At 46.2% G+C, this 71940-nt stretch overlaps 1 protein-coding gene across 1 annotated transcript; it reads left to right on the forward strand.

Moving 5' to 3' along the window:
- Positions 1-11845: 11845 nt before the first annotated feature.
- On the forward strand, positions 11846-41096 carry LOC110258135 (CUGBP Elav-like family member 2). The gene is made up of 5 exons (XM_021081295.1): positions 11846-11962; positions 21267-21534; positions 28089-28268; positions 32494-32637; positions 35625-41096. Exons 1-5 carry the CDS (start codon positions 11846-11848, stop codon positions 35750-35752), a joined length of 837 nt encoding a protein of 278 aa, XP_020936954.1. The 3' UTR covers positions 35753-41096.
- Positions 41097-71940: the final 30844 nt, after the last annotated feature.

Below are 71940 nucleotides of genomic sequence, written 5' to 3' on the forward strand. Positions count from 1 at the left end.
GCTTGAGACACGTCCCCGTGCGTGGCGGACCGTGGTCTGGGCTAGCGCAGCACCAGCTCCTGAACGTGGCCGTCACGATGCTTGCTGACCTGGCCCCATCCTTCCTCCCAGAACTGTCGCTGCCCCCGCCCCCCCGCAAAGTCGGTCACTCCCCCAACACCCCGCCGCGGGGGGGGGGCACTCCGTCACTATTCCTGCCAGCTTCTCCGCCTGGAGTGCCACCTCTCCCATTTCCTCCCGTGACATCTCCATTGTCACTCCTTTCGTGCAGTGTCAGCGCTTGGAAGATTCACGAATAGGTGTAAAATGGATTTTAATGCCCATTATACCAAGCTTTGTTTATACACTGCTTCTGTAAGTGAAGCAGCAAGAAAAAAAAATTCTGGTGGTGAATATAAATTGCTTTTGGTACTCTGATACTTAGCTTTTAAGAATCGGTGCAAACGCCACCTCCACCCTGAAGCCTTCCAGGAAAATTCATGGCCTCCACAATGTATTTCTCACAAAATGCATTCTAAAGCTGGATCCGGTGCAGAGGCCTTGCTAAGGCGCTGTATCCGTGCCAGGGAGGTGGCCCAGTGCAGTTCCATGCCCCACCCAGCCTCGGAGCTGCCAGAGCGCATTCTTGGTACTTCCTCTAAAACGCTTTGCAGCCTGGCTATTGGGCACCTGCCTGTGTCTCACCTTCTGGAGAGTAAGTCTTGCAAAGCAGGCACGGTTTCTTTGCTTGTAACCCCTTTGGCGTTTGGAGCAGTGTCTCGCACAGGCCTTGAGATGTTTTGGGGTTGAGTGGCAATGGAAATGCCCGCAGAAGTGTTTAAAAGCCACGTGTTCCATCCAGCCCCCGGCACAGGCCTCTAAGGGGGACTCCGAGTGTGGGGGGGTGACGTGGGGCAGGGTCTGGGCCCCCTCCTCACTGCTGTGACCTGGCTCTTGAGTAAATCCCAAGCTAGCCACACCTTCCAGGTGGGTCGTCAGGTCTGAGAGGTTTCCGAAGGGCGAATCCATGCCAGTGTGCCTTAGAGCAAAGTCACGGAAAGCAGGGTTTTATTCCAATCATTTTACGAAGATTGGCTTTCAAAATGTTCCTGATCGCCGTGACCGAGAATCAGGAAGAGTCTCGGTCACATAAAGGGATTTCATTTTCAAGAGAACCCTCTGCTCTGATGGGGGCTTTATTAGAAGATCCTCCTCAAATGCGCTATAACCCCACCCCGTGCTCCACTAACCGCGCGGACGCCCCCCGGGCGCCTCCCAGGGTCCAAGAGGCAGGACCCACTTCCCTGGGGGGGGGTTCCCTACTTGAGCATTTTATTAATTCAAGATCCGTTTTTCATTTGAAATTACCTGGTTCTCTTACCCACTCGTGTTTTTCCTTAGGCCCATCTCTCATTGCTTATTATCAAGGAAAAGAAAAAACCTCAAACAGTCAAGTTTTCCCCTTCCTGACCTATATTTAAATTGGGTCAGGCGGCGAGTTCGTTTTTCCCATTAGCTCTTTATTGGTGGGGTCACATCCATCAACAGCGTCACACCCTGATTGCTACAGAAAGAGAACTGACATCCCATTTTTTGCTCATTTCCGCAGGTTTCAACCTTTGAAACCTGAAGAAGGCTTTTTTTTTTTTTCTGGAAGGTTCCCATGTGTTAACTTGCTCGTGACATTATGGGGCTCCCTTTCTTGTCATCACTGTTATAAGAATTGAACATGATGGAAGAATGTTACTGCAGGGACTGTAATTTCCTGATGCATTGTTTTCATTCTTTCAACAAATATTCCTTGAGCGACTAGTCTGTACCTGGGACTGTTCGAGGCATTAGAAACACATCAGTGGACCAAGCTGAGCAACTCCTGCCCTCGTGTAGTTTATATTTTAGCGTTAGCTTTTCAAAAAGCGTAGGTGACTAAATTCCCACTGTGGTAAAATGATGTGGTATTAGCCTTTTTAAGCAGAAACTATACCTTCTACACCCTAAAAAAAGAAAAAGAAAAAGAAAACTTTTTGGAGTTCCCATTGTGGCAGCAGTAATGAACCGAACTGGTATCCATGAGGATGCCGGTTCAATCCCTGGCCTCCGTCAGTGGGTTAAGGATCCAGCATTGCCATGACCTGTGGTGTAGGTCAGATCTGGTGTTGCTGTGGCTGCGGTGCAGGCCGGTGGCTGCTGCTCGGACTTGACCCCTAGCCTGGGAACCTCCATATGCCAGGGTGTGGTCCTAAAAAGACCCCCCCAAAAAAACCCTTCATGACCAATTTTTTTGTATACCTCATTAAAATCTTGTGACTCTCCAGGGTAGGGAAATGAGACCTCGTTCTGCTTTCTATGGCTTAAAAAAAAAAAAAAAAAAACAACAAAAGCAGGCCACATATCCCCCAACTGGGAGCTTGGATGGCCTCTGCACGTACTGGGTGGTTTATTTGACGTGGAATTACCTTTATATTTCACTTACCATCAGAAGATGAGAAAGTCTGTTGGTCCAGAGAGAACCGCAGCTGATTATCATTCATTCCAGGTCCTGAGCGGCCTGAGGTGTCTCAGCACCTGCCACCAGAGCAGCTTGGCACCGGGGATGGGCTGGCCCATGCCATTCCCTGAGATGCCCTGATTTAGAGCAGTCTCTTGATCGTCCAGCTCAATAAAGCTGCCCAGCCGAGGAGTGACAATGGGTGTGGGTCTCCACTTGGGCTCAGAGCCCGCACCAGCTCCTGCAGGCCCCGCCCCGGTGGGGGATGGGGGCACAGGGCAGGACCATCCTGTTCTGTGGGCTGCCCCTCACTCAGGGCTTTGTTCTTGCTTGGTCTGGAGTGCACGTTTTTAATATTTTAGACCGGAGCTCTCATGCTCCGTGTTTTTGCTTTAGTGGCTCTGGGGTCTGTGCTGTGTCCATGTTTAGCATAAACGTTGCTGTGCGAGGGCTCCTACAGTGTGTGCGGGTCCCCCGGAGGCACAGGTGAGCTCAGAGCCCCCTCTTCTGTACAACACAACCGCTCGATGAGACGTGTCCCCCATCAGATTATCTCTGTCTCTGTCTGCTGAACCATGTCACCACTGCTGGCACTGGTTATAAAGCAGGTATGAGAGTTCCCGTCATGGCTCAGTGGAAATGAACCTGACTAGCATCCATGAGGATGCGGGTTTGATCCCTGGCCTCGCTCAGTGGATTAAGTATTCTGGCGTTACCGTGAGCTGTGGTGTAGGTCACAGATGAAGCTCAGATCTGTTGGCTGTGACCATAGGCCAGCAGCTACAGCTCTGATTTGATCCCTAGCCTGGGAATCTCCTTATGCTGCAGGTGTGGCCCTAAAAAGACCACAAAAAAAAAAAAAAAAAAAAAAACAGGTGTGAACTGGTTAGTTATGCTTTAATATTAGATGGGAAAAGCCACAAAACTTGACTCTAGTTCACTTGCTAGAGGTTGATGACCTAAGGTCCACCCTGGAAGACTTGAAAGTAACCAGGTGACATGTTTCGTGTTCGTATGTGGTTTAAGTTCATAAACCAGATGCAGTGGCCACATGCAAAAAATCAGGTGGAATGTGCCAACCCGACCGTCTGGTAACATTTCCACCGCGAGAAGATGGATGCGGAACGAAGCAGTGGCGGGGGGATGTGGGCGAGTGGAGACAGGGAGCTGAATTTCTTTCATGGACAGGGTTTTAATACTCGTTATAGTATGCGAGCACAAGGAAGTCAGTGGGGACTGGGTACCGACTGGATGTGAGGCGCAAAGGGCAGGACTGAGCGTGTTGATTTTGGGACCAGAGGGACAGCATTTGTTTAGAGAGGGAGTCAGGAAAGTGATGGTTTGATTTGCTGAACTGTTGAGCGGAAGCACGTGTGCAAAAGGCTTTCATTGAAATACACCTACACGCAGTGGTTACCTGACCCTGGAGCCTGTCACGGAGCAGCTGCAGGGTGGTGAGCTGGGCTTGCGGTGGGGCCTGGGTGAGGGCACGGAGCGGGAATCACCAGACACCGTGGACCCTGGCTGGAGCCCGCATTTGCGAGACAGGAGGAAGCATGGTGTCAGGACCCGGGCACGGGAGGGTGGTAGAGGTGGAGCAGGGGAATCGGCCGTCAGGCAGTGGGTGCACCTGAGTGGCCCCTCACAGCGCTGGTGAGGGGGGACGGCACCGTTCTGGAGGCCATCAGACATGGGGATGAGAGACTGGAGGCGGACCTTGTGTTTATAAATGACATTTTCACAAAATTTAGTGATTTTTTTTTTTTTAAGTCTAGAAGGGTCAATAGGAAGAGAAATTTTAAGATGGAGAAAATGTAAACATATTTCTTAACTCAAGAGAAAGAGGCAGGAGTTGCCTTCGTGGCTCAGTGGTTAATGAACCTGGCTAGGAACCATGAGGTTGCGTGTTCGATTCTCAGCCTGGCTCAGTGGGTTAAGGATCCGGCATTACGATGAGCTGCGGTGTTAGATCGCAGATGCAGCTCGGATTCCACGTTGCTGTGGCTGTGGTGTAGGCTGGCAGCTACAGCTTCAGTTAGACCCCTAGCCTGGGAACCCTCCATATGCTTCGGGTGCAGCCTTAAAAAGACAAAAGACAAAAAAAAAAAAAAAAAAAAGAGGCCAATGTGAGTACAACAGTGATGGACTGAAGTGGGCAGGAGGTTGGAGGGGTGGAAGCAAACCCTGTTGAAGCCCCTTCTCCGACGCCTGGAGCAGCACGTGTAAGGATGCGTCTCGCGTTCCCCCAACCCCAACCCGAGACAGCAGCCCCCGCCTGCCTTTCCCGCTGTGCCCCAGCACTCACTGGTGGACACTCACAGATGTGACAGGACTCCAGGTACTCCGAAAACAGGTGATAGAGCCTCAGGGACACCCTCGCTGCTGAGACACAAACAGAAAGAGGTCCAGGTTGTCCAGGACGCAAAGCATCGGGGACAGAAAGGTGTTCACATCCCACGTAAGTCCAGGGTTTAAATATCTACCTGGGCTCGAAACCAGAAAAAACTTCACGCCCGGAGCAGAGGTTTAAAAAATAGTTCCTCTAGAAGGTATGACAGGAGAATTGCAGGTTCATCTTCTTTCTAGAGTACGTGGCCGTCTCGACCCGCGCGCTGAAAGACGGTGCTTCAGAGCACGCCACTCCCCTGCCGTTGGTTCTCCTTGTGAACGGGGGTGTCTGTGTTTGCCCTCATGGAACTCTCGAGGGAGTGTGTACATAGAACTTACGCTATTGCTTTTTTGTTTTTGTTTTGTCTTTTTAGGGCCACAGCCATGGTATATGGAGGTTCCCAGGCTAGCGGTTGAATCGGAGCTGTAGCCGCCAGCCTACACCACAGCCACAGCCAAGCCACATCCGAGCCGCATCTGCAACCTACACCACAGCTCACAGCAACACGGGATCCTGAACCCACTGAGCGAGGCCAGGGATCGAACCTGCATCTTTATGGATACTAGTCAGATTTGTTTCCACCGAGCCACGATGGGAACTCCCTACTGCTTTCTTTTTTTCTTTTAAGACAACATTGAAGTCGAATGTGGGAAAGCGGATTATTTTGGAATGACACTAAGTCCTGCTCTCTGGACAGTAGGAACCAGGTTAAACCTGGAATAAGATCCAGTGTTGTCATCAGCTTTTTTTCTCTGCACCTTTGCCTTTGCAAAAGCCTTAACCCCCCACCCTTCCTAAAAAGATCAGCCGAGAAATGCCAGGCGTAGACGCTTTGCTTCTTCCCGCTCTGGGGTGGAGCTGAACACCTTGGCAGTGAACTTCCCACAGACCCTCAGACTTGACTGAGGTTATGGAACCAACACCGCCCTCCTTACGGAAGACAGGATGGCTCCTGGCGCCCGCCGTGGCCGCGGAGAGGGAAGCCCTGCAGGCCCTGGACAGCTGTGCGCTATTTCCGGCGATGTTCTGTGTGGAGCTCTGGGGGGACCTCTTGACCCTTGCCAACCTCGGGATCCTGGTAGCCAAAGGACAATCGGCCCCCGTTCCAGGACCTAAGACTCGGGTCCGGGCAGGTCTTTGGGACCCCCAGTGACGTGCACTTGGGTGACACAGAAACCTGGGTTCCTCTCTTTCTCTGTTCGGAGTCCCAAGCCTGGCCGCGTCCTCCCATCCATAATGACGAGGCGTCTGCGAGACCCCGCGTCCAGGTGCCTCCTTCGTGGTCCCCGTGAGGGAACTCGCCTGAAGGAACACAGGCTGTTAGCAGCGGAGGTGATGGCGTTTCTGCCTCACACCCCAGGACATCGTCAGAATCCCGGGAACGGAGATGGAACTTCTTGGTTTTGTTGCTTACAAGGTCTCACCCTTAGAAGGAAATCACCATGATTTTTTTTCCATCTGTGTCCACGAGCCTCTATGAAAAGCAAATATCTGGGACCAGCGACGGGAGGCGTGCACTTTTATTTCGGTGATGTGTGAGCAGAATCCCGTCAGTGGGGAAACCGGATCCCCCTTCTCTTTTTTTTCTCCATTCCCGTTTGCTCCTTACAGACTTGAGCTCATATAAACGGACTCTTTCAAGCTCCTGGCCCCAGATGACACCTTCATTCTGAGGTGTCGTCTTCGTGGGCCCGGGGAGGGGACGGAACGAAGACAAGGTGAGGAGGTACCAGGTGTGACAACTAAGGACATAGCGTCTCTCTTAGGAACCCCACCTATCGAGATGCCAGCGAGCAGTGGCAGTGACAGGTCCACGCTGGGGCTGCAGGTGCCTGAACGGGGGCCTCGGCGGCGATTCAGTCCCAACAGGGGCTTCCTTCATTTGGTCCTGCAGACCCGCGAGTTCCTCTGGCCCATCCAGAGAAGCAGCCAGCGGGGGACACGCCACCAGTTGGCTGGTCTCCTGGATCGTTCAGGGTGGGCATCGGGGTGGGAGAGAGTGGGCCAGAGGTTTACGGGGTGAAGGGCGTGTCTGTTACGGATTGTCGGGTTGTGAGCCGAGAACCCCTCAGAAGCCTTCGGTGTCCTTTTCTAAGGCAGACAGCCTCTTTCTGCTCGCCTGCTCTCCCCACCACCCACTCCCCGGAAAGACTTTTAGGGAATAAATGAAAGGAAGAGGTGTGGTTATTGCGGGCTGATTAGACCCCAGGGGAGAAGGGACACTGTGTGGCTGGTTCGTGCCCTCAGGTTGTGACAGGCTACTAGTGGGGGCACCTGTGTCACTGTTTCACGTCTCTGCCCCCCATCCCTCCCCCAACCCCCCAGCCTTCCCGGCACCACTGGGACACAGCAGACCAGCGGCCCTGGGCCCACTGTCCTCAGTGTGTTTGGCCAATGCAGGCAGTTTCCTCAATTTATTGCAAAACGATTGTGTTTGGAATCGTTTCATTTCCTAAACCACAAAGCCACTGTGCTTTCAGCATCTCATCATTCCGTGGAAAGGGCTTCCTGAAAGCTCCGACAGCAGATGCTTGCCGTCTTCTGTTGATGATGTTTTGTAGGATGTTTTGCAAAACCCTCCTACCCTCCAGGAAACACGGGGAGGGGTCGCAGGAGGAGAATGATGCCCTGGGTTCCTAGAAAATGTGTGTAAGACAGGACACGATGTGCAGCTAAAGGAAAGGCAGGAAGGATGGCCCGCACGGAGGAAGGACATCTTAAAGGAAGGTCAGACGTTCTTGACTCCCAGTGGCCACTGCCCTACTTTTTGGGTGGATCTGGGGTCTGTGCAGGGCAGGAGGAGAGCCCTGTTCCCTACTGGCAGCAGTCAGCCTCTCCCCAAAGTGTCCGTCACCCCATCTCATGCAGAGAATGGGAAGGAAGCTGGCCTTTAGTCTGTGTCCCTGGTGGCAATTCAAGGAAAGGGCGGGTGAGGCCGGTAGGCTAGTCTCTGCCCTTGACGCTGGGCTTGCTCCTGTCTCTTGGGGGACGTGCCAGAGTGGCGCCTTGGGGACCTGAGAGCAGGCATCTGGTCCCCTCTGCAGAAGCTACATCAGAGGAACAAAGGGCATCCCTGCCCCTGTCCTGGTGACAGGCGGCACCTGGCTTTGCCAGTTTGACTTCACACAATGTCCACACCCTTCCTCTGGCGTCCAAGCAATTGACAAGAGCCCTTCACTCAGCCCCAGGCCATGTGTCACTGGGAGCTGTCTGGGAGGCCACAGCGTCAGCATCCTGAGGCCTGGGGGTGGCATCGTCCCCAGAGGAGCTGGCGGTGGGGTCCGCCTGCCCTGCCTGCAGCGGGGTCTCCGTCTCTTCATTTGTTCAGTGCATCCTATTGGATGCCCGCCGTGTGTCAGCCCCTCTCCTAGGTTCCAGGACATAAGTCAGGCGACTCCTGCCCTTTAATACGCTTGCCTCCAGCTGGGGTTTTCTGGAGAGGATAGAACCATAGCTTCTTGCTCTTCCGTAGCCTTTTATCCCTGGTTTCCTGCCTCCCAGCGTCTGTCCCCAGCGTCATCACAAGCCAAACCGCGCCTCCCTTGTAGCCTGTCACCTTCTTGTGCCCCAAACTAAATTCTACACCTGCCCAGAGGGAATGTAGTGATCCTGCGAGTGGACCCCCTCCAGGTCCGTGGTCCCCAAACCTGAGTGATAGAGGACTCACAGGGGCGCATGTTGGTTCAGAGTCCTGGCCCCACAGGGGGTTGGGCTCACGGGTCCAAGGAAACCCCCTGGGGGCTGGGACGCAGGGGACGCTGGGTGCTAACTTGTCCCCTCCCCCGCGTGCGGGGGTCCAGCCTCCGGCAGACAGCACCGCTCTGACCCAGCGGCCAGAGCGTCCCAGCCAAGGGCTGCAGGTCGGAGGGAGTTTCTGCCGCCCCAGTGCGGCCTTCCTCTTGGCCCTGAACTTCCCCGCCATCCGGTCCTCGGGGCCGCGAGTTGCCTGTGCCCCGGGGCGGCTGCCTGTCCTGCTCGTGAGAGAAGCCGGAGCTCGGCCGTGTCCTCGGCCTGATGGCGCTCGCGCTGTGGTTGGTCCCTTCTGTCTGAGGTCTGGAGCCAGACCTGGGGTTTCCGGGTCCTCGGCAATGCTGTGGGCCAGGGATCTGGCACCTTCCCCAGGGTGGAGTTCTGCCTCCTCGGAGTCCTCCTCTGCGCTGCTGGGAGATGCGGCCCACATGCGTTGGGCGCCAGTGGAGACAGGGGAGCTTTTCAAAAGTTGGCTTATTGGGCCTCGAAGGCCGCGGCGTCTCGCCTCGGGTCTGCGGAAACCGCGAACACGCGACCATCGGTGGCCTCTGCTTTCCTGTTGCCGCAAACAGGGAGGCAGCCGCTTCTCCCCGATGCCAGCTCTGCCTCCTCTCTGTCTCATCCATGGTCCCCCCGGGCCTGGAGCGACAAACAGCCTCTTTCTGTGCCAAGACCCAAGACGGTCTCTTCCCCTCGCCGTCTCCTCGCGAGGCTGAATTTCACCTTTGCGTCGACTGTTTCTCCCTCACCTGGCCTTTCAGGCTCGCTCACCTCCTGTGGCCCTCGCAGAGCTGCACCCGCAGGCCGTTCCCTGATGAGAAAGGTGGGAGCTTAGTCACCAGCCTGCAGTTGCCGCCCCAGAGGAGGAAATGTTCACTCTTCTGTCACGTGTTGCAAAATGATGTGAAAAGATTCGAATTCCCCCCTTTGAGGACAGAATAACCAGGTATAGATGTTCAGCCGTGTGCATTGATTACTGACTCTGTACCCAAGGTCAGTGCCACCGCCTTTGATTATTTGGTTGTCGTCACTCCAGGGCGGGGGGTTGTCACATCATTCCCATTCTGCAGATCAGTACAAAGCCTCAGCGAAGTGGAACTGTTGCCTAAGGTCTTAGAGATGGAAGGGGCAGAGCTGGAAAATGAAAGGGTGACTCTGAATGACCACAAGGTCCCTGCTCCCGTAAATAAACCCCTACAGGAGCCGCAGGACAGATGCCAGGTGCAAGATCGACTTTGAGGTTAGTGTCGGCGTAGTGTTCACTTTCCGGAGCCAGAGAGCTAGGTTAAATCCCGGCTGAACAACCTGCAGCGACGTGACCTTGCACCAGTTAGTTTCCCTCATAGGATAATTATAAATGATTAAATACGCACATAGGCATCAAGTCCTTAGAACTGTGGCTGGCACAAGGCAAGCCCATGGAAAGAGTAGCCATCGTCACTTTATTCCTGGTAAAGCTGAATTGGAGACTAGGTTAGCTTTCTGCTGCTGCTGTGATAGATGACCGCAAACCTAGTGGCTTAAGACAGCACAAATGTATTCTTATCTGATGGTTCTGTAGATGAGAAGTGCACTGGGCTCAGATCCAGATGTCGGTGGGGGGCTTACCTTTCTGGAAGTCCTGGGGGGGTGGACCTACATTCCTCTGGCTTTGGGGTCTGACCTCTCTTTTGCACGGAGCAGCCTTCGACCAAAAGAGGTGCCGTGAACACTGAGGATCCACTCCTCCCCTGAAACGTTCCCAGGCATCTTGTAAACAGTTAAATTGAGAGCAAAGGATACTGTCATCAGTGGAGACTGAAGGGAGTTTTCAGAGGACAGCGTGCAGTTACCCGAGGCAGCCCTGGCCAGTCTGCCAGCCCAGAAATGGGAAAACACAGGTGTGGGTGACATGTCACGCTTTCTGTCGGTCGTGTGCAGGCTCCTCCTCCATGGCGTGTCTGTTGAATATTTGGCCTTTAAGAACTTGATTGGGAGTGACCATTTGACACGTTTGAGTTCTTTTGTTTTAGGCAGATTGTTTGCTTGAACTCAGAAGGATCTTAAAGGCAGCAGGATACACAATTGAGATACAGCTTTTCCAATTTAGACCCAAACCAGGGTGAATTTTCAGAGTATTGTCCAAAGCACTGGAGCAAGTGGAGTCTTCTCATTGGAGGGCAGGCAGTTAGTTCACCTGACCTCGTGTCTGATCCCCCTCCATCCTGTCTGTGACCCGCTCCTACCTGCCTACTAGGGACCGCCCAAGAGGTCAGAAAACTATATAGTGCCCTGTGGCCAGTCTGCCTGGATTTTTTTTTTTTTTTTTTTTTTTTGGACTCAGTGACTTATATTTACAGTTGTGCAGCCATCATCACAACCCAGTTTTAAAACATTTCCATCCCAAACCCCCAGCCCATCCCTCCCAATCTGTCTCCTTTGGTAACCAGAGGTTTTTCGAAGTCTGTGAGTCGGTTTCTGTTCTGCAAAGAAGTTCATTGTATCTTTTTTTAGATTCCCATATAGAAGTGATAGCATATGACACTTGTGTCTCACTGTCCAACTTCACTTGGCATGATAATTTCTAGGTCCTTCCATGTTGCTGCAGATGCCATTATTTCTTTCCCTTTAATGGCTTGAGTAATATTCCATTGTGTATATGTACCACATCTTCTTTATCTACTCCTCTGTCAATGGACATTCAGATTGCTCTCATGTCTTGACTATTGTATACAGTGCTGCAGTGAACATTGGGGTACATGTATCTTTTCTAGTCACGGTTTTCTCTGGAACAGATGCCCAGGAGTGGAACTGCTGAATCAAATGGTAATTCTCATTTTAGTTTTTTGAGATATCTCCACACTGTTTTCCATAGTGGTTGTACCAATTTGCATCCCCACCAACAGTGTAAGAGAGTTCCCTTTTCTCCACACCCTCTCCAGCACTTATTGTTTGTAGACTTTTTGTGCCTGGGTCTTCAAAGAAATGGAAATTCAAGACATAAAGAGACATCTAACTTACACATTGTTTCTTTATTCTCGGTGACAAAATGGGCCCACTGGGTCCCCAGCCTCCTCAGCCCTCCCTAAGCCCAGGCGTCCCCTGAGCTTGTGTGTGACATGTGTCTGTCTGGAATGAGTTCTCGACCCCACTCCCCGTTTCCTCGTGAGGGAACATTACTCACAAGAGCAAGGATGACTTGACCCACCTCTTGCTCAGACCTGCCTCCCAGTCTCAATGTGAAGAGTCACCCATGAAGCATGAGCTCTGCCAGTTCTGGTGTCAGCCAGCTCCGTTTCCCTCTTGCCACCAAGCAAAGTTCTAGCTGGGAGCAGGCAGCGGCCAAGTCCACAGCTGGCTGCTCTAGATTTTTCCAGGTGAGTGGAGGTAGGTGGCACCCATGGGCCAGCAGTGTGCAGCCTGGCTGCTCTCTCTCCTTCGAGTCTGAAGAGAGTCATGCAGCAGAAACAGGGCCAGTGGCTGTGAGGTCATCAGTAACTGAAGATGTTCAGACTAAGGGTGGAGAAGAGCTGAGCTCCTTTTTTTGTTGTCTTATGAACTGTATCCTACATGGATGTATAGGTCTTTGTTTTCTTTGTGCGTATGGATTCAAATCACTGTTGGGGTTGCTTGCTTTCAGCCTAAAGAATTTGTTTGAGCAGTTCCTGTAAGATATTTCTGCTAGCCATAGATTTTCTAATGTTTTGTTCATCTAGGAATGTTATATTATTTTTTCTTCATTTTTGGAAGATGGTTTTGCTGGATATAAGACTCTTAGTTCATAGCTTTTTGTTTTTTCTCTTCAACATTTCGAATACATCATTCCACTGCCTACTGGTCCACCGTTTCTGCTGAGAAGTCACCTGGTTGTCTTACCTGGATCCTTTTGTATATGAATCTGTTTTTTTCCTCTTGCTGTTTTCAAGATTTTTTCTTTATCCCTGTCTTTTTCATACTGACTTTCATGAATCTGGGTATATAGATCTTTTTGTGTTATCCTTCTTGTAGTTTGTTGACTTTCTTGGATATGTACATTAATGTTTTTCATCAAATTTGGAAACTTTTCAGTCATTATCTCATCTTTTTCTACTCCTGACTTTTGGTACTCCCATTCCATGTATGTTAGTGTGCTTAGTGGCATGCCGCATGTCTCTGAGGCTCTGTTCAGTTTTCTTCATTTTTTTTTTTCTGTTCTTCAGATAACGTCATCTCAATCAATCTTTAAATTCACTTGATCTTCTACCTGCTCAAATCTCCAGTTGAACCCTTAGAGTAAATTTTTTAACTCCTAAAGTTTAATTTTTAATTTCAGACTTTTTCTGTTTTGTTCATTTTTATAATTTCTGTCTCTTGATTGATACTGTGTACTTGATGAAACACGTGACCATGTCTTTTTTAATTCTTTAAGCATAGTTTCTTTTAGTTCTTTGAACATATTTATAATAGCTGCTTTGATGTCCTTGCTAAGCCCAGTATCTGGGCCCTCTAAAATTTAGTTTCTGATGCCTGATTTTTTTTTTTTTCCTGTTTGTGGATCACATTCTCTTGTTTCTTTCTACGTCTCATAATTTGTTGATAACTGGATGTTTCAGATACTCTGTAGTAGCAATTGGGAGCCTCCCCACTCTCCCCCAGCTCCCACCAAACCCAGCTGCTGCTTGTTTGTTGGCTCAGTTGCTTGATGACTTTGCTAGTGAAGTTTATTCTCCTATGGTATGTTTCTGATGTCATTCCTGAGAGGGCACAACCTTAGGCTGTGAATGACATTCTTCTATTTCCTTTTTTAAATGGCATTAATTTTTCTAAATGGCTCTTTGACTGCCTCTCTGCCCTGTTAAATTTATGGATGATCTGTTTCAATTGCTGCCACACTCAGCTGTTAATCTCAGTTAATTTCTAGTTATTTCATCTATTGGTTTTTGGCCCTGGAGCATATATTGTCCCCCACAGTCTGATTCTATTTAAGTCAGGTGCTTTCATGGGGAAAGTCTTCAAGACCATTCCTTGATACTTGCTCTGACCCCAGCAGGACCCTTCATAGCTCTCTCTTTCTCTGGCTCTTGTGTTAAACTTCTAGCCACTCTACCATGTTGCTATTATGGTGCTACCCCTTAATGGCTCACTACCAAAATTTCTGTTCTTTCCCATGGTGCCTGCCCTAGGCTTGAACGTCTCCGCCCTGTGTTACAAATGACTTCATTCCTTTTCGGGAGAGTTATGGAGCTGTTTTGTGACCTTTCTTTCTCTGTGGGCAGATCCTCTGTCCACTGCTGAGGGACAGCAGCCTGCTTTGCTTCATGCAACCCCTGGCCTACAAGAGGAACACTGTATGAGGGCAGTAGCATCTGGTCATCTCAGCTTGCTTCTCTAGGCATTGAACTTCCCCCCAGAAGCAAAATGGGATGAGGGGAATTTGGCCCAGTATTGTCTGTATGCTGTGACTGGGATAGAATTTCCACCCCATGAGTACAGGCTGGTTTGAGGAAAAGACTCACACTCCTTGGACTGCAGTAGAGTTTCTACAAGACAGGGCTGGGGCGGGAGAACGATTAGAAAGACTAGTGATCTAGCCCTCCCTAGGAGAAGCCGTAACTCCAGTTTGGGAGCTGTGGTGGAAGGGGCCCCATCTTCTTGGGCATGACCTCCTGAAATAAAGCTTGAGGGGGTGGAGGAGGAGGTGGCACAGCCTGCTGGTTGTGACTCAAATGCCACAGACTCCTGCTGTTCTTACTGAGATTTAGCCAGTTCTCTTGAGGAAGAAATTTCTTTTTCATCCAGGGATCTAGCAGTGTTACAAGTCAGAAGAGGCTCCCATGGGTGCTGTATTCATGTTGTCGTGTATGTTAGCTCTAACTTGTTTTTTATTTTTTATTCCAATGCATCATTTGATATAGCATTTGATTAGGTGCCCACATAGTTACCACTTCCTTTGCTTATTATTCCTTCTTCTTTCATCTGGGATCATTTCTGTTTTCATTTGAAGTACATCCAATAGAACGTCACTTAGTGAGGATGTGTTGGTGAAAAAGTCTCTTAGCTTTTGTGTAAAAATTACTTCTTTATTTTGTCCCAGTTTGTGGAATTTTTTTTTTTTGCTGGATGTTCTAGGTTGACGGTTAATTTATCTCAGCACCTTTTACTAACCTGTCTTAGGTCATTAATACTGAAATGTCAGGTAGTGAGATATCTAATCGTGGTCCTTTGAGAGTACTTTTCTCTCTGGTTGTTTTTAAATTATTCTCTATTTCCTTGGTGTTCTGCATTTTTTGCTGTGGTGCCTCTAATTGTGTATTTATTTTTCCTGATTCGAATTCATTGGGATCCTTGAATGTGTGGATGGGGGGGTGTCTTTTATCAGTTCTGAGAAATTCTGGGTTTTAATTTTTTATTATTCAATGAATTTATTACATTTGAAGTTGTACAGTGATCATCACAATCCAGTTTTATAGGATTTCCATCCCACAACCCCAGCACATCCCCCCACCCACCAAACTGTCTCCTTTGGAGACGATAAGTTTTTCAAAGTCTGTGAGTCAGTATCTGTTTTGCAAAGAAGTTCAGTCTGTCCTTTTTTCAGACGCCACATGTCAGTGAAAGCATTTGATGTTGGTGTCTCATTGTATGGCTGACTTCACTTAGCGTGATCATTTCTAGGTCCATTCATGTTACTAAAAATGCCAGTATTTTGTTCTTTTTAATGGCTGAGTAATATTCCATTGTGTATATGTACCACATCTTCTTGATCCACTCCTCTGTTGATGGACATTTAGGTTGTTTCCATGTCTTGCCTATTGCAAAGAGTGCTGCAGTGAACATCAGAGTACATGTGTCTTTGTGAGTTGTGGTTTTCTCTGGATAGATGCCCAAGAGTGGAATTGCTGGATCAAATGGGAGTTCTGTTTGTAGTTTCCTGAGGAATCTCCATACTGCTTTCCACAGTGTTTGCACCAATTTACAATCCCACCAACAGTGTACTAGGGTTCCTTTTTCTCCACCTCCTCTCCAGCACTTATTGTTTGTAGATTTCTTGATGATGGCCATTCTGGCTGGTGTAAGGTGGTACCTCATAGTGGTTTTGACTTGCATTTCTCTAATAATGAGTGATGTTGAATATCTTTTCATGTGTTTTTTGGCCATCTGTATGTCTTTTTGGGAGAACTGTCTGTTTAGATCTTCTGCCCATTTTTGGATGGGGTTGTTTGGTTTTTTTTGGCATGGAGCTGCAGAAGGTGTTTATAAATTTTGGAGATTAATCCCTTGTCAGTTGATTCACTTGCAAAGATTTTCTCCCATTCTGTGGGTTGTCTTTTCGTTTCGTTTAGGGTTAAATTTAAGTTTTATTAGGTCCCATTTGTTTAATTTTGTTTTTATTGTCATTACTCTAAGAGGTAGATCTGAGAAGATGTTGCTGTCATTTATGTCAGAGAGTGTTTGGCCTATGCTTTCCTCTAAGAGTTTTATAGTATCTTGTCTTATTCTAGGTCTTTAATCCATTTTGAGTTTATTTTTGTGTATGGTACAAGGGTATGTTCTAATTTCATTCTTTTCCGTGTGGCTGTCCAGTTTTCCTAGCACCACTTATTGAACAAGCTGTCCTCTCTCCCTTGTATATTCTTGCCTCCTTTGTCATAGATTAGTTGGCTGTAGGTGCGTGGGTTTAATTTTGGGCTTTCTGTCCTGTTCTACGGATCAATATTTCTGTCTTTGTGCCAGTACTGTATGGTTTTGATGATTGTTGCTTTGTAGTATAGACTGAAGTCCAGGAGCCTGATTCCTCCAGCTCCATTTTTCTTTTTCAGGATGTCTTTGGCTATTCTGGGTCTTTTGTGCTTCCAAACAAACTTTAAAATATTTTGTTCGAGTTCTGTGAAAAATGTCCTTGGTAATTTGATAGGGATTGCATTGGATCTGTAGATTGCCTTAGGTAGTATAGTCATTTTGATAATATTAACTCTTCCAATCCAAGAGCATGGTATGTATTTCCATCTATTTGTGTCATCTTTGATTTCTTTCATCAGTGTCTTACAGTTTTCAGAGTACAGATCTTTTGTCTCTTTAGGTAGGTTTACTCCTAGGTATTTTATTCTTTTGGATGTGATGGTAAAAGGGGATTGCTTCCCTAATTTCAAGAAATTCTGTTATTAACTCTTCCCATATTGCCTTTTCCCTACTCTCTCTTCCTTCAGGAACTTCATCTAGTTATGTTAGAGCTATTCCATGGCACTTAACCTCCTATATTTCCTGTCTCAGTTATATATAAGCTCCTCAAATCAGTCTTCCAGTTTACCAAATTCTCTCTGTGACTGTATCTAATATCCTGTTAAACCTGTGTATCCATTGAATTTTATATTTTGATAATTATATTTTTTTCATTTCTAAGACCTTAATAATTTTTTTAGTATGCTTGGTCATTGCTTATAATCCCTTTTTTTCATTTTTCAAATTCTTAAACTATGCAGCCATGCTAAATATACTTTTTTTTCTATTGTGTGTTAATAATTCTAATATCTGAAGTTTTGGTAGATCTAAATATGATGTCTGTCTAACTCTGCCTCTGCTTCTTCTTATTCTTTGGTACTTGGTTTACTTGTGTATTTTGTGATTTTTGATTGTGAGCTTAACTTCCTTGGTTGCTGAGAATTCTTGGTTGAAGTTGGGCCCTTTCAAGGTTGACTTACAGTTGACTCTGCAAAGTGCCGAAGGACAGTACAAGCTGGGGACCACTTTGACTTGATGGCCTGAGGGGTTTTAACCACTCAGATAAAATAAAGTTAGGTTGCAGACGTATGTGATGCCTGGTTCATTCTACATTATTGGAGGGAAATTCCACTCGCCCTACTCAGCCAGCACTAAGCTTTAACACAGGCAATTTTCCTTAGAGTTTCTGACACTGATACTTTGGCCTTGTTCCAGCAAAGAATAAAGATAATGAGTGCCTTTGATTCTCATAAGTTGTGTAACTTTTCAAGTTTTTATGGTAATATGTAAAAGAGTAAAAATATTAAACTATTATCTCCAAAGTACTAGAGGGGGAGAATGGAACATGAAAAAACCCAACAAATAATCCTAAAGGGCAAGAAAGAAGAGAAAAGAAATGTAATGTAGGCAAACCTATACTACAAAATTTAAATAGTACTACTAAAATATTATCAACTTATTCGGCTATATTTTTTAACCTATTTACATACTGATTATGAGAGATACAGCTAAAATATAAACAGAAAAGTAAAAAGATGGCAGAAGATAAATAGTATGCAAATTTTTAAAAAGCCGGTGCTTTTTTTTTGACATCATACAAAATAGACTTAAAGATAAAACTAGAAATAAAAAGATCAGCACAAAAAGTTTATTTCAACAAAAGGTAGCGTGTTTTACAAACATCTGTGGAAGTTGTAACATAGCTTCAAGATGGTATTCCCCCCAAATTTATATATTTACATAGAATAATGGGCATTAGCACAGTGGAAGATTTTTTTTAATTGGAGTGTAGTTGATTTACAATGTTGTGTTCATTTCAAGTGTACAGCAAAGTAAATCAGTTATACACATACTTACATTCTTTTTCTTTAATTTTATTGGAGTATAGGTGACTTAAAATATTGTATTTGTTTCAGGTTTACAGCAAAGTGAATCATATATATATATATATACACACATACATCCATATATATGTATATGTACACGCACATATTCTTATATATTTATCCATTGTTTTTTCCCATGTAGGTTATTATAAATGTATATCCATTCTTTTTTCAGATTCTTTTCCTTATAGGTTATTGCAGAATATTGAGTAGAGTTCCCTGTGCTGTACAGCAGGTCCTTGTTCGTTATCTGTTTTATATATAGTAGTGTGTATATGTTAATCCCAAACTCCTAATCTCTCCCTCCACCCTGCATTTCCCCTTTGGTAACCGTAAATTTGATTTCAAAATCTGTGAGTCTCTTTCTCCTTTGTAAATAAGGTCATTTGTATCATTTATCGTATATCTCCAGATATATGCCCAGGCGTGGGATTGCTGTATCATATGGTAGTTCTATATTTAGTTTTTTAAGGAACCTTCATACTCTTTTCCACAGTGGTTATGCCAGTTTACATTCCCACCAGCAGTGCAGGAGGGTTCCACTTTCTCCACACCCTCTCCAGCATTTACTGTTTGTAGACCAATGGTGATGGCTACCCTGACTGGTATGAGGTGATATCTCATTGTAGTTTTGATTTGCATTTCTCTAATAATTAGTGATGTTGAGCATCTTGTCATGCGCTTTGGGGCCACCTGTTTTTCTGATTTGGAGAAGTGTCTGTTTAGATCTTCTGACCATTTTTGGATTGGCTTGTTTTTTCAATATAGAACTGCAGGAGCTGTTATATTTTGGAGATGAAGCCCTTGTCGGTCGCTTCACTTGCAGATACTTTCTCCCGCTCTGTGGGTCGTCTTTTCATTTGTCTGTGGTTTCCTTTGCTGGGCAGAGGAATACGGCTGTGGGAAGAGGTGAGCTCCGTGTCTTACTGCTCCGCCGTCTTGATCCCCTTCCTCAGGCCACATGAAGATTTTCACCTGCTTCTCTCAGCAATCGACAGATCAACCAGACAGAAAAGTGAAACTTAAATGTAAATGCTCATGATTTTTTAAATGTATTAGGAGGATATTGTGAGTAATTTTATACCAAGGTAAATTTGAAAATGTAAATGAAATACACACATTCTTAGAAATCTATGACTCAGTAAAACTTGAGGGGGAAAAGAAAAATGGTTTGAGGGGGTTTTAAAAGAAAATAGCCTCAGTTTTTAGAGTTGAATACTGAGATATGTAGGGGTACAACGGCTTAAGTTTCTGAAATTCGCTTTAAAATACTCTTAGAGGAAGCAAGTTGGTCCTCCAGTATTCTTGAATCTGGATCTAAGTTTATGGTAGTTTATGTCGTCTTTTGTGTGTATTTATATTGGAAACTAAAAAAGGATACAGATGAACTTACTTGCAAAATGGAAACAGACTCACAGACTTTGAAAAGCTTACCTTTACCAAGGGGGCAGGCGGGCAGAGGGGAGGCATGGACTGTGGGTTTGGGATAGAAATATTTTAAAATGAGGTTGGAATGATGGTTTTACAACTATAAATAGAAGAAAAGTCATTGAACTATTAACACAAAAGAAAGGTCTCACAACACGAAAAGACTGGAAACACTGACTTGAGGATGGACTGTTTTATTTTGAAGAGAGAAGGTGCATACCCATAAGGAGGGTCAGCAGCTCATGCGCGTGTGGACGGAAATGCAGCAGGCTGGGGATTCAGGTTTTAGGCCTTTGATGTAGGCCCCCAAGTGGGGCGCACTGCAAGCAGTGCTAGGTGGTTTCTGAAGGCAGAATAGGGATGTGGCTTCCTCCAGCTGGGCAGGAATGTTCCAGAAGGACAGACTGACGTTCATGGCCAAGCTTTTATTTATTTTTTTTTTTGCAATTATTTATTTATTTATTTACTTACTTATATGAGAGTATAGTTGATTTATAGTGTTTCTTCAATTTCTGTTGTACAGCAAAGTGACCCAGTCATACACAGGTCCCTGTGCTGTACAGTACGGCTCCATTGCCCATCCATTCCCAGTGTAACAGTTTGCATCCAAAACCCCAGAATGCCCGTCCAGTTTTTTATCAGCGGTGTGAGTTTAGCCTTTTTTTTTTGTAATCAGTGGTCAGAGTTCAGCTTAGCTTTTACCTCTGTCGTCAGGATAAAGCAGACTGTCAAGCTATGCAAATGTGAGGTACTTGGAACAGTCTTTACAGAAGCAGCTGTACGTGTTAAGGCGCCTGGGGTAGAGCTGCTTTGTGAGCATCTCCTCAAAGTGAGAAACACAGTTTTGTCAGATGACCCAGCAATCCCGCTGTTAGGTGTGTACGAGAGAAGTGAAAACATACGTGTACCCAAAACTTGTGTACAAAGAGGCACAGTGTGATTATTCCAAAGTGAAAACAGATGTTTGTACACAGTGGAATATAATTTGACAGGAAAAGGGGTAAAGCGACCACCTGTCAGAACCTGGATGAACCTTGAACCAGGGTGGGAAGGGAAAGAAGCCAGTCACAGAAGGGCACATGTTTCAGGATTCCACTTAAATGATCCTGTTTCGGCTCAGTGGTAACCAACCCGACTAGTATCCATGAGGACGCGGGTTTGATCCCTGGCCTTGCGCGGTGGGTTAAGGATCTGGCGTTGCTGTGAGCTGTGGTGTAGGTCACAGATGAGGCTCGGATCCTGTGTTGCTGTGGCTGTGGTGTAGGCTGGTAGCTACAGCTCAGATTTGACCCCTAGCCTGGGAAATTCCATATGCTTCAGGTGTGGCCCTAAAAAGGAAAAAAAAAGGGGGGGGGAGGGAATATGTATGATTAAAAACAACAACAAAAAAAAAACTTTATTGAGACAGTGCCAAATCTAAGCATAAACAATAAGAAAGCCAAGAGTGGGCGTTTCATGCCCTCCACCCCTTCCCCTTTGGGGCGGGGAATTTGTCCAGAGGCTCCCAAAGCAGGGCTGATGAAGGAGCCGACCAGCCCCGAGCCCTGAGGCTGGTGGTCTCTGCCCCACTAAGCAGCAGTGCGTGTGTTGGTGGACTGGCACAATGGAGCAATGGTGATTTTTTTTTTTTTTTTAATTCGCCAAATCTGATTGTCACCATGGGCACAAGCATAGTCCAGATGTCCCAGGACTGGCCAGCGCCCTGGCCCCCTGCTGCAAGGGGACCCCCGCCCCCAGACAGCCGCCTTCCCTGCTGTCACTCACCTCCGGCTCTTGCCCATCCCTGTCTTCCTCTTGTTTTGCAGTGGCTGCTTCCACTCCCAACTCCACCGCCGGTGCAGCCATGAACTCTCTGACCTCCCTGGGGACTCTGCAAGGACTGGCGGGAGCCACGGTCGGACTGAATAACATTAATGCACTGGCAGGTAGCGCCCACAGTGAGTACTTGCTGCTCTGGTGGACAGCCTTCCCCCCAACCCTCCACAGACGGGGCGGCCACAGACCACCTGAGGACAGGTCCCGGGCAGAACTGAGGCTGGGGGTGGAGTGGCACAGGCTCTGAGGGCCAGATGGCATCCGTGATTGGACTGCCCACCCTCGCCACCCCGAGCCTTTTCTAGCATGTAGACTGGGTGTTTGGCCATAGGTTTCTGGGGTTGACAGGTCCCTGCAGGTTTCAAGGGCTTTGGTTCTGGCTCTGGTCCCTTTTCCTGAGAGGCAGTGTGTCACAATAGAACAGTGAATGGGCGAGAGGTCAGGACGCACGGAGCCAGCTCCCAGTCTGCTGCCCGTCACCTGCTGGAATCCGCGGCCAGTCTGTGCCCCTAGTCTGGACTTGAGAGTCCCCGTCTAGAAATTGGGAGTTCTGGATCAGATGCTCTTAAAGGGCTCCTCCAGCTATAAAACCGGAAGGGGCGTGGCAGTTCCACAGGAGGAGAAATGAGGCTTTGCCAGGAAGGAAGCAGGGTGGGTGGAGAGGAGCCGCTCCCTGGAGGTGGTGTCGAGCAGCCGAGGCCTGGGTCCCTCGGCAGCAGCGCGTCTCCTCAGGGCACAGGTCCCCTGTGGCAGGTTGAAGCTGCAAGAGGCAGACGGCTTACAGAACGGCTGAGCCCTGACACGTAAGGCCTTCCTGCAGATCCTCTGGGTTGTGTCTACACAGCCCAGCCACGTTCAGCATTTTAGATCCCTGGGGAGACCAGAACCTGGCCAGAGGATGAGTCATATTTGAGGCTGGAACTGAACTCTGGCTCCTCCGCTGGGGGAGCGGATGGATCCTCAGTCCACAGAGGGGACCCCTCATTTGCCTTCCCATCAGCTCAGTCTCCCTGCACCACCCCACTGCCTGATAAAAAGAGCCAAGCCCAGGAGTTCCCTTTGTGGCCCAGCAGGTTAAAAACTCGACTGGTGTCCACAGGATGTGGGTTTGATCCCTGGACATGTTCAGTGGGTTGAGGAGCTGGTGTTGCCGTGAGCTTTGGTGTAGCTTCCAGGCACGGCTAGGATCTGGCACTGCTGTGGTGCAGGCCAGCAGCTGCAGCTCCAATTAGACCCCTAGCCTGGGAACCTCTATATGCCATGTGTGTGGCCCTAAAAAAGAAAAAAAAGAAAAAAGAATAGCCAAATCTATCAGGTCCCTGACAGCCTCTGAGTCTAACTTGGGGACCTAATTACCTACCAGGCAGTGCAACCTCTGCCCATCTTAAGCTTTAAGAAAAGGGTCCTTGGCAAGTTGCCTTTTTTTAAGCCATGATTCAATACGTGAACAGGTTTTAAAGGATGATCAAGCAGTCTTTTTTTTAAAAAGCAAAAAACCAACCAAACAAACAAAAACAGTAATTTTATATCTTAAAATCCCCAAAAGAATACTTTGCAATTTATTTGGTAAAGAAGAACCTAGAACTCATCGGATGACTTAACTTTTATAATCCTGATTGGAAAATAAATCAGCCATTTAGAGGTAGGAAATTCTTCCAGGTTTTAGTGAATCCTTTTAGGCAGATGCTCTGGGAAAAACAAACATTAGCTTGGACTGAGCTTGACCTGGCCACAGGCCAAAAAAGAAAAAAAAAAAGGAGAAAAGAAAGGTATTTCTCCTTCCAGACAGGATGGTTCTTGATTAGCAAACATGTAGCAAATGAGGTGGTAGCCACGTGATGGCAGAAGGTTTTATTCTAGTAAAACCGCCTCCAGCTCCCCTCTGGCCAGCAGCCCTCACTGCCTTGACTCCTGTTTCTGACCTTGTTCTGCAGACGCTCCAACTCACTTGTCCTTCCCCTCGGTTGCAGACGTGTGTTTGCACACAAACCTTCATGCTGCTTCTCTTGCCCCAGGACCTAGTTCCCCTAAAACAAGGAATTTGATTTGACCGCCTGCCTGTCCTTGGTCTGCACAGTAACAGGCCAGTGGGAATGGCTGTCCTCCTCAGCACGTGCTCATGATCGCTGTGTGTCGTCCCCTGTCTGCGTGGTCCCGCCTCCCTCCATCCTCTGCTGTTGTCCTTGGCTGGGATGTTCCCATCGTCCGCATAGCGAGGGACTCTGTTGAATGGCAGAGAGACCACAAGAGTTCTTGTGTGGGGTCCGTGTTACTCAAATTGTGCTTCTGGCAAGAACAACAGGCTTAAATCGTGGTGGTTGTTTTTTTAAATTCTTTGCCATTGGGTTCATATGGGAAATTAAGTCTGCTTCACATAACTCCTACTAGAGTTGAACTAGGAAAATGTGGAATTAAACCGGAAGTCACGCACAAGGAATACTTTCCTTCTGATGGGGTGAATGTTGCCGTCTGAGCTGTTAAACAGCCCCCACCACCCCTGGCTTGGAGTCACTATTTGTTTTCTCAGATGCCAAGAGAAAACCTTCTACCATAGAGCGTCTTCATTCAGAACATTCCTAGCAGACCTGGTGATGCTTTCTGTCCTGCTGGCTCCTTCCCAAAGAAGGTAGTCTAGGAACAGTTACCTGGACAGGGGCAGCTTGACCCGTGGGTGGCCCCTGCTTCCACACCTTTGCCATTTCCTCCCCCGCCCCATCCAGGAGCTGCCACGTGCTCCCGGAGGAGTGTTCTGAGCAGAGCCAGCTCTTTGCCATGGACCAAGGAGCTGGGGGGGAGGTAGGCAGAGTCCGCAGCAGATTCCCAAACCCCTCCAAGCGCACCTTTAACCCTCTTCCCTGCCCGACGGCCCCTCAGCTCCCCCCCGCCCCCCCAGGTGAAGCTTCAGCTAGTAGGCAAGTAGCCGAGCTCAACTGCTGGAGCTCCATATCCTTGTTCTCCCACGAAGGGAGGGGCCGGGAAAGCACAGTGCCCTAGAGCTAAAGTGGAAATCCTCAAGCCAAGAAGAAAGGCGTGTGGGTGGTTCACGGACGTAGCTTTTCCTTCCAGATTATTTGAGGGTTTTCCAGGCAGGTTTTATCTACTAGTATCTGAACTAAGACCCAGAAAATATTTTTTGCAGATATATCCACCCAGGAGTCTCTGTCTGATTTTGAGTTTAAATGTATGTCAAGTGGCATCCCCATTTTCCCGTTTCAAGGACATAACTCTTCCAAATGGCTCACCAGATAGTGTCTCAGGTTCTGATGATCTGAATATCGCCAGCCACAAATGCCTGGTGAATGATGTTTTATGGAGATAACTTTCTGTAGAGGAGAGAAAAGATGCAGTGCTTTGGGCATATTATAGTGGTTTGTCACCCCTTATATGCATTGTGACACTACTGTTCCTCTGTATTACTGGAATCTGTAAAGATACGGGTAGTTAGCCGCATAGAGAGGCCCCCACAACCTCACATACACTGGTGAGCGTATTAACACAGGCACGTGTACAAATGCCACTGACTTCCTGATTCTAGACGTTTCATCCTTACGTCTTCATTATCAGCTTGCAGCCTGGAAAGGCTGTATCTCATCTGTAGCAGAGAAAACTTGCCCCCAGCAGATAGAGATCGATGGGCATATGGTGATTCACTGCTCACTTTCGCCCTTTCTGTATTTGGTATAAAACTTAGAGGGTGCTGGGCAGAGAACTGTACCTTGCTGCTGGCCCTCAGCCCCCAACTCTGCTTTCTGGCACCAGCTCCGTGATGGCCACTGCACATGTCCATGCTCATGTTTACAAGGGTGGAGCTTCTGTGTCATCTCCATAGATTTCCTCAGTCATCTCACAGCTCCTCAGGTCCCCATCAGGGAGGACAGAGAGCAGTTAGGGCACGTGATGGTTCAGGGCACCCTCTGACTTTATTGACAGACCCTTTGTCAAGACCTGCCCTCTTAGAGGTTTGCCACGCCCTCCCAGCCTTCCTCGTCCAAACAGCGTGTGTGGGAATCTAAATTAAAGGGGATGAAATGATGCATCTGTTTGGCCTCTTCAAAGCCCTGTTCTTTCCCCAGGAAGCATCTTAATTCAGCTCACCCTCTTCAGACCTCTCTTTCTCTGTACGGGGTGTTTAGATGGAATCAAATACCAGCAGCTGAACTGACAAGTGCTGTCTGTGATATGATGAGTTCATATAAAATAACATTAGAGCATTCACAGGACTAACCGTCAAAAGTTGAGATCTTTCCTTTGATGGGGCTTCAGATACTACCAGGTAATCAACTACCTGTTCAGCCTTGGCAAACATACACCTGCAAATCTGCAGCTTAGTTTGGGTTTTCAGTATTCTCAGTGCACTTGCACTTGTCAGGATTTTTGCTCTATGTATGTTCAAAAGGAAGATTCTGCTGCAGAGGAGAAAAGCCTTGGGCCCTGAGTAGCCCCTCCCCTGGCGTTTCTACAGAAGGCAGGGGAGTCCCGAGACATGTATCCTAGTGGTGCTGCCATCCTTGGCCCGACGCTCTAGCTCTGAAGGCTGCAGGGCACACCTAGCACCTGGCTCCCTGGAGAGCAGTCCGGCAGCAGGTCAGCACTCACTCGTCTTCTTAGAAGCTCTTCCCGCTAAGGAACCGACCTTCCCAAGGGCCAAGCCCATGATGGGACCAAGTGTACCCTCAGCATCTCTTAGCAGCTTGATGGAATTAAGCGACACTTAACCAACTGGGCCAGGCCTTTCCCAGGCCATCTCACACTCCCCTCTCTAGAAAGAAACATGTTTCTTCACCTTCACACAAATACTGGGAAGTGAGGATAAAATAACCAAAAGGGGAAGAGAGGGAGCTCTCCCTGCTTCAACCGACACCAGAACCCAGGGTGGGGGGAGAAGAGGCAGGTGGGAAAGGGGAGGAGTGGGCGTTCCAGGGCCTGGAGAATTGCGAGGACCAGACCTTCCCAGCTCTTTGACAATATTTGCATGACAGGAGAAAAAAATGAGAAAAGACTCCTTCCTAATAAGGAACTCCAGGCGGAGTCAGCAGGACCTCTGCTGGCCAGCGCCTCTGAGCTTCATTTGCATTTGCTAGTGGCTGGATTTGCTGAAAATCACTGCCTTTTTCAGGAGGCTGATTTTCCATTCTCCTGTCCCTAACACTCCCCAAATGTCACCCAAGGCCCTGTTTTGTCCCTTCAAGCACCCCAGGGAGAACAGCAGACCTGCGGGCTACAAGGCACAGGCTTTTAGGCCAAGCTCTTTCCTGTGTTTTGTGTAGTCCTTTGAGTCTAAGAGAAGAAGGTGTCGGAAGAACAGGAGCGCTTTTCCCGTGTCCTGTGGACGGCGGGCAAAAGCACGGGTGCGAGTGGAGGTGATTCTGGTATTTGATTGCTCTACAGTTTCTAAGTGTCCCCATCTTCGCTGTCCTCTATTCGCATTAGAATTCCTACCAATGTTTTTCCAGTTAATTATCTTTGCTAGTTTAATATCTTTAATCAGTAGTCCTAGTTCTTCCATGGTTTTCATAAATGTTTTCAGTGAGATCTTTAAAAAAAAAATGCCTTCATCATAGAGGGAACTCAAGGCAATCATGACATTCCCTCTTGCATTTCCTGAGTTCATCGAAAAGTTCACACTCTATAAAGTATTGCTTGTTTTGACTCTGTATTCAGGGAAAAAGTGACGCAGCCAGCAACCATCATAGAGCAAAAGAGCAGCCAGGAGACAAGGAAAAATCAAAAAAGTGTGTGGCCAGCAGCCAGTTCACAACACTTAATAGCCCAGATCCAGCTCTCAGACGCAGTGTCAGTTCAGTTGACGGAAAAACATGGCATGGAACCCACTCCTTGGCAGAAACCCCAGTTCCCCGAGCACTGAAGACTATCTGGGCCTGTGTGGGGGTGTGGTGTGTGTCGCTCTGCTGCTGAAAACGGCCCCATCCGCTTTCCAGTTATTCATACTGAAGAAGCAGCAGCATTTAGCTGCACTCAGGGGAGGAGGTGCCTTCCCCACCCCCACCCCGCACCCTAATTCTTCACCCGGGAGGCAGTCCCGAGGGTCCTGGGCCCTGACAGCATCCTTCGGCGGGGGAGGAAAGCCAGCTCCTGGAGCTGCCGATGCGCTCTTGAGTCCAGAGCTTGTGTCTGGGCCGCCTCTCGGTCAGACAGCTTGAATTCAGGAGAGACGTTTCATCCCGTCCTTTCCCTCCCGCCCCTGGGGCCATCCCGTGGCTCCTCGGAGACCCCAGTTAATGGATTTACGTGTGCAGATGCCGCAGGCCCCTGCCACTAATGTTTTTTGCACATGCTTCTGAGCCCTGTGGAGCAGAGGGCTTTTCCTTCACAGAGATGACAGCGTCCTTGCCAGTAGCAGCTGCATGGGAGCGGGTGTCTTGTCCGGCCGCGGCGCCTCCGTGCGTGCGATCAGCGGCCTAAGGGGCGAGGGTTACCATGGGGGGAGGGGGGGGGGAGGTCGGGGGGGGGGTCCTGTGTGTCCGCCGTCCTGACGCTTTCTGACCCACTGTCGCGTCTCCGAGTCCCCGTCGGCGTCCTCGTGTGCCCGCTGCATGCCCTGGCCGTTGTTCGTGTGTCGACTGACTCCCGGACCTCCTTCGGAAAGCACTAATGAGAAGTGCTGTTTCTCTTCTCTATCGTTGGGGTTTTTGTAAAGTTGCTCAAATGCTCTCAGGTATGGCGGCTCTGAACGGAGGCCTCGGCGCCACGGGCTTGACGAACGGCACGGCGGGCACCATGGACGCGCTCACGCAGGCCTACTCAGGGATCCAGCAGTACGCGGCCGCCGCGCTGCCCACGCTCTACAGCCAGAGCCTGCTGCAGCAGCAGGGCGCGGCCGGCAGCCAGAAGGAAGGTAGGTGCGCCCCCCGCCCCCGCAGCCACCTGCCCGGGTGGAGGGAGGGGCTGCCCCCGCCACCCCCCCGCCCCAGGTACTTGGTCCTTAGGGCCATGCATGCAGAGATCACCAAGCTGGAGGTCCCTGGTGCTGCAGCAGCTTCAGCATCCCGCATTGCCAATGCTACTGCCATTGAATCCCTGGCCTGGCAACTTCCGCCTGCCACGCCGCACCCACCCTCCGCCAAAAAAGAAAGACAAACATGGCCAGGAAACCCCTGTCCCCCACCAGCATGAACCAACTCCCCTTCAACATGCTCCTGGTCAGAGGAAGGAACCTACTGGTCCTCTGTGGGCCTGGCCCAGGCTTGCCCAGTCCACACCCCCGTGATGGTGGAGCTGCCTCTTCCTAGGCACTGGCTTCCAGGTTAATGATAAAATCTGCTGTTAGGATTGACTTGGTCTCTGTTTAATCAGGGGTCTTCTGGGGAGGCAAGGAAGTGATTGATTGCCTTGCTTCTCTGCCAATAAGGCAGAGTCAACATCAGGAAGTTAATGCTAAGAATAAATGGAAGCTAATTATAAAACAGTTAAGGAGCCAGCCGGATGGGGAATGGTGTCTCTCTCTTCCCCGCTTGGGGTTTCATCCTCCTGATTGAAGTTGCTTTTAAATCAGAATCCACACTGTCGTATTTTTTCTCGTCCCGACTTGTTTCAAATTCAGGGAAAGAAGTTAGAATAGAGGTGGCTGTTGAAGATGTTTTGCAAATTTCTTGCCCTTCTCCTTTATCTGCTCCCCAGAGATCCAGACTGGTTTTTGTCTGAATGTTTTGACTCTCAACATGGCATTTTATAAAAACTAGAACAGTTTTACCTTGTAAAGTTGTGAACTATAAACAGGACACAACTTTAAAGATACACATGGTTTTTTTTGTTTTTAAAGGTTTTTTCTATTTATAAGTAACAGCATTAGAAATAACAGATACTTGGAAATCTGAGTTTCATCATTTCAACTTTCTCTGTCCTCTTTGCTGTGACATAATTAGAGATTTTTTAAAACTGGCCCAACTGTTCAGACAACCGCATTTCTCCGGCATGTGGACCCAGTGTCATAAATACCGTGACTTCCAAAAGGAATGCCTGTGTTGAGGTCCCTTTGTCTGGGATGTGATTCACATGGTGACAGATAAGGGTGGGAGGGGCAGCCTGTGAGACAGTCGTGTCCTTAGAAGAAACCATAAAAGCCAGCTCCCACGGGCATGCTGGAGTAGTTCTCTCTCACCGGCAGGGCTTCAGCGACCCCTGTAACCTGTGTCGCTGAGAAGACCTGAGTCCCCAGCCGACTCAGAAGTTAGTGGCTTTAGGACAACGGCTGGGCCCTGAAGTGGCTTTACCCCAGCTCCCTGCCCTAACTTTCTATGCCTCGAGTTTTAGGCGCAGCTTGTGCAGTAACTAACCCTCTGGGGTCGATGTTAAATAGTCTGAAGTAAGCATTGCCCACTGCAGATCACCAGCATCTAAGCATGCGGGCGCCCAGCAGCATGGCCTAGTGTTGGATTTTTTGGTGTTTCGAGCTGCTTCAGGTTTGTAATCCTCTCTCACCTCCTCATGCTGCTCTTCTGATCGCCTCCTACTCACCCTCCTAAGCTGGCCTCAAGAAATTTAAACTGTCTTCACATTAGCTTTAACTAAAATCTAAGGTAAAAGTGAAGACACATGGGGAAGGAGAGAAAACACCCTTGATAAATTCCGCAACTGAAGAGGTTTTTAGATTTTCCTCTCGGTGGTTCTGTTGTTCTTGAATCAGGAGAGTTGATGCAATTTGATGTGTTTCATCATACACTCTGGTCAACATTTTCCCACAGGAAGATGAGCTAGTCTGGTTTGGTAAAGAAAACGGTTTTAACATTCTCCCCAGCCGAATCGTTGGCATCTTTGGAAGGTTATGGCATCCCTACTGATCTGAATCCCGGAGAGGGGGCCACCCTTCCTGCCATTCCTCTGTCCACCTTCCCATCTTCCTCTGTGGGCAGGAGGCAAGTCACAGATCACAAGTTAGGCAGAGCCCCGGATCCCAGCAAGACAATGGCAACACAGACGCCCCCCCAGTGCTTCGCGCCACATCAAGGGCCCCGTGAGAAATGGGATGTGAGCACCCAGCCAGCAGGGACCAGTAATGCAGAGAACTCAAATCACATGTACCAGAAGTCTGAGGAATGCATGGTTTTTGGTCGGTGGGTTTTCGCGGAAGGGAGAGAAGACACATAGGTTACCTCTCAAAAAACTGTTTCTTACCCTTGGTATCTGGGGCCACAGCCACCGTCACTGACTATTAAGAGGTTTTCTGTATCAGGCCACCCTTCTCTCGTTGTAGTGTTAACAACTTTGGCAGTTGGCAAAATCCAAGTTCTGTCGTGGCGATGAAGAAAGAGAGGCTCTCGAGGTTTACTCGGTCCCCTCTCTGGCACGGCTACAGGCATTCAAGGCCAGGATTATCCAGGCGCAGCCAGTAACCTGTCCTAGGGCATTAAAATTACATCTTCTGCCCAGGCTTCAGGAGGGAAGATGACTTCACAGTTCAAATTGGGCCCCGTTAAGCCTCGTTTGGGCATCTGGCCCAGTTGTTTAGAAGGCGCCTTCAGTCTGGGGGGTACCAGATCCACCCAGGACTCAGACTGCAGAGAACATAGAGCGCCGTAGCGCTCAGAACACCCGTTTCCAGTATTTGGGTTTTACATCTATTCATATTAAGTTCTCGCTTTTTAAGTGTCTTTTTTTTTTTTTCCTCTGTAACCAGGAAACATTTTGGTACCTAAACCCTGTAACTGTGTCCCTTTAAATACAAACTGCATCTCTTACACTGGAACATAGATCTGTCCCTGGAAATTGTGATCGATGCAGAAAATTAAAGTAGCCATGTTAATACTTAAATAAGAAAGAAATGCTTCATCTCTGGGGCTTCAGAAATTTGCCTCGAGATTTCCTGGTGAAAAGCCCCATTCGTTAGAAGACTTTCTTTCTGGTATGATTTTGTGTGTATGTGGAAAGGAACTTGGTGTGGCTTTTCTCTGCAGAGATGCTTATCCCTTGTATTTGTACAAGTCCTTCCTACCCTGGTTCGGTGTTCTTCAGCCTCTGGCCCCTTGGAGACCCACTGCGCCTTGTCCCTGGGCCTCCCAGCAGAGCGGCCAATCCCGGTCCCTCTCCAGGGGACGCCAGTTAAGGTTCCAGGACCCCACTGCTTGGCCACTTCACCAGTTTTATGAGCTCCCTCCCTCGCAGACATCATGCCCAGAACCTCCTAGCAGCATCCAGCTGTGGGGCCCCCCAGAACCAGCTGGGGAAGGATCAGCAACTGCCCCAGCTGCTCCCTCCGGCCCAGAAGGCACCCCTGCCTTGCATGTACCAGATGACTGCCTTCTGTCAGGTCCCTGGGATTCCCTCCTTTTTTGCTTCCTTTAACCTGCAGGTAGTTCTTGTGCAGGTGGCTAGAGAGATGGGAGAATGAAGCGGAAAGGAACTCAAGAGCGCGTGCCTCTCCGGAAGCGCCAAGCTCTCCCCCCTTCTGCCCGTGCTTCTTGGCTTTCTGCAAGTCATGGCTAAGATGAAGGGCTTGGCTTAGCTTAGTTTCTGACCAGCTTCTGCACCTCCCGCTTTCATCTGCAAGGCCGATTCCCAGTGGTGTGATTCCGAACAGAGTTGTGAAACTCGAGCCACCTATTTTTCCCTGCCTTGACTCCTTGCCAGTCATTTCTAATAAAGATGATTATTAGACTGTGTGTTAAGAGATTTGCCAAATCAAAACTGGATGGATAATTAGGTAAGTGATTGAGAAATCCAAGCAGCATTACTGCTCTATCCATTATTTCTAAATTGCTGCAATTTGCTTAGAATACACAGGACACTCTCTCCTGCAAGAGACAGTATCTACCCCACACTGCCCCCTTCACGCCCAGGAAGACTGAAATCTGTGCTCCTGTCCAGTGAGCAAATGTGACCCGCAGATTGTGGGTGAAAAGGAAGCCACTCTTACCCAGTCTTTCTCTGGAGCCAGGAAAACGTGAAGGGCCACTCCTGTCCTAGAGGACACACCAGCACGGGACCTTTATCGGTCTCTTTCATTCTCTTTCACAGGCAGAGAAAGCCACGTGCTTAGCCGGCCTGGTGCCCAAGCGTGCCCAAGGAGAGGTTTGGGGAACTAAGCAGGGAAGCATACCTCATTCTGATTTCTCTTTCCTCTTTAGGTCCAGAGGGTGCAAACCTCTTTATTTACCACCTTCCACAGGAGTTTGGAGACCAGGACATCCTGCAGATGTTCATGCCTTTTGGAAATGTTATCTCTGCTAAAGTCTTCATTGACAAACAGACCAACCTGAGCAAGTGCTTTGGTACGCAAAAGACACCTGCTAGAAAACCGCGGTGCTTTCCAAGTGAGGAGTCGTGGGAGGGCACACAGGGGTGGTTTTAGATGCCAGGATCGGGTTTTAGGACCCACATGCGCAAACCGGACAAGATCATGTCACCATGAGAGAGAGGGGCCGAATAAAAGGGCAGGATCAGGGAAATCAGATGCCCGCGCAGTAAGTCATGCCAGACCCTGTGCTCGTCCAGGGTCTTACTACCTATAGGGAATCACCTTTCATGGTAGGGCGACAGTAGTCTCTTCAGGCCCCATAGTTTGAGCCACAGTTCACCAGGTGGGAGGAGCTTGCAGGCTGTAGCGTAGCTACATTCTGATGCAGAGTGGCACGGCAGACACGGCCGCAGCCTCATCCAGGCTTCGCTAGACTCGGCCCCTGAGGCTGTGGGCAGCACGCTTGCCGGGGGCTTAGGGTTCAGCATCCAGCTGTACAGAAAAAGCCCCACGGGCCAGGGCCCAGGCTGCCCCCAGCCCGCAGCTCCTCAGCCTGGACAGGTTGGTGGATTCAGCTCAAGGTGACATGAACCATGTCATGCTGGGTTTCGGGAGTGGAGTCAGGAGCACAGGGCCCGCAGGGACCGCCCGGGGCGGGGGTGGGGGTGGCGAGAGCCCGGAGAGGCGGGTATCCTTGCAACCCTGGGAAACCTGCTCCTGGGCTGAGCTGGCACTGACTCCTTCCCCGGCAGCCTGGGCTCCCCAGCCTGAGCATAGGGCCAGCGCACCGCACGCGCTGATGTCTCGCAGCCGGAGGAGAGCCTTCATTAGATTTAGTTCTTACTTTTTGAACCCTTTTGATCCCCACCCTAGCGTAGAATGTTCAGCGTCTGCGTCACGCGCGCGCACGGTGGGTCCTGGTCCCGTCCGAGACAGAACATTTGCTTTCATAATAAGAGGCGTTTGCAATCAGAACATTGTCTGTAATCACGCCTCCAGTTTAATGGTTCAGGTTGGTGGCAGGTACGAGCAGTAGCACAAGACAGAGGAGACCGGGTACGGGCCCGAGGAAAGAGGAGGAGGAGCAGACGGTGTAAAGGCAAACAGCAGAGGTGGGGGTTCCCGGAGGGAGACGCTCCGACGGGGTGTGGGCTGACTGGTGACGGGGCAGCGGGCTCCGGAGAACGTCTCGGCTTCGAAAGCTCCGTTAACCAACGGCATCCTGATGTCTCCGCTGTTGCCCAGGAAGGTCTGAAGCCTCTGCTGTTGGGGGAATTAGCGTGTCACCCGTTTCGAGTCACTGTTTCATCCAAGTGGAAAGGCTCTCGCCCTGAGCCCATTACAAGTAGATAAACGCACCTGTAAGGGTTCCCGAGCGAGGGACGTGGCGTGTTGTGTAGGGTGTGCGCCCGTGGGCACGTCCCCGCGCCAGGCGCCCAGCCAAACATAGCCGCTGCTCACCGCCAGACACGGTTCTGGTCTTGTTTGGAGACGGGAAAGGGGCCGTAAACTTCGTGGTTGGATTCTGAGCACACATTTACTGTCTGGAAAAGAGACTCTGTCAACCCACACACTCCTTAAGCGCTGTGCTCGTGACGCTGCGGGCCGTGGCTGCGAGCAGCCGCAGTCAGCTGTACGTAGCCCTGGGTGCTGTTTGCAGTCTTGATTGAGCGCTGGCGGCCCCCAGGGGAGCCGGCCTAACTTCCTGGAGTCCAGACCCAGGTTTGCTGGTCGTGGGGGGTCGGTAGCCCATTCCTTATCCTCAGCTCTTGGCTAGATTTCCTTATTCCATTCCACTCTTGACACATTTTCATTCTTTGATTGTCTTGCTGCCTCTGGATAAAGACCTAGAAGGGAAAGGAGAAAATCAGCAAACATCCTGGGCTCAAGATCACATTCATTGGGACTTAGGTTTAATGAAAATTTAAACCACTGTTTTGCATACAGCTGGCCAATGAGAAACTACTCTGCCTTCCACTGTCTGCCCATTGTCAAGGGCTGAGAACTCTGCTAAAGATACATGTACGTCTTCCTCCTCTGATGTATGAAAGCATTTTCTCCTTAGCTTCATACTTGAATGATAGCTAGATGGAGAAACTTAGTGAAAAACATTCAGCTGATGGTGAGAGCTGAAATTCAGTTTGACCGCTTCCTTTCCACAACAGTCCTAAGTGGGGACAGGACAAGCTCAACGCAAGCACTAGCTAAAGAAACCTTAGCGTGTAACCCCTGCCCACAGCACTACAACTGTGGTCAGAATTCTCTTTCTGGGTCTTGGCAGGGCACAGGTGTTGTCAGAAATGTATGAATGTTGGCACAGAGAGAGACAGTGGGGAGGATGTTAGCATGGCTGTGAAACCCAGAGCTGCTGAGACTGTTTATGCTCCGGGACACTTGGGGATACAGGCAGCAGTTTCCATTCTGCCGAGGTCTGTGGGGCTTTGAAAATGGAAGCTGAGCTAAGGAGAAGGGCCCCTGCATTTCCCCTCTCAGTAAGAGCCCCAAGTGGGAAAAATCAGGTACAAATCATTCCAGAGTTAACCTACTACCGGACCCCATCCTGTACACACAAGAGGACTGGAGCAGGACAGTCGGGGTCTATGGCAGCCTACCTGTTATCCAGCCCTTCCCGTCATCAGCCTGCCTTTAAACCTCACCCGGCAGGGGCGCCTGAGCCTCTGGGGGTCCCGGGAGACTCTGCTTCCGTGAGGAGCACTTACAGATGTGCGGGAGGGTCTCGCAGCAGGATTCTAGGGGACCTTGAACACAGACGGCTTCGACCGCAGTCAGAAAACAGAGGAGGCTTTCTGCAGAGCAGTTTTGTTCACCTGACAGCGAATCACCAGCCCAGCCATCTTTCTCCCTGCCTCTCAGGGGATGCGCCCAGCGTTGCCCCTAGAACAGGACCTGTGCCGCTGAGGCACGTGTCACTCACCATCCGCAGTTGGACCCTCCAGCCAGCCCCCTTCTTTGTCCCCCTGCCTCTTCGTCTTGATTCCCTCGCTCCCCTGTGTTTTCCAGGTTTTGTGAGCTACGACAATCCAGTGTCCGCACAAGCTGCTATCCAGGCTATGAACGGCTTTCAGATTGGCATGAAACGCTTGAAGGTCCAGCTGAAGCGCTCCAAAAACGACAGCAAACCTTACTGATCCTAACCCCAGAGGCTCCCTGCTCTTATTTTAGCTTTCTTAGGGTAAGTCCCACGAGCCAGCCTGTGCTCAACAGGAAAGGCAGAGGAGGACACATTGCCAACTTTTACCAAGAGAGACGGTTACTTCTACCATAAGGCCTCCATCTCCCCTCCCGGCCCCTCCCCAGTCCGCCACAATTAAACTCCGGCTACCCTGTTTCTATGGAGTAAACTCCTCTCCACTTGTGCCACTGTAATCTCCTTTGTGTTGCAAGTTGAATCTCCTTTTACCTTTTTCGTTTCGTTTTTGTTTTTGGGTTTTTTTGTTTTTGTTGTTGGTTTTTTTTTTTTTTTGCTTTTTTTCAAGAAAAACACACATACACAAATAAATGACATCTTGCGAATTTAAAAGGCAAACAAAGGCTAATGTGCAATTCTAACTCTGAGACCCCTGGTGCCCCCAGAGCACTGCCTGGAGAATTCGCCCCTCCTGCCCGCGCCCCCCTCCCCACCCTCAGGAGGGCGCCCGCTGTCGGTAGAGGTGAAGGCGGTGGCCTAGTGAGAGAGGAAAGCCAGGAGAAGCACTTAAAACAATACAGAAATGTCTTTCCACTACATTTGGTTTGTTTTTAATAAGTAGGATTTTATTTTAGGGTTCAAAGAAACATTTATTGGTCAGGTTATTACACTGGTTGTCTATTTTGTTATTGTTTCATTTTAGTTTTTAGAAAGGATTCGTGTAAAAAAAAAGATTTAGAGATCTGTTTCTTAAAGCTACAGGGTTTAAAAATAAAATAAAAATGAGTGAAAATACTTGATGTTTCTTGAAAGATAAATTTAATAATAAATAAATACATAAATAATACATAAATAAAAAAGAAAGCCACAGGCCTGTAAATTTTATTTGTAAAAAAAGCATTTCTATTTTTGTACAAAATTTTTACTGCCTCAGAAATAATGGAAGTTATTTATTGCCTACTGTTAACTTATTGGGTACCTAAAGAGCAGTTCTCTGTGCTAGCTAGATCCTTCTGAAGTAGTCTCTAGAGGAATCGTTCTAGGAATGGGCTTTTTTTCACCGTTGAACCCTAGGCCCACAGCTCATGCTTTCTCCTCTCGTTGTTTGTACCTGTCTGACGGTTTTGTTCGTAACTCCCATGCTCTAGTTTACAGCTCCGTCTTCTCTGACTTCCCCCTATGTCACATTCGTTGAAACCGGATCCTCTCCTCACCCCTGCCGGCCCCCCTCCCCAGAATCCATCCCCTCTCCCTCTCCGGATGGATTCTCCCGGGTTCCATTGTGCTGTGGATAAAGGTTGTCAGAAATGCAAATTACATGGATGGCTCGTAGGCTCCCTACTGACCTAAGATTTGCATTAGTGTGCCTCCTGCTCCCAGAAGAGTGATTTTGTTGCTGCTGCGCAGATTCTGTGTAACTTTTTCCTCTCCCTGTTTTCTCCCTAGACATCTTCATGCCCGTTAGTTCACCGTTTGCCTAGCATGTCCCTGTGGCGTCTCAAAAAAAAAGTTTCATCGTCCCGTCATTGTTTCTGATGTCTTTCTGACCTCACATCATATTTGGTTCTCCTACTGACCTTTGATCTAGTTTGACCTTTGAAATTTGCATGTGACCTCATCTAGCTATGAATTCTGGGAAGTCAATGTGAAAAACATTGCTGCATTCATGCAAGACTGAAATTTATTATTAGACAAATTAATTATAGAAAAAAACCTGTGGCAAAAATGTTTCTTTCTTATTTTTTTTTTTTTCTTTTCATAAAACAGACTTGAAAGTATTATACAGGGATTGGCATTCTTCCCGGTCACTGGTAACAATAGCAATATGTGTCCAGGGACACAGAATGTTGGTTTCTAACAGACTACTTCCAAAAACAGTTTGAGAAAAAAAACTGTCTGATTTTAAGTCTCTAGAGGTCTGTAATAGTTTTTACATTTTTCAGGCAGTGTAAAGTTTTTTGATAAGGCCATTTTAGGTGGCTCACTTTCTCATTAAGATATATATAGAGAACCACTTTTTGTAGATTAGTATAAGAAAAATATTTACCCTGTTTTGGGGCAAATGCTACCTATTTGTGTCACCTTTTGCTGAACTGACTCACAGTTAGACAATCCATGGTTTAATGCACATGAAATTACCTATATTTTATACTGTTTCAATGTACAGGAGAAAGGTTACTGTAAACTGTGTTATGTTGGTGCTTCTGTGAATTAAGTTGTGGTTTCATCATGAGTCTTATGGTCTTAATGTTCTTTGTTGATAAGACAAGTTTAGAATTGGTTTACTTATAACAAAAAGAATTTCAAAAAAAATGGTTTGCTTAAAAAATTTCATGTGAGGGAAAAAAAAAAAAAAAAAAAAAACCTATTCCAGAATAAGTTTTGTGTTGGCTTGTAAAGCATTGATGTCATTTTTTTTTTATTGTGGACTATTTAGATGTGTTTGTGTTCAGCAAAATGTGATTTTTTTTTCTTTTAAAGAAAAAGTGAAAATATATAGTGCCAAATTCCAAAGGTACTTCCTTCCTAGAGCTTCAGTGTGTTTCTTGTGAGAAGTAATTTGATAACATGGGTATTTTATTATGTGTTTTGTATAAATCCCTAATATTTAAAAAACAAAAAACAAAAAAAAAGAGGTTAAAAAGTTTGTTAACTTGCTATCCTGTGGTCTTGTTGCCTGAAATTGTTATTGTTTGTTATTTCTCTATGACGTTTTTTGTAAGACATTGTATAAGTGCCCATGTCTCACTTTTTTAACCACTCTGCACATCAATGCTGTGACGGCAACCTCACAATGTATTTTCTTCATAATATATGGAAACCTCTAAGGTGAGAAAGTTTTGAACTTTTAACCCTTTCTACCCAGAGCTATCTGGAATGTCGATAACTTTTTATACTGTCATCATTTTCATTTGTTTTGGGGTGTTTCCAATTTGAAGTTTTTTTCCATATATATCCTTGAGTTGTTTTTGTCTTTACTACTTTTTTATCCTTTGGTTGGGATTCAAAAGCAAAATCTTAAAAAAAAAAGAAGAGGGTTAAAGTATTATTATTTTTTTTTTCCTTCAAATTCCTCATTTGCTGCTGGAATTCCTTCTTCGGCTTTGGTTAAAAAGAGTTTACTGGGTACATTTTCCGAGGGGAATGGTAGATAGTCAAGCACCTGAATGAACCTTAAATTCAGCACATGTTAGAGATCGGATTAATGGTAAATTCCAGTTTGAACTATTTTCGTGTACCTTCCAGTGAAATGGCTTTGTGAGGATGCGGTAGTCTTTGGAGGGATGTTTGCTTTTATTTCTTAAATGCTCCTAAATTTATGTCTTTGCTCAGCCATTGTGCTGGGGATTCTGAGCCCAGTGGATACCTCTGAATAAGCAAGGTGTCTGGAGTTAGAAGTTGACAGTCCTTTTCTTGTCTTTCTTTTGAATCAAATGCATCTAAAGGGGCCTGACCGTTCAAGGCAAACTCAGTTCTTCATCGTTACTGGCAAACACTGGTTCCCGCCACCACTTTGCAAAGTGCCATCTTTCTTTGACTTCTACTTCACGTGTGAATGTGAACGGTCTCTTGTTGTCCTGGCAAACCCCAAAGTTACCTACCCCCCACAGCCCCAACACAAGCTCCTGCCTTTCTGGAAGCTTCTTTGTCTCTCCTGGAGTTTAGAAACTGCTGGCTCCCCTTCCCACTCACCACTCTGTTTGATTTCATGTGTGCTGTGGATGTGACAGCCCTGGGATGGAAAGGACTAGCCACTAATGATGCAAAAAAAAAAAAAAAAAAAAAAAAAGTTTCCTTCTTACAGCACATGCACTTACAATGAACGCTCTGTACTATCCTCACACGTGTTTACTACTGCTGGGGCCTTCCTTCATCCTTCGAGGGCTATTTTGTACTTCCTGCAGCGGGCAGCTGACTCACAAAGGTTATGGCACATGTCCCTCTCGTGTACATGATGTGGTGGCACGCCGTGCATACTAGGAATGCAAGATGACACCATGGGACTTTCCTAGACTCTTTCATTCAGGATCTCTGATCAATTACACATCATCTTTGCTTCCCGTTTTCCTTCTCCCCGCCTCTCACACCTCCTGCCCCCATCTCCCCCGAAAGCTGCGGGAGCTTGGAGCTGAATGTTTCTTCCCGCAGGCAACTGAGATAGTTACTTTTAGGGGGAAAGTCCGCTTCTCTTTTTTGGTCATGTGTCATTGCCAAAAAGATAACCCTCCTCAAAGATAAGCGTCCTTTTCTTCACTTTATCTTTCAATATCTAAAGGAAAAAGCTGCAAGGGTGCGAAGGGCCTGTGCCAGAGGAAAAAAACACACACAGGGAAACTGCTTTTTTAAAAATCAAGTGTAGAGAATAGTCATTTTTAAACTAAATTAGAGAATTGCGATCAAATGGCAGTCCTCAAAGGCGTAACAAGTTCATCTTTCTTTCACCATAGGGGTTTATAGTTCTTTGGCTTGTGCTACTCTGGACTCATTTTACTGTTTCTGTTTTTATTATCTTAAGTGCTAATTAACAAGAAGAAATAAAATTTAAAAAAAAAACCTGTAGTTTCATTACCTTTTTGAATAATGTCATACAAAAACAATGTATTTGTGTTTTTCTGTGCTGTGAGAATTGTTGTTTGTAGACGAATAATATCATTTTGTTTAGAATTACAAAATAGTTTTTAAATATTGTCTGAGAAAAGCCAAAGTTAATGCAACCTAGTGGAAACTGTAAGACCATTTGAGTATTGTTTGTTTTATTGATGCATTTGGATTTTGTTGTTTGATGGAATTTGAGCCAAAAAAAAAAAAAATAACGCAGGCTTTCCTATTTCTACAACTGATTGTACTTATGCATTTTGTACCAGTGGAACTTTTTATACTGGAGATTAAAAAAAAAAAAAAGGAAATTTTTGTGGCTTACTCTAGTGGGCCCCCTGACAATGACTGATTTCAAGTTTGATTTCTGGTTGATCGAAAGAAAGTTGCTTTTCTTTTGAGAATTAAAAACTTTGGCTTGATTTCTTTTTTCCCTTTGCTTATATCTAGCATTAGAATTTTGTCTTAAAATACAGCGGTAAGTTTCACTTTTTATTCTGTATTGTGCAGTTACACAATAAGGTAATTAGATTTAGAAGTACTCAAGTCACTTTAAGTGGATAAATGTATTAGTTAAAACTTTAGGAGTTTGCTTTTTCGCTGTTTAGATCAGAGTTTTTTCTGATTCTTCTGTCCTCATTGTGAACATAACCGTGTAGTTGAAACAGTCAAACTTATTTTTGTAACGTATGTTATCGTGTGATGCAGTTTTTTGCTTCTGTCTCCAATATTAAACCATTTTCCTAATACTTGTTTCTCTCTCTGCGTGTTGTATTGTTGGTAGTCATTCTGTGTTGGTGATACATCTGCACACCTCACTGTTTCACGTATCTGTTTTTTTTTTTATATGTCGTGTAAAAAGATACAGTCGATTCCACCTAAGTGAATATCTGATTTGGGGAAAGGGGGAACTACACACCAGCCACCTCTGATTTAGGTACGACAGCCCATTTTAACCACCGCTTCCAAGACTTAGACTCACTGCTGTGGTCCACTCCACAGCTGCCTACCGGGTGGGATTTGCCAGGACCTCGTACAGCCTTTGGACCACACGGCTACACTGCACATTCTCTCGCCTCTCTCCCCCGCCCCTGTGTATGTGTTCGGTTCTTAACACTCGTTTCAAACGGCTGCTGCTTTTGCTGCATCATCTTAAACTTAAGAGGCGAAGCAGCAGAGCTGGGGTTCCCTCTGTCTACGCACGAATCCAAAGACACAGCATTACTTACCATCAACCTCTTCTCAAAAGCCAATCACATTTTTTAAAGAGGTGAGCTCTCAAGGGAGGAAAAAATAAACTTACTCACCTGGTGAAGAGGTGCAAAAAGGGTGAAGTGTCATCTGTGCGTTGCCATCACTCACTAGATATGTATAGAAGAGCAACCTATTTTGTAAGCACTGACTGACTCCGGGAGCAGCTTTAATTAGTAAAACCAATACAAGAGGAAAGAAAGCCTTGCAAGGGCCCCAACGGAGGCTCTGCCCAGTCTGGCGGGATTGGGGGGACCAGGGGACGTTCCCCACGCGCCAGTCTTCAGGCTCTACCACCCATTTCCAAATGAAGCAGAAGGCCACGCGCGGCCACACGCGCCCTCGGGGATGCGTGTCCGTCTGTGAGGAAGCCTCGTCCCCCGCCCCGCCCCGCCCCGCTCGGCAGGGAGAGCTGAGGGCAAGCCCTTCCCTGTCCCCCCTCAGCGTGAAGCCACAGCCCCCCGCCCGCCTGCTACGCTCAGGACTCCGCCTGCCCTCCAAGTGCTCTTACAGGACCCCGCTGCCCACCTCTCCTCCACCTCCGGAGACGCACGCGCTCGGGCCGCCTCCGCCCGCAGCACCGGCGGCCGGCCTCGGGCCGCCCAGGAGATTCCCCGGCAGGTGCTCAGGCCCGTCCCCCTCCGGTGTCCGCAGCCCCTGGGGCCCCCAGACTTGTCTTTTTCCGAGTCGGCTCCGCCAGAGAGGGGCCGGCTGAGGCGCAGGGAGGGAGGCCCTTCCCCCCAGGCCGGGCACCTCAGGAAGCGACTCCCACCAGCTCCAAACCCGCACAGACGGGAGCTGGTTCCTGCCCCAGCTCCTCCTCAAGTCTCATCAGAGCCTGCAGGAGTTTGCCTCTGAAAACCCACTGCTGACAGGAGTGGGAAAGAGGGCAAAGGGTGTGATTTTTCTTTCTTGTTATCATCTTCTTTGGGGGGTGGTTAGAAGGTGTGAGGGAGGGAGAAGGGGGTGAAGAGGGCCATCAACTCCTTCCAAGATGCAAGTGTTTTTAGTTTTTAAATATTTAAGTAGTATAAGTATGTATAAATATATATATATATATATATATCTCCACCATTTGGCACAAGGCAAAAGACTCACACTAAGTCAACAAAGAAAGGAAAGACAAAGCCAGATTTTTTTGTTGTTGTTTTTCCAACAACAAGAAACAGTAATTCTCCAAAGAAGGGGACGAAACCGCTAGTTCCCTTAAGCACTTGTGACTGCAAAGTCGGTCCCTGCTAAATTCACACCTACCCAATACCGCTGCCCTGTCAGCAGGTGCACTGTTTGCCCGCACAGACCGCCTCGGGAAATGATGGAACTGTCAACGTTTACCCTGCTGATGGAAGCCACACGTCTGCACAGCCCACAGCAGTCATGAGTGGTCTTGGGCTGGCACTCTTAGCTGGCAGGCTAGGGGGGACAGTGAACATTAACGTACTGTGAATCGTTCCTGATAAGTGAATAAAACCTTGTGACCAGACAATCAGCTTATTCACTTATCAGGAATCGACTGTTCTGCTAATTCGCTGTTTTTGTTTTTCATCTCTGTTGTAGTTCACTATTTCTGCTGTGTTCTGTTTTCTCCTCTCATGCTTGGGCAAAATCACTGGGAATAGTATCTTCATGTGACCATGAAACGTTTATATCGAGTGAAAATGATATCTTAATAAAATCTATGCACTTGCTATCAGGAACACAATACTGGATGTGTCTTATATATATTGAACTATATAGTACTCGATTTCTTAAATAAAGCTTAAGAAAGGACTTGTTGTGTGTAAAGTTAATGTGATTATTTTTCAAAGCAGTGTTTCTAAGGGGCATTTTTGTTCTTTTCAGTCTTGAGTGATACAGGATATTTTTCATTAAAATTATAATCACTGGCTTTATGACTTAATCTTCAATAAATTGACTTTGGAAACAAAATGGAGTGGGGGAAAAGTTCTTCCGAGTACACTTGAGTGGGAGAGACCCGGTCTCTACACCAGGCACCGAGGGTAGCCGACGAGAGCAATCCCTTCGTGGCCAAAAGACCCCTGGAAAGCGTCCAGACTCTGCCCTAACCTAGAAAACCCAGCTGCCTTTCTGAATGTGACCTCTAGGCTCAGAAGAAAGGGGACAAAAAGGAAAAGCAGGTCCAAGAATAATACTGGTTTGCACCAGTGCTTTTCCAAAACGGCGTGACCCTAGAACTGTGCCCCGCTGGAGGGCAAGAACGGGCCCACTCAAGGCTGCAGAAAGAGAGCAAGCGAGGGGTTTGATTGCTCAGGAGGAGGAGGGTAAAATTTCAAAGCAGTGTGTGAGCAGAGACATCCTGTAACAGTTGCAAAGCTTAAATGGGAGGCCTGCTGCCTGGCCCTTTGAAGGAGTATTTTTGAAATTTTTCCTACGGGCCATAAGTCCGAACAGAATGGCATTTTCCGTTGGGTTCCTTTGCTTTGGGCTTTTATGTTAGACTTGTTTTTCTCGCTTGATGTTTGATTCTAAGAAAAACTCCTAAACTTCTACTTGCAAAACGGCACAGACATCCTAATCCTCTAAAACACAAACCTTAGTCATGCCTGATAATGAGGGACAGAGAGGGCATGGCAAATGAAATCCGCAGATAACCCCAACTCTCCTTCCAGTCTCTGCTTCCTCCCACCCCAAACCAAAAACTCCTAGAGAAGGGATCAGAGAGAAAGCCACAAGGAGCAAAATCGAAGGATCTAGACAGAGGTGCTTGCTGGGACCATGCAATCTGGGCTTGGGATAGTGGTTCTATTTTTTCAAAGGTTGACATTTTGAAAACCACTGGTCTGCCTGAACTGGGCTGGGCTCCAATGGGCTGTTGAAGAGTTGGTGGCCTTGCCTTGAGTGTCAGTCACATGGCTAGAAAGCATCCTCTCTGTGAGAAAGAACACGTCCAGGGCAATCCCGGTAGAAGAGCTCTGGGCCTCAGTTGGGGGGTGGGGGTGGGGGTGGTGAGAATGAAACCCTCGCATTCCCCTCTGAGGATGCAGCCCCAGTTCAGCCGTCCCTCTCTCCGCCCTCGGCGGCCGGGAGCTAGGCGGCCAGCTCAGCGGGGCAGCCTGGGGGTTTGTCAGGAACCGCTTTAGGGGACACGGCATCTCCGTGAACCTTCTCCCCCTGGCAGCAAAGCAGCCTGGCACCAACGTCTGCCTGCCCACATCTAAAGGATGTTTTTAAAAATAAAAAGATATATAAATACGTACATTATATGCATAAAAATCAAAGACAAAGTCTGTGTTCTGCAACTGGTCCGTTACAGTTAAGGCCCCAAATAAAAATCCCCAGCTTGGAGGCACAAGCTGGTGTTAGAGGTATCGGAAGTACCCAGGCACGACCCCTGGGGAGCCAGAGTACTGCAGCTTGACTGCCAGCTCTACCGCTCCTTTCCCCTGCCGCCTCTCCGTGACTTAATTTCCTCACTGGCAAATTGGGGGCTAAGGATAAAATCTCCTGCAAGGGGGTGACATGAGGATAAACTGAGCCAATCATACAAAACCCTTAGCTCAGGGTCCATCACACTCTTAAGACCCTGGTAGGGTGCCTAGTTAGTAGCAGTGGTGGTATCCATCCACAGAGTCAGCTGAGCTCCCCTCTGCTGGCCTGGTCTAGAACTTTCTCTGAGCAGGATCCACTCAGCCATCCCCAGAGAGGCCCACAGCTCTCCCTGGGTTCCCTGGACAACTCTGAACAAGCTCCTCCAGCAGAGGCCTCTGCACTAACAAGGCCTGGGACGGGCTTTTCCCCTGCTGAGAAAGTGTACACCAGAGGCATGGCCACTGGGGGGCCGCCCTAAGCCTTGGGGAACCACAACTAACTCCATTCTCAGAAAGGGAAACTGATTCCCCACTCGATCCGCCCCTTTCTACCTCTACGTATCATATTTAGGTATCTCTGACCCGAAAGAAAAGCCGAGCTGTCCAGTTTAGGTCCTAGGTGGGAATGACAGACGCAGAGATTTGCCTGTAACAAGCCTATAGGTGCCAAGCCCCTCCAAGGCAAAGCTGTACCCCAGCAGCACCAGAACCGCTAGTCTCGGAGCTCCTTCGGAGAAGCAGGGGTCGGGGCGCAGAAGCCCAGGCGGAGCCAAGCGGAAAGCTCTCTAGACCATTTCACCCCATCCCCAATCTAACCAAAGGTGCTCTGCTTTTGCTTGTTTTATTCACTGAAGGGCCATGTAGAATTTTATTGAGAAACACAATTTCTCTACTAAGAGCACAAAGATTAAAAGACCACTGCTTTAGAAAAGACTAAATCTGAGAGGGGTTCGCCATTACCCAAGCCCTGTGACATATATTTTATTTACTGTCTTTGGAATCATTCTCTCCTTCCTTCTTCTCTCCTCATCTCTCTACCACAGCTATGTTTCCACAGTTCACTGTCTGCAAAGCATCATGACATTCACGACTGTGTGCTGTTTACATGTGGTCACATGGGTCTCCCAAGCTAGACCGTGAGCTCTTTGACGGAAGGAAGTGACTGCCTCATTCACCACTATATCCCCAGGGCCTCAACGTGGTGCCGGCCATACAGTCAGTGTTCAAAACTGGTGGATGCATGGATGGGGCAGGTGATCCTGCTGGGCTAGAGAAAATCGATCCTTATTAAATGGACAACTCGCTACATATCTGTGGAGAGAGGTCTGATTATGGGATGAGGCTGGGGGAAACTGGGGGCCATTACGGGAGGCCTGGGACACAGACCAGGAGGAGGAAGAACACTCTTCTGCCTGGAGTCCCAAATGTGCAGCTTCTGCCCTGATGCCGCAGAGCTCGTCAGCTGCTCAGCCCTCCTGAGCAGAAAGACGTCTCTGTAATCAGGCCAGACTGCCTTGAGAAGCACTGTCCTCTCCTCTTGAGTTCAATTCTGCTCCCTCTCAGGAACACTTCATATCCAGGGACTGTCCTTAGATAGATTCTTTAATATTGACGAGACCAGAAAGGCCACTGAACTGAGGACAAATCAACAGGAAAATGATGATTAAAGGCACTTGATGCAATGGCATTCCTGAGAAGCAGGCCAACACCTCTTCACCATCCTTGCAGCTGCCAAGGTAGTGCCTGGCGCAGGATAGGGCCCAGACCAGCACATGAGCAAGGCAGCACAGTTTAGTCACTAGAACAGCCTTGAGGACAAAAAGTTCAGGCCGCTGCTGGGACTTAGCTCCTAGCTGCCAGGCATCCAGAAGATGCAGCTGAACCCAAGCACTGGGTCCCAACGTGTCAGGAGCAACCACGAGGATAGCGCAAATCCAACATTCATTTGGTCAAAAGACATGTATCAAGCAGCTACCCCACGCGAGGCACTCAGGTAGGGGCTGGTAATGCAAAGAGAAGACATGGCCCTGCCTCTAGGAGTTTGCCCTGAACTAGCATATCTGTCAAGTAAAGAGAAACCCTTCACACCAGCAACAGTAGATGGTCCAAACAAACGCTCTCCCCCCACCGTGGACACTGGATCACCACAGCACCCACAAGGAATTACGTATTTAAGATCCACAGAGCAGCTTCCAGAATTTCTAGTTCTTCACTGAGCTCAGTGCTACTCAGGCACCATCTGTCGCTGGCAAGAGCTTAAAGGTCTGTCCTGGAGAATAAAATACAACGGGTGAGGGGGATGGACGAGCCGAGTCTTCCCAATACCAATGTCTCTACCAAGGGCAGAGCTGAGCAAAGTGGCCTTATGTGCCCAAGAGTTGTATTTCCCAACTGGCATCTATGGCCTGCTGTTCACACTCTACAGAAAGAGTTCCAACCAGTACCTTCACCTCTTTAAAAACTATGACCTCAAACAAACGGAAGCCTTTCCATCAGGAGCACAGTGAGGTGAGGAGGGGATTGGTGAGGGAAGACAGAGCCCTGGCGGGAATGAAGGATGGGGCATGAGAAAATGTCCTGCAGAGCTGCCAGTACACCCAGCCCCCGCACAGAAAGAACTGCCAAGAACACCTGGAACCAGGCACATAATCCAGCAGTGCTCAAGCCAAGAGCATCAGTTCAGCTGGGCAGAAATGATCATACAAAAGCAAAGTCATCCGCCCTGTTCAACCAGAGACCGCGTACGGCATGGGGCAGCTTAAGTCAAGACCACAAAGAGCCCTAGTGGCTTTGGAACTGCTTCTGCTGTGCCTTGGTAGAGAAAGTAACTTATAGCCCCACTCATTACTGAACACAGCATTCAGCCTGCCTGGCTGGGGAGCCTGTCCAGAGCACAAAGGAAGCTGTGTAGCCCACCCAAGCCCTTCTTCCCAGCACTTGAACAGACAGTACAGCCCACGGCTTTCCCTACGTGCAGAGCAAAGCGTGAGGCCTCACCTGACCAGAATATTCAATGTACAATCTTGCCAGACTCAGGTCCCCAAACTGCAGGGAAGCTAATTCATAGCCCCACCTACTGGTGAGTATAGTACCCAGTCCTGACCATCTAGTAAGACTGACCAGAGAATCCAGGCAACTACAAGGCCCATCCTACAGCCTCCCTTGGGCAGAGAAACCAAGCTGGAACTCCTGTATATATGTTCTCATCCAGTGGCACACCACCCACTACTCTGACCTCACAGCTCAAAGAGCTGCCTCACCAAAATGAGACCTTAGAGCAGGCCCCACCTATCTAAAGACATTGCCAGCAGACACACCCAAAAACTCAAACTGAGCTGATTGGTAAAAACTATCGCTATCAAAGTGAACCTGCAAAGTCTGGAAGAGAAAACCACTTACACAAATGCACACACACCAAAGTAAGCAATCAACGCTCACAAAAAACCAGGTAAATATAACACCACCAAAAGAAATGAATAAAGCTCAAATAACTGACCCTAAAAAAAATAAAGACCTTAGAACTGTCAAAGAATTAAGAATAATCCTCTTAAAGTAGTTCAGTGAAACGTAAGAAAATAAAAATAATTAATGAACAAGAAATTCAACAAAGAAACAGAAATCATCAAAAAGATAAAGCAAACAAAAGTCCTAGAGCTTAAAAACACAAAAACTGTCTGAGGAATTCAATGGAAGGCTGAAAAATGTTTGAGGAATTCAGTGGAAGTTTCAAAAGCAGACTCAACCATGCAGAAGGAAAAATCAACAACCTAGAAGACAGGACATTTGAAATTATCCAGTCAGAACAAAAAGAGTAAAGAATGAAAAAGAGTGAAGAAAGTGTATGGGACACAATGAAAAGAAACAATATTCCCATCATGGGAATTCAAAAAGAAGAGACAGAGATGGAAGATACATTGAAAGCAATAATGACTAAAAACTTCCCAAATCAAGGGAGAAAACCAGACATCCAGATACAAAAGGCCCAAAGGATCCCAAATGAGGTAAACCCAGAGAGCTACACCAATATACATCATGATTAAAGTGTCAAAAGTCAAAGACTGAAAAGATTTTTAAAAGCAGCAAGAAAAAAGAAAGAAATTACATGTAAGGGAACCCCATAAGACTACTGGCAGAACCACTTTAGACCAGAAGAGAAGGGGATGACATATTCAAAATTCTGAAAAAAAAAAAAACAAAACCCTCAACCAAGTATACTGTCCCTCAGAAATGAAAGCTAAATAAAGACTTTCCAAAACAAATAAAAGATGAGGGAATTCACCACTTGATCTGATCTGCCTCACAAGAAATGCTAAAGGGAGCTATCTGAGTGGAAGTAAACAAATACTAATTACCCCATAACATAAGGCAATATAAAACTCACTGGTAATGGGTGATACATAGTCAAAGTTAAGGGTTTGTAATATTTTAACAATAGTACATAATCCACTTACAACTCTAGTTTATGAGTTTAAAAAAATACATATGGATCACTGGAACACAATAGAGAGCCCAGAAATAAACCCAGATACCTACGTTCAATAATCTTCAACAAAGGAAGAGGCAAGAATATAAAATAAGAAGGACACAGTCTCTTCAGCAAGTGGTGCTGGGAAAACTGGACAACTGCATGTAAATCCATGAAATTAGAACACACCCTCACACCATGCACAAAAATAAACTCAAATGGCTCAAAGACTTAAACATAAGGTGACATATAAAACTCCTAGAAGAGAACATAGACAAAACATTCTGACATAAACTGTACAAACATCTTATTAGGTCAGTCTCCCAAAGCAATAGAAATGAAAACAAAAATAAACAAATGGGACAAAATCAAACTTACAAGCTTTTGTACATCAAAGGAAACTGAAAGAAAGAAAGATCAAATGAACAGATGAACAAACAAATGAACAGACCTACAGAATGGGAGAAAACAGCTGCAAATGATGCAACAAACAAGGACTTAATCTCCAATATATACTAACAACTTATATCACTCACCAACAAAAAAGCCATCAACCCAAGTGAAAAATGGGCAGAAGAGACATTTCCCCAAAAAAGACATATAGATGGCCAGCAAGCACATAAAAACATGCTCAACATCACTATTAGAGAAATGCGAATCAAAACTTCAATGATGTAGTGCCTCGCACCAGTTCAGGATGGCCATCAATAAAAAGTCTACAAATAACAAACGCTGGAGAGAGTGTGGAGAAAAGGGAAGCCTCCTACACTGTTGGTGGGAATGTAAATTGGTACAACCACTATGGAAAACAGTGCAGAGCTTCCTCAGAAAACTAAAAACAATTACCTTACGATCCAGCAATCCCTCTCCTGGGTATGTACCCAGACAAAACTATAAATCAAAAAGATTCATGCACCCATGTTCATTGCAGCACTACTAATAGCCAAGACATGGAAACATGTCTAACCGAAATGTCCACTGACAGATGCATGGATTAAGAAGATGTGGTACATTTATACACAAGAATACTACTCAGTCATAAAAATGAATGAAATAACGCCATTTGCAGCAACATGGATGCAACCAGAGATTCTCATATTAAATGAAGTCAAAAAGAGAAAGACAAATATCATATGATATCACTTACATGGGGAATCTAAAATATTGCACAAATGATCCTATCTACCAAACAGAAACAGACCCACGGACAAGGAAAACAGGTTCATGGTTGCCAAGGGGGGAAGGGGAGGGACGGGGAGTTTGGGATTAGTAGAGGCAAAGTATTAAATTTAGAATGGATAAACAATACGATCCTACTGTATAGCACAGGGAAATATATTTAATCTCCTGGTATAGACCGTGATGGCAAATAATTTTTAAATATATTAAAAAGTTATAAAACACAGTAAAAATAACCCAAACTATAATGATCTGCTGTTAGTTACACAATACAAAAAATATGTCAGAGTTCCCGTCGTGGCGCAGTGGTTAATGAATCTGACTAGGAACCATGAGGTTGTGGGTTCGATCCCTGCCCTTGCTCAGTGGGTTAACGATCCGGCGTTGCTGTGAGCTGTGGTGTAGGTCGCAGAGGCGGCTCGGATCCCGCGTTGCTGTGGCTCTGGTGTAGGCTGGCAGCTACAGCTCCAACTAGACCCCTAGCCTGGGAACCTCCATAGGCCACGGGACTGGCCCAAGAAATGGCAAAAAGACAAAAAAAAAAAAAGTCAACTGAGGGCATTCCCATTGTGGTGCAGCAGAAATGACTCTGACTAATAACCATGAGGTTACAGGTTTGATCCCTGGCCTCGCTCAGTGGGTTAAAGGATCCAGCATTGCCATGAGCTGTGGTGTAGGTTGCAGATATGGCTTGGATCTGGTGTTGCTGTGGCTGTGGTGTAGGCCAGCAGCTATAGCTCCAATTGGACCCCTAGCCTGGGAACCTCCATGTGCCCCGGGTATGGCCCTAAAAAAGCAAAAAAAAAAAAGCAGAAGAAAAACAAAAGAAAATGTCAACTGAAGCATCAATAATATAAAATGTGAGAGAAGAAGTAAAAGTGTGAAGCATAAGATTTCTATTAAGCTATATTGTCATTAATACTTTGCCTCTACTAATCCCAATTACACCCTATTACATTAGGGTGTAATAATTTTAAGATATTTTTATTAGTATTACAGTAACCATAAACTAAAAAACCTGTAGTAATTATACAAAATAACATGATAAGAAGTGACAGCATAGTGATTCCACAAGACATCAAGACACACACACAAACACAAAGACAGCAGGATAAGAAACAAGGAACAATGGATCTACAAAACAACCAGAAAATGAACAAAATGGCAATAGTGAGTTCTTACTTATCAATAATGACTTTAAATTTAAATGGATTAAATTCTCCACTCAAAAGGCATACAAAAACTAAATGGATTAAAAAAAAAAATCCACAGATATGCTGCCTACAGGAGACTCACATTGGCCTTAAAGACACACAAACACTGAGGGTGACTAGGAAGAAAAAGAAAAGATACATCAAGCAAAGCATAATCAACAAAACAAAACATGAGTAGCTATGATTGTATTAGACAACACAGACTTTAAACTGAAAATGGTAAAAAAAAAAAGTCATTATATAATGATAAAGGGATCAATAAACCAAGAAGATATAACAACTATAAATATTTATGCATCCAACACCAGAATATTTAAATACGTTAAGCAAAAACTGTAACAGAATTAAAAAAGAAATACACAGCAATACTAAATAGTTGGGATGTTTAATACCCTACTCTCAACAACGAACAGATTATGTAGAAAGAGAGTCAATAAAGAAACAGTGAATCTGAAAAACACTATAGACCAAATGGACCTAACAGACATAACAGAACATTCTAATCTACAAAGCAGAACACACATTGAGTGGCACATGGGACATACTCTAGGATATACCACATGTTAGTCCACAGAACAAACCAGCAAATTCAATAAGACTGAAATCATACTAAGTGTTGTCTCTGACCACAATGGTATGAAATTAGAAATCAGTAACAGGAGGAAAACTGAAAAATCCACAAAAACATGGACATTAAATAACACTATTCTAAACAACCAATGGATCAAAGAAGAAATTAAAGGTAAAATTAAAAAGTATCTTGAGGAGTTCCCATCATGGCTCAGTGATTAATGAATCCGACTGAGAACCATGAGGTTGCGGGTTCGATCCCTGGCCTTGCTCAGTGGGTTAAGGATCCGGTGTTGCCATGAGCTGTGGTGTAGGTTGCAGATGCGGCTCGGATCCTGCATTGCTGTGGCTGTGGCGTAGGCTTGGCAGCTACAGCTCCAATCAGACCCCTAGCCTGGGAACCTCCATATGCCACAAGTGCAGCCCTAGAAAAAGCAAAAAGACCAAAAAAAAAAAATCTTGAGACGAAAAAAGGAACTATATAACATACCAAAACTTATGGGATGCAGCAAAATCAGTTCTAAAATGGAAATTCACAGTAATAAACACCTACATTAAGAAGCAAGAATGATCCCAAAGAAATAACCTAACTTAAGAAACTAGGAAAAGAACAAATTAAGCCACAAGTTAGCAGAAGGAAGGAAAAAATAAAGACTAGAGCAGAAATAAATGAAATAAAACAAGGATAGAAAAGATTAACCAAAAATTGGTTCTTTGAAAAGATAAACAAAATGACAAACCTTTACCTAGACTAACCAAGCGAAAAAGAGAGGACCCAACTCAAGAAAATTAGAGCTGAAAAAGGAGAGATTACAACTGATACCACAGTAATACAAAGGATCATAAGAGGCTACTGTGAACAGCTAAATGCCTGTAAACGGGACATCCTAGAAGAAATGGAAACATTCTTAGAAATTTACAAACTACAAGTTTGATTGAGGAAGAAATGTAAAGTGTGAATAGACCAATTCTTAATAAAAAGGTTGAATTGATAATCAAAAATACCCCAGTGAAGAAAAGTCCAGAACCAGATGACTTCCCTGGTGAGTTTTAACAGACATTTAAAAAAAGCTTCAGCGGAGAGGACAAGATGGCAGAGGAGTGGGGGACACGCTCGCCCTCTCCCACAAACACAACAAAAAAAGCACATCTACAGAATAAATGACTCGCACAGAACAGCAACCAATCGCTGGCAGAGGAACCTAAACTCCAATAACGGCAAGAAGTTCGTGACATTACTGGGCAGAACGGGAGAAAAGAGGAGAGTGAGAGAAGGTGAATCCGAGCGGGACGGGCGCTCCCGAAAGGGAACTGCAGAGGAGAAAGGGTTCCCGCACCCTGGAAAGTCACCTACCAGGGGAAAGATCAAACAAACCGGAGGAATCTCCAGATGCAGAGAAGACTGTAGCAGTAAGTTGGAGTACGGAAAAGCCGATCAAGAACCCAACGGACCATCTGAACTACGGGCACAGTCACCAAAAATTGAGACGCCTGGGTGGGGGCTGGGCACCGAGACCTCGGCTCCAGAGGTTAGACCCCGAGAACGGGCTGGGGGGGCGGGGCGGAGCGGAAACTGCTTGGGAGGTCTAGAAACCATTTGACGGGGCAGAGACTGCCTGGGAGACTAGAAAACAAAGCTGTCTCAGAGGAAGGGAACAATACTCTAGGGGCGGGGAAGTGGAAAGCCGCATCAGAGGGAACCTGGGAGAAGAGCCTGGTATGCGCTCCTGCTGGGAAGGGGAGAGAAGAAGGGGTGGGTCCCCATAGAATACCCCCCACACCACAGCAAGCTTACAGGCCCGCTAGCTAGCTGAAAGCTGTGCTTCCCAGTGCAGCCCCCCCACCCCCGCCACCCCCTACGCTCTCGCCGGACCTGGGGCTGCCTGCCACCCAGAAGGGCTGGCCTCAACAATTGCCTGAAGCCTACCGCAGGGGCTGTCCCTGCACAGGCCTGCTTGCCCTTTGGAGGGGCTACACTTCCGCAGAGCAGCACCAAACACCACCAGCCCCCGAGAAAAGGCCTGCAGCCCAGAAAAGCTAGAACAAGCCTAGCCAGGCCGTGAATAGATCTGCCTAATTCTCAGACGGTTTCTCTGAGTCGGGCTGCCCCGGGGAGGAGCCTCTTAGATTTCCAGCAGCCCTGCTACCCGCCCAAGCCCCCAGGGGGTGCCAAGCTCTAGAGGATCAGCTGCATAGGACTGCCAGCTCCAGGCAGGACCCCCTGCAGCCCAGAAAAGCTGCAACAAGCCTGGCCGAGTTGGGAAAAGATCTCAGACGGTTTTTCTGAGTCGGGCTGCACCGGGAAGGAGCCTCTTGGGTCTCTAACGGCCCTGCTACCTGCCCAAGACCCCAGGGGGTGCTGAGACCTAGTGGATCAGCTGCATAGGACTGCCAGCTCCAGGCAGGACCCCCTGCAGCCCAGAAAAGCTGCAACAAGCCTGGCCAAGTCGGGAAAAGTTCTCAGACGGTCTTTCTGAGTCGGGCTGCCCTGGGGAGGAGCCTCTTGGGTTTCCAGTGGCCCTGCTACCCGCCCAAGCCCCCAGGGGGTGCGAGACCTAGTGGATCAGCTGCATAGGACTGCCAGCTCCAGGCAGGACCCCCTGCAGCCCAGAAAAGCTACAACAAGCTTGGCCAAGCCAGGAAAAGATCTCAGATGGTCTTTCTGAGTCGGGCTGCCCTGGGGAGGAGCCTCTTGGGTTTCCAGCAGCCCTGCTACCCGCTCAAGCCCCCAGGGGGTGCCCCACTCCCGTGGAATAGCTGCTCAGCACCACCAGCCCCCTGGAAGAGCCCCTGCAGCCCAGAAAAGCTGCAACAAGCTTGGCCAGACTGTGAAAAGATCCACCTACATTCGCAGGCCGTCCTTCTGAGTTGGGCTGCCCTAGAGAAGAGCCTCTTAGGTTCTCAGTGACCCAGATAGCTACTCCAGTCCCCAGGGGGTGCTGCACTCCTGAGGAACAGCTGCCCAACACCGCCAACCCCCTGCAAGAACCCCACAGCCTAAAAACACCAGAGCAAGCTCTGCATGACCAAGTGAAATCTGCTACCATCGTGGTGTGGACCTCCCAGTCCTGTCTGCCCTCAGGAAGTCCTCCTTTGCTTCAAAGAAACACTGTTAGCCCCATCAACACTCCAGAAAAGCCACACTGCCTCAAAAAAGATTGACCAACAACGCCAGCCCTCAGGAAATATTCCACGGCAGTGACAAGGCAAACACTGCCCGATAACGGAGAGTACAACTTCCTCAGGAGAAAGAAAACAACAAGCAAGATGAAGAAGCTGAGAAACCACCCCCAGTCAAACCAACAGGAGAACTCACCTAAAACAGTCAACAATGAAACAGATCTCTGCAGTCTGACAGACCTGGAGTTCAAAAGAGAAACAGTGAAAATACTGAAGGAATTAAGAGAAGATATGAACAGTAATGCAGATACCCTCAGAAAGGAACTAGAAAATAAAGGAGGAGCCAAGAAAAACTAGAACATTCATTTGCAGAGATGCAAACTGAACTAGGGGCAGTAAAAACCAGAATGAATAATGCAGAAGAATGAATCAGTGATATGGAAGATAGAATAATGGAAATCACTCAATCTGGTCAACAGACAGAAAACCGAATCAAAAAACTGGAAAGCAATATAAGAGACCTATGGGATAATACAAAGCAGGCCAATCTACGCATAATAGGAATTCCAGAAGGAGTAGAAAAAGATAAGGGGATGGAAAATATATTTGAAGAAATTATCGATGGAAACTTCCCAAATCTAAAGGATACTGGGTTCAAGATATAAGAAGCACAGAGGGCCCCAAACAAACTGAACCCAAACAGAACCACACCAAGACACATCATAATAAAAATGGCAAAAGTTAGTGATAAAGAGAGGATCCTAAGGGCAGCAAGAGAAAAACAGAATGTTACCTACAAGGGAATCCCCATAAGAATATCAGCTGATTTCTCTACAGAAACACTACAGGCCAGGAGGGAATGGCAAGAGATATTTAAAGTGCTAAAAGGAAAAAAATATGCAACCTAGAATACTCTATCCAGCAAGAATATCATTTAAAATAGAAGGGGAAATAAAACTTTTTCCCAACAAACAAAAACTTAAAGAATACAGCAACACAAAACCCAGGTTAAAGGAAATATTGAAAGGGCTTCTCTAAACCAAAAAGAAAGGAAAGAAAGGAAAGAAAAAAGAAAAGAAAAAAAAAAAAAAAGGAAGAAGAGGAAGAACTAGGACTGAGGAAACCACAATCAGAAAGCAGTCACTCAAATAAGCCAGCATACAGATTTAATCATGAACATGCTTCAAACAAAATAAAATTAAAAAGAAAAAAATAAAAAAGAGTCATCAAAACCATAAAATGTGGGCAAGGGATGTTAGGAAGTAAATAACCCTTTTTGTTTGTTTGTTTGTATGTTTCTCTTCTTAATTTTAATATAGTAATGAAGTGTTTGAACTTACAGGACCATCAGCCTAAAACACACAATTATGGGAAGGGGTTAGCATACTTAAAAAAACAGGGCAACCACAAGCCAAAACCAAATATTGCATTTGCAAAAAATGAAAAAAAAAAGAAAGGAAGAATGGAGAACCATAGAATCAACTGGAACACGAGGTTCAAATGGCAATAAATAATCATCTATCAATTATCTCCTTAAACGTCAATGGACTGAATGCCCCAATCAAAAGACACAGAGTGGCTGAGTGGATAAAAAGGCAAAAATCTTCAATATGCTGCCTACCAGAAACTCACCTTAGGACAAAAGATACATATAGATTGAAAGTGAAAGGGTGGGGAAAAATATTTCACGCCAATAGACATGACAGAAAAGCAGGAGTCGCAACGCTCATATCAGACAAAATAGACTTTAAAACAAAAGACATAAAGAAAGACAAAGAAGGACACTACTTAATGATTAAGGGATCCATCCAAGGAGAGGATGTTACTATCATCAACATATATGCCCCAAATACAGGAGCACCCAGATACATACAACAAATATTAACAGACATAAAGGGAGATATTGATGAGAATACAATCATAGTAGGAGACCTTAATACCCCCCTCACATCAATGGACAGATCCTCTAGACAGAAAACCAATAAAGCAACAGAGATCCTAAAGGAAACAATAGAAAAGTTAGACTTCATTGATATCTTCAGGACACTACATCCAAAAAAAGCAGAATACACATTCTTCTCAAATGCTCATGGAACATTCTCAAGAATCGACCACATATTGGGACACAAAGCGAATCTCAATAAATTTAGGAGCACAGAAATTATCTCAAGTATCTTCTCTGACCACAATGCCATGAAATTAGAAACCAACCATGGGAAAAGGAAAGAGAAAAAACCTACTACATGGAGACTAAACAACATGCTACTAAAAAACCAATGGGTCAATGAGAAAATCAAGAAGGAAATTAAAAACTACCTTGAAACAAATGATAATGAAGACACAACCTCTCAAAATCTATGGGATGCTGCGAAAGCAGTGCTCAGAGGGAAATTTATAGCAATACAGGCCTTTCTCAAAAAAGAAGAAAGATCCCAAATTGACAACTTAACCCTCCACCTAAATGAATTAGAAAAAGAAGAACAAAAAAGGCCTAAAGTCAGCAGAAGGAAGGAAATTATAAAGATCAAAGAAGAAATCAATAAAATAGAGACTCAAAAAACAATAGAGAAAATTAATAAAACCAAGAGCTGGTTCTTTGAAAAGGTGAACAAAATTGACAAACCCCTGGCCAGACTCACTAAAAAGAGGAGAGAAAGAACCCAAATAACCAAAACTATAAATGAAAAAGGAGAAATCACAACGGATACAGCAGAAATACAAAAAACCATAAGAGAATACTATGAACAACTATACGGCAACAAGTTTGACAATCTGGAAGAAATGGACAATTTTCTAGAATCTTACAGCCTGCCAAAACTGAATCAAGTAGAAACAGACCAACTGAACAGACCAATCTCTAGAAATGAAATTGAAGAGGTCATAAAATCACTCCCTACAAATAAAAGTCCAGGACCAGATGGCTTCACAGGTGAATTCTATCAAACATATAAAGAGGAATTGGTGCCCATCCTCCTTAAACTCTTTCAAAAGGTTGAAGAAGAAGGAATACTCCCAAAGACATTCTATGATACCACCATCACCCTAATTCCAAAACCAGGCAGAGATACCACCAAAAAAGAAAACTATTGCCCAATATCATTGATGAATATAGATGCAAAAATTCTCAACAAAATCTTAGCCAACTGAATCCAACAACATACCAAAAAAATTATACACCATGACCAGGTTGGGTTCATCCCAGGTTCACAAGGATGGTTCAACATACGCAAATCAATCAGCATCATACACCACATTAACAAAAAGTCAAAAATCATATGATCATCTCAATAGACGCAGAAAAAGCATTTGACAAAGTCCAACATCCATTCATGATCAAGACCCTTGCCAAAGTGGGTATAGAGGGAACATTCCTGAATATAATCAAAGCCATTTATGATAAACCCACAGCAAATATAATACTCAATGGGGAAAAACTGAAAGCCTTCTCACTCAAATCTGGAACAAGACAGGGATGCCCACTCTCACCACTGCTCTTCAACATCGTTTTGGAAGTCCTAGCCACAGCAATTAGACAAACAAAAGAAATAAAAGGCATCCATATAGGAAGAAAAGAGATCAAACTGTCACTGTATGCAGATGACATGATACTATACACAGAAAACCCAAAGGACTCAACCCCAAAACTCCTTGAATTGATTAATAAATTCAGCAAAGTAGCAGGATATAAGATGAACATTCAGAAGTCAGTTGCATTTCTGTATACCAGCAATGAAACATTAGAAAAAGAATACAAAAACACAATACCTTTTAAAATTGTACCTCACAAAATCAAATACCTTGGAATACACCTGACCAAGGAGGTAAAGGACCTATATGCCGAGAACTATAAAACTTTAATCAAAGATATCAAAGAAGATGTAAAGAAATGGAAAGATATTCCATGTTCCTGGATTGGAAAAATCAATATTGTAAAAATGGCCATACTACCCAAAGCAATCTACAGATTCAATGCAATCCCTATCAAATTACCCATGACATTGTTCACAGAACTAGAACAAACAATCCAAACATTTATATGGAACCACAAAAGACCCAGAATTGCCAAAGCAATCCTGAGAAACAAAAACCAAGCAGGAGGCATAACTCTCCCAGACTTCAAGAAATACTACAAAGCCACAGTCATCAAAACAGTGTGGTACTGGTATCAAAACAGACAGACAGACCAATGGAAGAGAACAGAGAATCCGGAAATAAACCCTGACACCTATGGTCAATGAATCTTTGACAAGGGAGGCAAGAACATAAAATGGGAAAAAGAAAGTCTATTCAGCAAGCATTGCTGGGAAACCTGGACAGCTGCATGCAAAGCAATGAAACTAGAACACACCCTCACACCATGCACAAAAATAAACTCCAAATGGCTGAAAGACTTAAATATACGACAGGACACCATCAAACTCCTAGAAGAGAACATAGGCAAAACACTCTCTGACATCAACATCATGAATATTTTCTCAGGTCAGTCTCCCAAAGCAATAGAAATTAGAGCAAAAATAAACCCATGGGACCTCATCAAACTGAAAAGCTTTTGCACAGCAAAGGAAACCCAAAAGAAAACAAAAAGACAACTTTCAGAATGGGAGAAAATAGTTTCAAATGATGCAACCGACAAGGGCTTAATCTCTAGAATATATAAACAACTTATACAACCCACAGCAAAAAAGCCAATCAATCAATGGAAAAATGGGCAAAAGACCTGAATAGACTGTTCTCCAAAGAAGATATACAGATGGCCAACAAACACATGAAAAAATGCTCAACATCGCTGATTATAAGAGAAATGCAAATCAAAACTACCATGAGATACCACCTCACACCAGTCAGAATGGCCATCATTAATAAATCCACAAATAACAAGTGCTGGAGGGGCTGTGGAGAAAAGGGAACCCTCCTGCACTGTTGGTGGGAATGGAAACTGGTACAGCCACTGTGGAGAACAGTTTGGAGATACCTTAGAAATCTATACATAGAACTTCCATAGGACCCCGCAATCCCACTCTTGGGCATCTATCCGGACAAAACTCTACTTAAAAGAGACACATGCACCCGCATGTTCATTGCAGCACTATTCACAATAGCCAGGACATGGAAACAACCCAAATGTCCATCGACAGAGGACTGGATTCAGAAGAGGTGGTATATATACACAATGGAATACTACTCAGCCATAAAAAAGAATGACATCATGCCATTTGCAGCAACATGGATGGAACTAGAGAATCTCATCCTGAGTGAAATGAGCCAGAAAGACAAAGACAAATACCATATGATATCACTTATAACTGGAATCTAATATCCAGCACAAATGAACATCTCCTCAGAAAAGAAAATCATGGACTTGGAGAAGAGACTTGTGGCTGCCTGATGGGAGGGGGAGGGAGTGGGAGGGATAGGGAGCTTGGGCTTATCAGATACAACTTAGAATAGATTTACAAGGAGATCCTGCTGAAAAGCATTGAGAACTTTGTCTAGATACTCATGTTGCAACAGAAGAAAGGGTGGGGAAAAATGTAATTGTAATGTATACATGTAAGGATAACCTGACCCCCTTACTGTACAGTGGGAAAATAAAAAAAATTATATAAATAAATAAATAAATAAATAAAATAAAAAAAGCTTCAGCCAATCCTTCTCACACTCTTCCAAAAAAAACAAAGAGGAAGGAACACCCCCAAATTCATTTTATAAGGCCAACAGTACCGATACCAAACCCAGAAAGGACACTACCAGAGAAAACTACACACCAATAGCCTTAATGAATACAGATGCAAATATTCTCAATAAAAATACTAGCAAACCAAATTCAGCAGCACATAAAAAGGATCATTCACCATGATCAAGAAAGAATTATACCTGATATAACAGGATGGTTCAACTTAACACAAATTAATATGAGACCAGACTACTAGAATGAAAGGGAAAAAATCATATGATCATCTCAGTAAACACAAAAAAATCATCTGACAAAATTCAATATCCATTCGTAATTTAAAAAAACTCTTAAGAAATTAGGAAGAGAAAGAATACACCTCAACATAATAAAAGCCATATATGATAATCCCATAGCTAACATCACACACAATGGTGAAAGGCTGAAAGTTTTTCCTCTGAGAATACAAGACAAGGATTCCCACTCTCACCACTTCTATTCAACATAGTACTGAAAGTCCTTGCTAGAGCAATCAGGCAAGAAAAAGAAATACAAGGCATCAAAATTGGAAAGGAAGAAGTAAAACCGTGCCAATTTGCAGGCAACATGATTTTATATGAAGAAAATGTTAAAGATTTCACAAAACAACACTTATATTTAATCAAAAAATTCAGTAAAGTTGCAAGATACAAAATTAACATGCAAAAATCATTTAACATTTCTACACACTAACAACAAATTATCTGGGGGAAAAAAGTACCATTTTACAATAGTAGCAGAAACAGTAAAATAGGAGTATACTTAACCAAGGAAGTAAAAGATACAAAATCTGAAAACTATGAGACACTGATGAAAGAAATCAAAAATGACACACATGTACCCCATGATCATGGATTGGGAAAATTAACATTGTTAAAATGCCAATTCCACCAAAAGCCATCTATAGAGTCAACACACCCCTTATCAAGATTCCAATGGCATTTTTTTAAGAGTAGTAAAAACAATCCTAAAACTTGCATGGAATTAAAAAGACCCTGAATAGCCAAAGCTATCCTGAGAAAGAAAAACAAAACAGGAGGCATCACACTTCCTGATTCCAAGCTATATATAAAGTTATAGTAATCTGGAGTTCCCGTGGTGGCACAGCAGAAACAAATCCAACTAGGAACCACAAGGTTGAGGGTTTGATCCCTGGCCCCACTCAATGGGTTAAGGACCTAATGTTGCTATGAGCCGTGGCGTAGGTCGCAAAAGTGGCTCGGATCTGGCATTGCTGTGGTGTAGGCTGGCAGCTGTAGCTCCAATACAACCCCTAGCCTGGGATCCTCCATGTGCCGTGGGTGCGGCCCTTAAAAGAAAAAAAAAAAAAGCTATAGCATTCAAAGCAGTATGATACTGGCATAAAAACAGACAAATAGACTAATGGAACAGAATCAAGTTCAGAAATAAACCATGGTACATATAGTCAACTAATTTGACAAGGGAGCCAAGAAGACAACAGAGAAATGAGTCTCTTCTCTAAATGGTGCTGGGAAAATTAGATATTCACATGTAAAAGACTGAAACTAGACCCCTATCTTATACCACACTCAAAAATTAACTCAAAAGGTATCAAAGACCTAAATATAAGACCTGAAACCATGAAACTTCTAGGAGAAAACACAGGAAAAAAAAAGCTCCCTGACACGGTCTTGGCGATTGCTTTTTTACATATGACACCTAAGCACAAAGAACAACACAAAAAATAAGTGGGATTACTTCAAACTAAAAGGCTTCTGCAGAGCAAAAGAAACCATCAACAAAATGAAAAGACAAGCATAGAATGGGGAAAAAAATTGCAAACTATATATATATATAGAGAGAGAGAGAGTAAACCTCCAAAATACATAAAGAACTTGTACAACCACACAAAAACTAATAACCCAATTTTTTAAAATGGGCAAAAGACCCAAATAGACATTTTTACCAAATACAATATACAAATGGCCAACAGGTACATGAAAAAAGGCCCAACTCATTAATCATTATGGAAACACAAATCCAAACCGCAATAAAATATCCCCACTTTCTTGTTAGAACAGAAACGTTATAAAAAGACAAGAAATAATAAATACTCGATGGGGCTGTGAAGAAAAGAGAACCCTTGGGCCTGTAAACCGGCACAACGGAAAACAGTATGGAGGATCCTCCAAAAATTAAAAGTAGATTACCGTACGATCCAGCAATTTCACTTCAGAGACTATATCCAAAGGAAACGAAAACACTAACTCAAAATAAGATCTGCACCGCTATGTTCTTAGCACCACTATTTACAACAAGCAAGAAACAGAAACAGCAACAGCTGAATGGATAAAGAAGAGTGTGTGTTTGTGTGTGCGTGTGTATATATTCATTTGAAATGCGAAATGAAGTAATCATTTCACAACATAGGTAAGTTGAAACATTAGGTGGTACACCTTAAACTTATACATGATGTATATCAATTACATCTCAATAAAACCGAGGGGGGGGAAGAATATGATAAATATAAATATCATATTCACATATAATTACAATGGTCCAGTTTAAAATTTGGATAATTTGAATAATTTATTAAGTTACCATGTGCTATGAATTTGGAAACTGATCTAAAACAATGTTTTCCAAATTACATTCCAAAGACATTAACCTGCAAGATAAGTAATCTATGGGGAAAAAAATAGGTAGCTAAGGTGTGAGAAATGCTGTTACCTATAGCCTCCTCTTAGAAATTCGCTATGTGTGTTAACATATGAAAAGCTCCAAGAAGTCACCATACCCCGTAGCAAAGATCCACCTAGGTAACCTTGCTTCACCCAGCGTTTATTAAATAAATAGGGCTTCATTCTTAAATCTCTGAATCATATAATACGTATTAGTCCAAGGGACAGCACCGTGTGATATCACAGGTTCAAATCATGTCAGGTCAAATGCATGGCCTTTGCAATAATACTGTATGCATTTGAACCCCAGCTACCTCTGCCATTTATTTGCTATTAGTTTCTTTGTCTGTAGCGGATAATAATACTTACCTACATGCAAAGTATTTATAGCAGCACTGGTAACACCATAAGCACTATATAATGTTGACTGATATCCTAAGGCAGGAGTTCCCTTTGTGGCTCAGTGGTTAGCAAACCCGACTAGGATCCATGAGGTTTCAGGTTCAATCCCTGGCCTTGCTCAGTGGGTTAAGGATCTGGCATTGCTGTGAGCTGTGGTGTAGGTCAAAGACAAAGCTCAGATCCTGCACTGCTGTGGCTGTGGGGTAGGCTGGCAGCTCCAGCTTCAATTCAACCCCTAGCCTGAGAACCTTCATATGCTGCACCTGTGGCCCTAAAAAGCAGGAGGAAAAAAAAAAAAAAAAAAAAAAGGATATCTTAAGACACATTTGGGGAAAAGCTGCTAGAGAATCTAGCCCTTTAGAATTTGGGGGCTCTTGTCTCTCCATGAGCAGGAGATCAGGGCATATAATTATGACACAGTGAAGTCCTGATGATATTGTGAACTATTAACACATTCTTCCTCCTCTCGAAGACACACACACACCTGGTCCCCCGTGGCACTACCCTGATTGAGAGTAACAAAACGGGCCTTTCCCCAAGTAGGGTTGGCACACTCAGCAAATAAACATGCAGGTTACTCAGCTAAATCTGAATCAGATAAGTGATGAGTAATTTTTAGTGGATCATTGCGGGAAGTGAGTGGAGGAGGAAAAGACAGGCGCAAGGATATAATAGTCCAAGTTAGCAAAGTAGAAAGAAGTGGCCAGACTGGAGGTCCTGTTCAAATCTTTCTTGGTGGATTTCAGGAGGTGGGGCTGGAAAGCATGCCAGTGGTCGTCAGAGTTCCTGGGATGGCTGGGCTCACCCTACAAGAGGGTCAAAAGGAGGGGAAAGGTCCTGACCTGAATCATCTCTCCTGTCCCCAGAAGGAGATCAGTGAGGGTACCCCAACGAGCTGGGATGTAACACCTTGAGGCTATACCGCATGCAAAGCCCTCCTGCCCCTTAGGCCTTCCTCCTCCCCTCACTTGATAACGGAAGCCTGGGACATCTCCCAGGTGGATGTGGTTCCCTCCTCCGGAGCCTGCTCCACACTGGCCAGGGGGCTGCCCAGCTCCACGCTCACCCTTGCAACTATATTTGAAATGGCTACCGCTTGACACAGGAAAACAGTGACTTAGCTCAATGTATAAGCCTAGACATTTTCAACTTTTATTTTATTGCCTGCTATTGTGCTCGAAACCCTCACCCTATCCCTGACACCCCTCACATTCTTATCCGATCCTTGGCAGAACTGTACCCCCAAGCTTCAGTCAGGGGCAAGGGAGACGTCAAGGAGAGGTTAAGGGTCAGCAGTGTCTGATACGCACATTACTGGGATATTTAAAAACAGAAACACATTTTTACTCCTTTTGCCACGCCTATGTCAAAACGACTGCCTCAAAACCAGCACAACGAAATGTCCTACCTCGAGCTATGACTCTACCCCGACCTGGACCAGCCGGAATCTCCAGGTAGTATTAGCTCATCTGATTAGCTGCCTTCCTGCTCCAGCAGCTGAAAACTACCAAATGCACATCAGTCATGTCCCTGGCTGCTTGAAGGCCCCATTCTCTTCCCGCTGACTTTCCACTCGAGGCTAATGGCCCCAGCCAAGAAGAGACATCTGCTGCAGTGTGACCCTGAAAGTCCACAGGGTCACAGCTTGTCATTTTGCCCGCCAGCTCCTAGCACCCAGGCATCTCCCTGCCAACGGCTGGAGACACCAGAGCATCACCCTGTGCCAGGAGCAGGGCCCACACTAGTGCCGAGCGCTGCACCACCGTGCTCTTCACAGGCTGCACCTGCCATCTGCTCGGATTTCCCCCGCAGGGATGAGCTCCCTGCTCCAACACATGCCTCCCTAACAAGCTCCACTTAGAAACAGAAGCCTTGCATCACACAACTCAAAGGTGAAAAGGCAACAATCCTGGAAGAGGTTAAAACAACGGTTCTACCTGGAAGCCTGAATGGCCGTTCTCTGCCAGGTGACTCTAATCCAATAGGATAAATGACACAAAGAGCCTGGAAGGAGGAGGAGACAGGACGCGGTCAGGGGGCCGCCCAAAGACAAATCGCTTCTCCCCAAAAAGCTGACCTTGGGCGCCTCTGCTATGCGCCAAGTATCACACTATATTGGCTCTGTGTAAATTATCTCACTTAATCTTCGGAGGGACCCAACGAACGAGGGCGTTACTGTTTCCACCTTACAGGGAAGCAAACTGAGTTTGAGGTGTTAAGTGTTCGGCCAAGGCCAAACAGCCAGCAAACAACGCGACAGACCAATCCCCTGGTTTCCGTGATGACCATCTTGGAAGCCCGGATCAGGAGGGCAAGGACGTTCATGCCCAGATGGGCCCTGGTGGCTGTAGGTGCAGAGTCCACTGTCAAATGCAATGGGAAGAGTTCTCCGATATATTCAGGGCGCAGAGAATGAGCTCTGGCCAGAGCCACGCTAACCAGGCGTAGGGGTCACTGCACCGCAGCCTCCGGCATCGCACGCACAGGTGTGTTCGAACGAACGCGGCGTCCCGGCCTCCCTCTGCCAGGTTCCCACGGCAATCCCCAACAGGCAGCGGCAAACGTCCCCCACCAGGAATTCGGGTGAGCGAGACCTGTAACCATCCCTTCGGTCACACCCTCTCATTTGGCCTCTCACTGTCACCTCGAATCTCACTGGTTTCAAGATTTCTAGGTAAAAGCGGATAAAGGTTGTGTCTGTCCTGCTTGGCTCAGGCTCTGCATGCCCGTCGGCTTACCTGGGGGGGGTAGGTAGGCCAGAAGCACCTCGCGCAAGCGTCCTCTTCCTTCGTCCACATGGCTCTGGTGCAGTTTCTCTGCAGTCGGCCCTTGACCCCTGACCCTGGCTGAGGTAGTACAAGTCCCGCCATGCCAGGGGCCAGCTCTGGGGACAGAGTCCACACGCCTTCTTCAGGGCAGTCAGACCTGCTCGGCCGCGAAGAACGCTGGGACATCCGGGTCTCTAGCGCAAGGCACCCTGGGATGGGGTGGGGTGAGGAAGTGGGCGGGGCCGCCCGAGGCCACGCCTGCGTCCTGGTTTCTATGCTCTGGCTACACCTGGGTGCCCGGGGTGCTTGCGGGTTCTACAGCTCTTCGTGCAACACGGAGAGATGCCGGAAACAGCTCCAAACACCACTGTCTCTTTCTTCCCTGGCTCCGGCCGTCTGTCCCCTCGCGAAGCAAAACTTTCGTTTTCTGGTATTTCTGTTTTACACTAAGTCATAGTTTTTATTTATTTATTTATCTTGGTCTCTTTGTCTTTTTAGGGCCACACTTGCGGCATAAGGAGGTTCCCAGGCTAGGGGTCCAATCCGAGCTGTAGCCCCTGGCCTACACCACAGCCACAGCGCCAGATCTGAGCCGCGTCTGTGACCTACACCACAGCTCACGGCAATGCTGCATCCTTAACCCACTGAGCGAGGCCAGGAATCGAGCCTGCATCCTCATGGATTCTAGTCGCATTCACTAACAGCTGAGGACCCCTAGCCTGGGAACCTTCATGTGCCCCGAGTGTGGCCCTAAAAAGACAAAAAGATCAAAAACTAAAATAAATAAAATAAGCCATAGTTTTTAAACTTTAAAGCCGAGCATGTCCAACTCTAATGGAAAAAAATAAAAATCATTAAAAAAAATACAGCTAATAAAACAAAAATAAATTAAAGCCGAGCATGTGTTGCTTTTATTGTTTCACTCTCCTTTGGAATAGGGTTGCCAGAAAAAATACAAAAATTACTTGGAGTTCCCTTTGTGGTTCAGTGGCTAACGAACCCGACTAGTATCCATGAGGACACAGGTTCGATCCCTGGCCTTGCTCAGTGGGTTAAGGATCTGGCATTGCCATGAGCTATGGTGTAGGTCACAGACACGACTCAGATCTGATGCTGCTGTGGCTGTGGTGTAGGCCAGCAGCTACAGCTCCGACTGGACCTCTAGCCTGGAAACCTCCATCCGCCAAGGGGACGGCCCTAAAAAGACCATAACCAAACCCAAGAGGGCCCATTACATTTGAAATTTAGATAAATATCAAATAATTTTTTAGTATAAGTATATCCTAAATATCTCACAGAATATACTTACACTAAAAATTACTCATCACTTATCTGATTCAGATTTAGCTGAGTAACCTGCATGTTTATTTGCTGAGTGTGCCAACCCTACTTGGGGAAAGGCCCGTTTTGTTACTCTCAATCAGGGTAGTGCCACGGGGGACCAGGTGTGTGTGTGTCTTCGAGAGGAGGAAGAACGTGTTAATAGTTCACAATATCATCTACCCACACAAACAGAAATGCACACCTTGCATGAATTTTTTTAAGGAAGCATAATAGGGATATTTCATCTGCAGAACCCATGGCGCTGGACACAGTGAAGACTTTATGTGGAACAAACAAAACCGTCTGGTACCGTGTAGGTTAGGAAGCATCTACTTCTTCGGGTACAGTTACTGTAAGCTGCTTTTCTGTAACTGTTTCAGTCACTGACATTCAGATCGTGTAGACGCCAGGGAATTCAACCAAATGAGAGTCAGCAGAGCTCCGACAGTCCCTGTTCACACACCTACACGCCGTGCTTGTTTACGCATGCAGAATTTGAAAGTGCTCTGAAGTCAGACGTTTCCTCTTTGTGTGAACCTGGACCAGTTACCTCACATCCTTACACCTCAGTAAGGGACCAGATGTGAAAATAAACACACAGCAACTTTATAAGCAATTGAGATCCACTGAGACGAAGGAATTCACTGTGCTCACCCTTCTCAGAGATGTCTGTGCGAGAAAAGGCGACTAAGGTGGAACATTTCTAACAGGTTATTCAGAAATGCAATGAGTTGGCGCTTGGGGACAACTGGGCCCCGCTCCTGTCTGTCTTTTGCCCACCACTTCTCTAGTTGTGGAGGGGCCTCTGCCCTAGGACTCGGGATGGGCATCCAGGCAGAAAAGAGGGGCTCTGAAGCAAGAGACAGGAGACCTAAAAGACATGACATACTTTTTCCAAAGATGCCCTGGGAGCCAACCTTACCCAAGCCTCTTAGACCCTCCTACCACTCCCTGTATCTTCCACTAACCTGATTAATATTCCTTCCATTTCACACTTCTCCCTGGGGATTGAAGTTGCCATAGTCACAAGCAGCTGCATCCTGTGTGATAACACTGTGACCGTTCATGTGCTAACCTGGACTCCAAACCCATCTTTGTGCTCTTTATCCTTTCTCGGTGTGTGTGTGTGTGTGTGTGCACTCATGTGCTGGTGTGCAAAAATTTGAGAAAGAAAAAACATTTGGCCTCGAGAGAAAGGTTGCTTTTTCTTGGCACCCATGGGTTTTCTTTGCCTGTATTGCTGACCTAACCAGGGACCACCCTAGGTCTGAGTCTATTGTGTTCCAAAAGAGACTAACACAAGAAAAAGCCCTCATCCTACCCTGGGTTTTAGACCTAACTTAAGGTCCCCTGGGCAGTAAAGGACAAGAGCAAAATATTTTAAAATCTGCCATCACCTAGGGTCTCTGTGGCTCTGAGATTTCGGCATAGAGAGTCACTAGGTGAAGATGCCACACATCCCCCCGCCCACATTCTTCCCCACTGAAGAAGAAAATAGACACAGGTCACCTGGAGGAATCTTCCAAGAAAGGTCAAAAATAGCCCTTTTCATGCCATTGTCTCTGGAGCCACAGATGCTCCAAAATGAGCACAACTCGACACTGTGTTTACACACACGTTCCCGCACTGCCAGGGTATTCTTTAGCCTGTTGCCACAGTGACCCAAACAATCAGTGAATGAAACTCTTCTTGAGCTCCTTGTGTGTCCCCAGCATTTTTCGAGAGCTTATAGGCTGATCATGGAACAGGAGCTGCCCCTGAATTCAGAGAGCTTACAACACTGGACAGGCCCAAGCAAGCATCCACACGGCTAAATTTATCTAGTTAGTGGGGGGGGGAAGCTTCCACCACCCCAGCCCCACCACTTCAGCCACCTGTGTCCCAGAAGATTGTACTTTGTGATGGTTGGGGCAGTTAGGACATCAGTCAAAGAGGGCTCTGGGCAGTTGAGCACTTGACCTTGGGAACAAGAGCAGAATAGAGGGAGGTTTCAGGGGCCCGGCCTCTGAGCCTCTCTATGCCATACTGACTTCCGCCACATTCCTTCTGAGGCATAAATCACTCGAATTCTCCTTTCTCCCACCCCTCAACATCTCTTTCTCTCTCCCCAAGGATGCAAAACCTCCTACCTAGGTTTAGAAAGCAGGAATGGGGCATAGAAAGGACGAAAACTTACTCTAATTCCTGTTCTGGTTCAAATCAAGACTCGACTCAAAAGAGTTCCAAGCATTGGGGGTCAAAGGGGAGGGATAAATATCAGGAGTCGAGAGGTCAGCAAGCATCCTTCCTGCTCAGAACTATAGGTAACATCAAGGTCAAAAGCAAAGACAGGTTGGAAGGATGAGCAGAAAAACCACAAGGCAAAAAGCAGCAGGAGTTAACCTTCCTTAAGCAAATGTTAAATACACTTATTCTAGCACTAAATAATAATGCAGGATGGAGTGTACACAGTGTAAACACCTTTAATACAATTCTAATTTTCTCTTTGCTTCAAGAGCCACAGATTGTTATGGCAACAAAACAGAAAAACAGATCACAGTATTAATTTGATATCTCGGCTTCATTTGTTCCACATTTGCAATACAACATGTGCATAATAAACAACTCGGGGCTGAGCCAAAGCAGAGAAAACACTAAAACCACAGAAGGGCACAATGGGGCCCCCTCTCAGACTTGAGTTTTGTTAAGTAAAAAATAAATAATAATTTTCTACAAAGAACGGCGGTTTGGTTGCCCACACAATTTGCTATTTGATTGATAACACTTGAGAAGCCGACAATTCCATTCTTGCCAGCACGATGGTGAAAGGGAGAATGGGAGCAGACAGCAGAGGATCGTGTGGGAAGTTCTCCACCACCAGCTGGGAGCTGAGGAAGCCTGGCCGGCTTGGTTCTCAGCTCTCCACGTGCCTGGACCCCCCTGGCACGGCTCCCCGCCCCCCCAACTCACTTTTTAATTTGCAACCTGAGTGATCTTTTCAGAACAAAAATCTGATTCTTTTTATGTGGCCAACAAGGAAGTCTCATAAATTGCTCGTGGAAAAATAAACCAGCCGATTCTTCCTTGGGATAGAAACTTGGCAATGTCTAGTAAAGTCGAATTACCCCATGACCCATGACCCTTCATGAGTATAGAACTTATGCTACAGATGCTTTTGTCCATGTCTCCAAGGACATGTGCCCAAGACTATTCATTCCAGTATCGTTTATTGAAGAACAAGTTAGAAATAACCTAAATATCTCCATCAACAAGAGAGTAGATGAATTCTGAATATATAGTCATCACATGGATTTCTCTTCAGTTCTTTAAAATAAATGATGGCACTGCTGTTGGGCTCAGCAGGTTAAGAACCTGACACGGTGTCCATGAGGTTCTGGGTGCCACCCCGGCCTCACTCAGTGGGTTGAGGATCCAGCATTGCTGTAAGTGTAGCTCACAGATGCAGCTTGGATCCAGTGTTGCCCTGGCTGTGGTGTAAGCCTCAGCTGCAGCTCTGATTCGACCCCTAACCCGGGAACTTCCATGTGCCACAGGTGCAGCCATAAAAAGAAAAAAATAAAAAAAAAAAAAAAAAAAAAAAGACCTAGAACCACATCTTCAATGTGTACAAATTTCAAAAA

Source organism: Sus scrofa, unplaced genomic scaffold (genome assembly GCF_000003025.6).
Source record: "Sus scrofa isolate TJ Tabasco breed Duroc unplaced genomic scaffold, Sscrofa11.1 Contig1304, whole genome shotgun sequence".
Taxonomy (NCBI): domain Eukaryota; kingdom Metazoa; phylum Chordata; class Mammalia; order Artiodactyla; family Suidae; genus Sus; species Sus scrofa.

Excerpts from the sequence above, each read along its gene's own strand:
- LOC110258135 (XM_021081295.1), top strand. The coding sequence starts at position 11,846 with ATGAGCTCTGCCAGTTCTGGTGTCAGCCAGCTCCGTTTCCCTCTTGCC. Across the intron at positions 21,535-28,088 it reads ACTGGCAGGTAGCGCCCACA|GTATGGCGGCTCTGAACGGA; the intron begins GTGAGTACTTGC and ends AAATGCTCTCAG. Across the intron at positions 28,269-32,493 it reads GGCCGGCAGCCAGAAGGAAG|GTCCAGAGGGTGCAAACCTC; the intron begins GTAGGTGCGCCC and ends TTTCCTCTTTAG.